Consider the following 72,089-nt stretch of genomic DNA (forward strand, 5'->3'; position numbering starts at 1 on the left):
AGATCTTTGACACTCCCTTCACTCTACATGAGCTCAATACTGCCCTAAAAAGCCTCAAGTCAAGAAAATCCCCTGGACCCGATAAAATAACAAATGAAATGATTCGGGGACTAGGACCACAGGCCCAAAACTGTATACTTAACTTTATCAACCATACATGGAAAACTGGAGACATACCACAGGAATGGAGAACCGCAAACATAATACCCATTTTAAAGAAAAATAAACCACATGGAGACCCAAAAATTATAGACCGATATCTCTAACATCCAACATTGGCAAAATGGCAGAAAAAATGATCAATAACCGACTTTATTGGTGGCTAGAAATTACTTGCTCACTCCACAATGCACAAGCTGGCTTCAGGAAAGCAAGTAGAACAGAAGACCACCTCTTTCGTTTTATCCAGGACACAGTAGAAGGGTTTCATGAAAACAAGCACACTACAGCAGTATTTATAGATTTGCAGCAAGCCTATGATAGAGTGTGGAGAAAAGGTCTATTTTTGAAGATGAAAAAAATGGGCATCCATGGAAAAATGTACAGCTGGATCAGGGCATTCTTAAAAAATAGAACCATCCAAACCCGATTCGAAGGTGCCATCTCTAGTAAAAAAAAGTTTGGAAGAAGGACTACCACAAGGTTCAGCCCTTAGCTGCACTCTCTTTCTAATCTTCATGAATGACCTCCCGGACCTCATTTCGGTCAATAAGGCACTTTATGCAGACGACCTTTTAATTTGGACTACAGAGAAATATCCAGTGCTGACTAGATCCAAACTAAATAGAGCCCTCACAACTATCTCCACATATTCAAAATAATGGAAAATGGAAATAAACAAAGAAAAGTCAGTTTATTCAATCTTTAGCCACAGCAACAAAACAGCAAAAAGAAACTACATCCTAAAAATAGAATCTCAGCCAATAAATAAAGAAGAAAATCCAACATATCTTGGTGTAAAACTAGACCAAAGACTGTCTCTAAAACACTATGGCAGATTTAAAAGAAAAGGCATCACAAAGATTAAACATAATAAAACCCTAGCAGGAACATCCTGGGGAGCTGAAAAGAAAACCTTAAGACAGTTATACACTGGATATGTCAGATCTGTAATGGATAACTGTCTCTCCATACAAGTAGCTGCCAACAAAACCTATCAATCATCATTAGATACAATCCAAAACCAAGCCTTGCGGTTAATTAGTGGAGGTATGAGAACTACTCCCACAGCAGCCTGTGAAATAGACTCCAATATTGAACCTCTTAAGTTAAGGCGCAACAGAGCAGCATTAGAAGCTATTGAGAGATACAGAAGGTTGGAGGACGATCATCCAAATAAATTACTAACACAGAGAAATAGGAAAAACAACCAAAAAAAGCAAAGGACTCTGATCCAGCTTACTGACGAACTAGCCCTAAAACACCACCTACCCAATAACAGAGAAAAAAATTACCAGGTTTTCAAACATTACACCCGGACTAAACTACAAACAACCAACCATCAAAACACATTTACTAAATAACACCTTAACAAAAGAATCAAATCCACTGGAGCTCAAAGTAGGCACGCTTGAAACAATCGATGGTCGTGCGGTTTGCACGCTGGACTGTCGTTCGGACTTATCGATGGTCCCGGGTTCAAACCCTGCCCGCTCCCATCCCCCGCCGTCCTGCGGGAGGTTTGGACTAGGAAGTAATTATCTTCAACTCTGAAGGAACATCCGAAATAAATAAAACATTTTACAAACATTTTACAAAGCTATCAAAAAACAGCTATCCATATTTATACAGACGGATCGGCTTTCAAAGCTACCATCAATGCTGGTCTTGGTGCCTTCCTGGTCTTCCCTAAAAATAAACACTTTGAGATAAGCGCACCCTGTGGTGATTACTGCTCAAACTTCCAAGCCGAAATTGAGGCAATTACCATAGCACTCCAGAGAGTGGAAAACAAATTATATGAAGGAGTGCAACCACCATCAGATATTGTTGTCTTTACAGACTCCCAATCTACTCTGCAAGCACTTAACAGCAGCACCTCAAACAGCCCAAGAGAGTTGACAACACTCATTGTGATAATCCACCAGATGATATCAAAATTAAATATCAATATTACACTACAGTGGATCCCTGGACACATTGGCATCATGGGAAATGAAAAGGCAGATAAGCTATCAAAGGCAGGTTCATCTATGGAACAACCAGATAGACCTGTTAACTACCTCACCCTAAGGTTAATGTTAGTCAACAATCACAAAGAGGAGTGGCTCAACCAATGGGCATCAGGAAACACAGGCAGAGCCATGTACAGAGAAATGACTACGCCTAACAAACTGGACAGTATTAACTTCCTCCCCCGCAAAGAACAATCTACAATCTTTTAACTAAGAACAGGACACACACCACTATTAAATTACCACCTGAACAAAATAAACTCCACACAACTACCCCTTTGCAGACATTGCGCCCACCCCTTTGAAACCGTAAACCATATCCTCTTTGAATGCCCCTCCCTAATCCACCTTAGGCAGACCCTACTTCCACTACAGCCCAACATAACCAACACCCTTTACGGCAGTGCTGAACAGCTGAAGAAAACAGCACACTTTTTTTCCTTGGCACAGTCTGCAAAAGAGCTCACAGCTCAGCAGCAATAAAGCTGGCTAGAAGAAGAAGAAGAAGAAGAAAATGTAAAAACAACAAAATAATTTAGGTTTCATTGTTTTAAAATTAAGAATTTAAAAGTTTTGTTTGATTATCATCACAGCACATCAACAATCCATGTCACAGATCCAATGCACATAATGAATCAGTTTTTGAGAGCTAAAAATGTTTTAATTTTTGCAAGAAGCAACAAATGATAGAAAAGCAATTCAAAAAGTTTTGAGAGAAAGTAACAAGACAACTTGATCATTCTTTTACTCAAGTTTTATTCCTTCATAAATTTCATAGGCTATAAATAAACACATAATTGTGAAGTAAATGCAAGAATGCTTAAATATTGGTTATTATTATAAAGTGTTTTGATTCCTATTATAATTACAGCTAGAAAATATGTGCAAGAATTTTATTGGTATTTAGAAACACTACATGTATTAAGTATTACAAATGGCATTTAGAGTAATTACTGATAATCAATAATCTGGCACATTCATTTCACTTGGCACAAGTTTTAGACTATAAATGAGTTGATTAAAGTATTCATCAATGCAATTCATACAAGCTCAAATATATATCCAAACATTACACAGCAAGTAATAGAGCACCTGACAACAAAACTCTATAGTTATAAAGGTTTGCACTTGGTGATCTTTAATTCAGATGTAAATAATTGTTTTGAAGACATTTTAACTGCCGTAAAAAAAAAAAAAAAAGATAAAACTAGAACCCAACAATCACAGTACAATAATTAGAACTCATTTTCTTCTGTTTAATAGTCTAATCTCATATTAACATTGGTTGTGACAAGTTGTGGTATAATTTGAAATTTCCTTGGACCCTTTTGTTTTGGTTATACTAGTAGAACTACACATTGCCCATTGTAGAGGAATTCTAAAATACTAAGACAATCATCTTCAGAACATTCTTGCCAATCATAAAGATTCATCAGTGTTTATTTCTAAATGTTTTAAAATACATAGATCTTATATTCTACATAATATATATATCATATCAGATATTTTGATATAAAAAAAAAAGGCATTACAAATTAATTTAAAAGTACATCCCAGCATTCTTTTTTCACCTTGCTCAGTTGATTTCTAAATTTAGAAATAAAATCCCCCCCCCCCCCCTTTTTTAAAAAAGAACAAGGATGAGCTTTACTTTTTTTTTAATATGATAAAACACATTCATTTTGAAATATAATGCAATGGGCATTTAAATGTCTAGTAAATATATATGTGTGAGTAGAGAGTTGAGATTATATCAACAACAAATTAAGTCATTGAGAAAATTAAGAGAAGTAAAGTTTGATTATTTTTGGTTGAACAAACACCCTTCAAAGTAGAAGACCACGCCCAGAGTCAGATAAAAATGTGAGCACAATTGAAAACAAAAGACAAAATACAATTTTTAATATTTTCTATTTTTATATACAAGTCAGTATTCTAGCAGAGTTTCTGTCACAGGCAACGCCTATTCCTAGGATACTATGATCAGTTTCCTAAATGATTTTCTTTAGACTCCAGATGTCAGCCTTTTCATGAACTTATAAATGAACATTTCACTAGTCAGACCTTTTAAAAGAAATCAATAAGCTAAGGACCAAGTTATTTCTAGTCCAAACTTGTTCTTCCATTCTTTTTATCACTCACTTCATCCTGTAAAATGGATGATGATTGTAAATGTACCAGGCTCCATGATAAGAGTAATGCAGAAATTTGACAAGAAAGCTTGAGAAAAAGAAAAGATTGAATTACTCCAGCTCTCATGGGGAAGTCGTTCAGCAGTCAAAATGGAAAATGTGACAGCATTAACTTTACAGAGATGACTTCTACTTTCAATGTTAATTGCTTAGGTCTTGCTAGGAAATTTCATTAAATAACATTTATTTAGTGTGTTTATTGCAAATGTGAAAGCAAATGATTAAATGGTGAATTTATATCAGCAATGCAGGATGAATTGAAACTGCATAATTAAATCATAAATTATAACCATACATATAGATTAAGGCATTACAATTAATATCAACACAAATTAATGGTGACACTGACAGAAAAAAAAATTATGACATCAATGTAGATTCCTAAACATCGTTAAGTGCTACAAAATGATGAATTGATTGATGAACCATAAACCTAAACGTCCCGATGAAAATTTACAATAATTTCATTGTTTGAAAATATTAATTGAGCTGATAAATAAAAAGAACAAAAGCACATTCAATTTAAGTAGTATTTTGTTTTTGTTTTTTTAAACTTTAAAAAGTTGTCATTAATTGTAAAAGAACAACATTTAAAACTAATCAGCTGATAGCAGCATTGAATGATTTTCTCCTTTCTAACTGAGCTCAATGCTAGCCCAATTGTATACACCACCAGAAACCAGGGCCAGTGATGAGAGTATACACTACCAGGTAGCAAGGCGGCCAGCCCTGAGAGTATACCAGGAAGTATGGCCAGCATTGAAGATTACAAGCTAACACGTAGCGATGCAAGCACTGAGAGTACACAATACCTGTTAGTAAGGCCAGGCTAAAGAGTACACAATAAATTAAAATTAAATTATGGCTTTTATATAGCGCTACTTTCATGCTTATAGCATGCTCTGAGTGCTATGGTCCAATCTCATTTGTAGACCAGTGGGTGGAGGGGGTATCTTGGAGAAGGTTTGCTGTGCTGCCTTTAGGCGCTCAGTAAACACAACTCTGCTCGAGTTGGGTGTCGAACCTCGAGCCCCCATCATAGGTAGACAAGCCAAGCCAAGTTCAAGCATACTTAGCATCTCGACCACACTTCCCACAATACCAGGTAGCAAGGATAGCCCTTAGGTTACACAATACCAGGTAGCTGCATTGAATGATCTTCTCCTTTCTAAATGAGCTTAACACAATGCTAGCCCAATTGTATACACCACCAGAAACCAGGGTCAGTGATGACAGTACACACTACCATGTGGCAAGGTTAGCACTGAAGATGACAGGCTGCCAGGTAGTAAGGCCAGATCTGAGAATTACAAACTACCATACCAGGCAATGTTACCAGCGTTTAGAGTACATTTCAAGAGTTACCATGACCATCCTTGAGAGCACACACCACCAGATACCACGCAAAGGAAAAAGTATTTGCAGTAAAGGAAGAATAAGTAAATAATAAATGGATCTTTAACAATAGTGGAAATAACAATAAACAAAAACATTTTCAATCTCAGTGAATATCTTGTGAGAGTGCATTAACAATTGTAATAAACAGAAAATAAGATAAACAGCTTTAAACATGTGCAAATGGATGCTTTAAGAGTGGATGAACATTTCCAAGAAATTCTACAATTGCATTTTTTTGTTTCTAATGAATACCCTCTCATTTTTTTTTTCAAACTCAAAGCACAACTAGGAATAGAGAAAAAAAAGTAAAGCGGGATGTCATTAGCATTATCATGATCTAACCTAATCTCATGCGTAACACACATGCTGCTCTAACAGTTCTCAATCAATACAGTGACTGAATCACGTTGCATTACGATGCTGGCTAGGTGTGTTATCAATGTGGTGAATAATGTACCTAATAAATTTGAATTTTAGTACAATTTTTAAAGTCAGAAACACATTCCATTTTATGCTTTAAAATAATACATTTCTTTAATCAGTATTGTTTTTAAAAGAAAACTAAAAGCACCAACCAAAAAAATGTTCTTAATAAATATACAATACAATGAATGCAATAAAACTTGAGATACATTTTGATATTACTTTGGATTTCATTCTTTTGATCAGTTTCCAATTGCTGGATTAGGATTCTAACATTTGAGTATCATTGTTCTTCAAGGAAGTATTATGCACAAAAATGCTGATGGTAACTCACTTCTTGGAAATCAAAAGGAATAACTCAGTTCTTGGAAATCAAAGGAATAATTCAGCCTAAATGATTTTCTTTTTATAAATATGATCACAAAATATAAATCATTTTTGCAACAAATAAATGTCAACAAACAAATTTAAAAAAATTACAGACATAGAAACAAAAATTAATAAACATTTCAATCTCAACCTTCGATATTTCTTTAGACCCTTTTCTCCTGTGAAAGCAAAAACAATGTATGTCTTAGCATGCTATTGGACATTTTCATACATCATGGATAAAACCTATAAATAGCCTCCTGTTCTGGTGTCTCTGGTGTATAAACTAAAGGATGTGTTGATATGCTTTGGATCATTTGTGAGCACTTTTTAGCACTGCAGGATTCAATGTTCTAAGCTCTTCTTTATTTAGAACAAACTCATTTCACTCTAGAGGAAGCATTAGACTTCCATTCAGTGACTTCAAGCTTATTTATTTTAAATTTAAAACTAAATGGGCAACTAACTAGTGGTAAAAAGAGATTTGATACAAAGGTCAACTGCCATGCATTGGGATAGTGTTCAAATTTTTGGATCAATTCTTCTTTTTTTTAGTTGGCAATGGCAACGTTCCATTTTTTAGTGTCCTTGACATTGTTTAGTTTATACCTGAGATGAACTCCTATTGAAAATCAGAGCAGGAAGGACTCAATCCTCCCATAGTGCTCTGGTAAGAAAATGGGCCGTTCGGCGTAATGCCTTGATTTAGTTCATACAGAAAATCTCCAATATTTCTTGTCTTATAAAACTACAAATGACCAAAAGAACTGGTGCATCTACATCTCAATCTAATGTCTCTCATTACTAGACACACTAAGGCATACAATAGCATGAGTTTACTCATATATGGATTTAAAAAGTTAAATATAGCAAAATTTGATTCACAAAAATCCTCTTGAAACACAGCATTGTTAATTGGCTATCTTGTCAGATTTGATAGAGATCTAGCAGTGAAATAGGTAGCACCAATATATTTGGCTATAAATTTCATTTTTAGAAAACAACTTTCAATCATTTGAAAATATCCTATAAAATAAAATATTTTAAACTTTCTACCCAAAAACAACAATGGATTCTCTAAAACATGTCAAGGAAAAAAATTTAAACATAATAAAATAAGTCAAATATTATTTTTAAAAATGAAAATGGTCACAGCTTAATAGTTATTGGTAAAGAATTTGATTTGGCTGAAACAACAATTTAATTTGCTGTTAAAGAGCAAATAGTTTTTTTCCCTTGGATAAGGAAAATTTCAGGGTGGCCATAAAAAAAAAGTTCATATTTTGAACTTAATCAATACCGGTATTAATAAACATAATTGTTTTTTAAATGTCATATAAGTTAATTTTCTTTGTTTTATGTAATTTAAATATAAGTAAGGTGCCACGTTCTTTATTGTAGTCACATGCAAATTAGAAAAGTGTGGCGCTCCCTTTCTACTTTTTTTTTTTAGAACAACTTTTAATTTTTCGACATAAAAAATTTCAGAAACCTTTTGTTTGTAAATACCTTGATGACTAAAATAACTTCTGGCTTCAATATGGCTGCTTGTACCTAACCATAATGCAACAAAGATGAAAATATAAAACCCTACTATTACTACTAAAATGGAATGATGTATTTCAAAAAAAATTTAGTGTTCAAACTAAGCAAGGTTTACTTTTACATTACTGTCCAACTTTCTTTCGTTGGTTCAACTGCATTGTGTTACCTTAACTTACTTTATTTAACAAATCATGTTTAGTTAGAACTGAACATTAAAGTTTAGTATGGTAAATATATGGATATCTAAAAAAAAACAACCTTCAATTAATTGATTCAGTCAAATCTAATCAGCCCCAAAAGTATCACTCTAACTCATTTACGCTGTAAATATTAACAAATCAAAATCTTTCATGTGTAAAATCTTATAACAATATTCCATTCGCTAAAAATATATAGTCTTGATCTATCCCAGTCATCTCATCAAGATGCTTTTCCAAGTTCTATTTTCTTGGCTATGACACGAGATGAATGGTAGATAAAAGAATCAATCAAACTGGCAACTGAAAGAAAAACCGACATTTTGTTTTTAGTGTTAAAACTAAATCAATAGGTTGAATTAAAATAAATACATCAATTGAACGATGGTTGGTCCAGTGTGCTGGACACAAGAAGAGCGTGATTTACTCGAGCTCAAGGGTTTTCCTTAGGACCTTAACATCTCAAAGGGGAAATTCTCTTTTTATAATCACGACTACTAAGGACAAAACATCAGACTCACTTTTGACGTTTAATGGGAATTTATCAGCAAAACTTATCTAACAAAAAGGAATATATTTTTGTAATTTAATGAATGATTAGAAAAGTTTCAACCTGATCCAAGAATTGGAAGTGGGAGAAATAGCATGTTCAAATTTTGTACCAGACAGACAGACAGACAGAGTGAGTGGATATAAGCTTTGTAAAAAGAAAATGTTCAGCTTACCAGTAAAAATTCCTCCAATTATTGCACAAACTTCAGTCAAAAAGTGAAGAAAAGATCTGATGAACAAACATTACTATTAGTAGAGGTAGAACATAGACAATTTCTATTAATAACTCCCCAAACCTCCCAATAATAAACAGTTCAATTATAGTCACTTGTGTGCACTAGTTACCTTTTCTTTTCCGTGTATTTGACCATAAGGGGTGATAGCTCATAAGAAAAAAAGACTCCAGGTAGGCCGCTGTCTCCTAGAATGCTATTTGTGGTCTTGGAGTGTTTGGTCACTGAATATTGATTAGTGTACAAAGTCTGCGAAGGAACACCATACACATGAAAATATAATACAGGTGTTATATTAATCACACAATCATGGCTTCTTTTGTCATTAATAGATACAAACAGAGGGGGCTGAGTGGTAAAGTGCTTGGCTTTTGAACCAGAGGTCTTGGGTTAAAATCCTAGTGAAAACTTTTAAATTTTAGGGATCTTTAGGGCACCTCTGAATCCACCATGCTCTAGTGGGTATGCACCCCAGAATGTCATCATGATGGACTAGAGTTAGAACCATAGCACACAAGCTTATAAAACATAAAACTTGATAGCAAGCTTTTGGTGTTCCCAGAAAATGAGATTAGGCACAACTTTAATCCTAAAGATAAACTTTTCAAAAGGTCAGCTATATGGCTCCTTTTGTCTCGAAAGGCCATGGATGCGCCCAAATGAGTCACTGGTTTTGGTTTAATCTTGAGACGTGTGTGGCTAATTCAAAAGTCAAGTTAAAAAACAAACAAACTAGTACATACAATTTCAAAATCATGATTAACTTACCTCCCTATTTACGTTTGTGTAAGTTGTAGGCACTATTTTGATGAAGTACTGAAACATCATTTGATCTGAGGAAACAAAAAGACCTCATAAACATCAACAAAAAAAAAAGTATTTCAAGCCAGGAAAACCAATGACTTGGCAGAATGTAAGTCAATGGTTAACAAGCATGACTAGATTGACCTAAAAACAGACATAGGATGTAATCATCTTCTTTGAAGTATTTTATTTTATTTGTATTTTATAAGATAAGAAAAGTCTGATAAGTTAAGATTGTCTTTTAGTTTGAAAATGAAGGAGGAGTTGAGTATTTTACAAAGTCCTGGCTGTGATCTTCTTGTATTAAATGTGTATCCCACAGCCCTTGTAAGAGATCTCCAGCTGTCTTGATGTCTCTTATAGAGTAGGCCTTTTTTAAAAAAAGCATCTACAGGCTTTTTTTTTAAAATCCTACATCACTGTCCTGTTCAAACACATCCAGCAAGAGAAAGAAAATGTTGTTGTATAGTCAAGCATCCCACGGACTATCTCGTATGACAATTGTGCATTGTACAAGGATAGGTAAAGGTAACTAGATCTAGCCCTTTACAACCGTATGTGTATTACACAAATATAAACAGATATGCTGAGGCTTCTAGCACTCTTTGAACACAACAACATATACATCAGTAATACAATTTCATTAATTATAAAGAGATTATACAAGAAATACGTTACATTTTGTTCCCGGTGTCAGCCTACACTTATCAGATTATTACTTAACTTTGCTATTGTTTGTAGATCTATGCCTGTATTAATCGATTTTTTTGTCCACTAGAATAATACAAATATTTTATTATGATTATTATTTTGTTTAAATCTATGTTATTATAATTTTTCTTTCTGTTTAAAAAAAAAGTATAAAAATTAAGGGCCAAGCCGGGATTTGAACCCGGGACCTCTCGCACCCGAAGCGAAAATCATACCCCTAGACCACTTGGCCGATGTCGTTACAAAACATTTGTATAGTGATATTGCTAAATACTATTTCATTGAGCTCATTTGATTAATAAAGGATTTTTTAAAAATTCTATTAATTATTTCCATGTGGCTTTTATTTAAAAACTGAGGAAAAATAGATCTTCTATATCTATTGACAGAATGGAGTGGTTTCTATTACCTAGATCTAGATCTCTGATCTAAATCTAGATTCACCTTCAACATCATTGACTTGATAGCTTTTTAAAACTTATTACACGAAAGAGCTTTCACACTTGATCACACTCATCACAGGAAGAAAAAAACTTTGTAAAGATCTGATCATCTGGACTCCAGATCAAAATCTAGAATAGATCTACAAGATCTAGAATTCAATAGAAATAAGACAAAATCTTGTCTAGATCTGGGATCTTTTAAACTTTTTAACGTTTTTGTTATTATTATCGTTTGTGAGTGTTTTATAAATAAATATTAATAGATCTACTATTTAACTAACCTAAACTTAAAACTAGGCTAAACTACAATAATATTATTATATATATATATCTATATATTAATATATAATATTAATAACAGAACACAAGAATTATTCACAATATAATTACTTGAATTACTAGATCTACAATAATTAACAATAGGCCTACTACAGACAGACTACATACTAACATCTATAGTCTATAGGTGACATAGCCATCATACTCAGCCCAGAGTCATATATTGACTCATATAGAATAGCTAGAATTAGAATAGATATAGTTCTTGTTATAAAATTTTAACATTGAATTGATTGAATCACATCATGATCATTTTTATAATTATTATTGACGACATTGACGTTGTTAATATTAATAGTTATGGGCCAGCTTGAAATATTCATTTAATTTTAAAATTTAAATTCAATAAAAAAATATATTCATGTTTACAGATTTTGTCTCCATAATTTCATGTTTTCAGATTTTGTCTTCATAATTCCGATAGTCGATAGCTAAAGACTGCCAAGTGTCAGAGTAGACTAGTATTGCGTATTGGGTAACTGACTAGATATATCTAGAATCTAGTCTTTAGATCTAGTCAGAGTAGCCCAGTAGCGAGACGCCAAGTTTGAGTTTGGCACATCAGCACAATTTAGGCCATGTCATGCAAGACCAAGACTGTGTTTTAGATATAATTTTAAAAAATATATAAATTATCATATCTAGAATCTAGATCTTATATACATATCTGATCTACATACATTACATCATCATTACAATGATACATTGTATTATATAATATTGATCTAGCATCCAATCAGAATTTAATCTTGATCTAGATCTAAGAATTATAGAATTTAATACTAATTTCTAGACTATAGAAAATAATTTAGATCTAATATAGATCTTGATGTCAAGAAGATTGATTTATAGTCGTTGAAACTATAGATCTAGACTATAGAATTCTAAAAAGTATTTTATATGAATTATGTCCTCCTTCAGTCGGAAGCAACTGTAATGGCTCATCTCATGGAATTGTAAATTAGCTGTGATCAGAATGATGTCACCCACACATCAGTTCCCCCTTCTCCACAAAGATGATATATATATATGTATTCAAAGGAGCAGCAAGTGTCGATACAGTTTTGGATCAGCGAGTGCTGCAAACTGCCTAAGGGCGTCAGCTTCATAGTTTGCCTCTTCCTAGGTGGGTAGCCAGCAAAGGCTAATGAGGCTGTACTGTCCAAAACTTACTAGTTTAAGCGCCAGTTACAAAAGGAAACTGTTCTTCAATGTAGTGGATACCATCACAATGAAAAAGCAGACACACTTGCCAAATAGATGGGAGAAATGGACCAGCTCTCATCCCGATTTCTAGAAAAATTATCCCTGTTATATATAAGCTGTCCCGATACGAACATCATGTAATTTTTGGCCTCAGAACTGGATAACATAGGACTGTTCGTAGGGATAGGCAAACTAGCCAGCCACCTAGGGCCTCCGATAGTTTGGGAAACAATACATTTTTTTAGATACGAAATAGCGAAACTTGTGTTATTGTCAGAGTACGAGCCTCAGTCGGCACATTCCCTTATTTTTGTAGCATTTTAATTCACTACTTTCTCTCTTAAAAACTTGGTCCCTGGTGCTGCTATCCATTTATGTCTAATATATGTATTATAAATAAATTGCATTTAATTTAATAATTTTAATTTTTCACTTTTTATTTCATTTGGGGCCCCCAAATTCACTTCACAACAGAATGAGACAACATATGTTCCAGAAGCTAAAAATTGGATCTAGTGAAACTTGTCCTTGTGGAGCAACAATAGATAATACTGATCATGTCCAACAAAACTGAACAAGACACTGGCCCCGAAACCCTCCTTAGAAAAAAAACTATATGGAGAACTGCCTGATCTGAAAACCACTACATTCTGTCAACTTTGTCTTTCTTGGGCGATAGCATTTCTACCTTTAGAATGTCAATTGTATATTCTTTTTCAATAGATTATTTTTTTACTTCACAAATGTTTCCCCACTTTAGAAACAATTATTATCATTTTGGAAACTATAAGGGGGGAAGGGGGTACAATGTGCTGATAAAAGGGTTATGAAGGTGGCTTTTTTTTTTTCAGGACAAAAAAATGTTTGTATTCGAATCTATCTTATAGCTGTTAGTTATAAATACATAATCAAGTAAACATGACATTATTTCCTATGTTGAAAATATTAAGTGATATCATTTCATCTTCAAAGTAGGACTTTTCATACTGTTTTGCAATAGGCATCTGAACCAAAATTGATTCAAAACATTCTTTTGAAGAAAAGACATTTTAGATTCTATTAGTCTTTCTTAAATTAGAGCTGTTAATATCTTTTGTGTGAAGGGGGGGAAAAAGTCTCTGCTACTTAGGAAGCATGGCTGAACAAAGAAAGTGCTACTCTTCAGATGTCTCTTATGTTACAGTTTTGATCCATCCCCCCTTTCTGTATTTTAGTTTCTTTGACATTAAGATAGGATAGGATAGCTGCCTGGTAATGCGGTATGCACACTGGACTGTCGTTCTGTCATCTCAATCAAATCTTTGACTTCAATGCATGTAACTTGACAATAATAAATTTCCAACTAGAAAAATTATTAATTGAAACATATAGAAAACATAGATATAAAAAAAAGACTTTGGACTGCTCCACTTTAATGTATCTATCATAAGAGCAATGTATGTTAATAATGTATATGATGGTCTTTTATTAACTTACAAATCTTTTGTCTTATAAAAACCGAAAAATATTCTTCATGGCAAAAATGATCTATTTTCACAACTGATACAACTTGTAATGTCAAGATCACAGCAGTTTGCAGAAAGTTTCATTATTTCAACCATAAGTGCCATGTTATTTAAAATATTTGGTGTTTAATGAATCAATAAATAAATATTTTCCAGTTTTCTTTATGAAGAGTAAAAGAGATCACTGATAAGATTTGCAAGTATTATCATGCCTGTTCCATCCAGTGTCTATGGGCACCAAGGTGCTCCCAGCTGCTTTGACAGAATTAAGGTTGGTTTCATGATGGGCTTTTGTGTTGGCATGGCATCTGGTGCCCTTTTTGGAGGATTTTCAGCCTTGCGGTAAGCACATAAAAAAACAACTATTGTTCTTATAATTTATAGGTGGCCAGTTAGTTTGACAGTAGATATTACCCTAAGCTAGGTTGAGTTTCATTTAAATAAACATTTGAAATTTTTCTCCGATGACTTTTTGGTGACAGTACCGGCACCTTTTTCAATGTGGGGAAAAAATATTACTTTTCTTGTATCTTAACTTTAATTATAAATTTATTAGTAGTTTAAAGTTAGGCAATCCATCATTGAGTACCAGCACCTTTTTTTTTTTTTTTTTTTTTGTGGTTGTAATTATTAAATTTTAAACCTCAAAGTAATTTTTTTCTTTTTAGGTATGGACTTCGTGGCAAAGAATTATTTTCAACAGTAGGCAAAACAATGATTCAAGGAGGTGGCACTTTCGGAACATTTATGGCAATCGGCACTGGAATAAGATGTTGAACAATGGAACTAACATTTCAAATGAATTCATGTGATTTCTGAGAAGTTGCTCCTTGTACTATAAATGACACAAACATTTGTCTTTGATCAGTAAAGAAGACCAAATAATGTGGCTTTTTATGGTGAACATGTTTGATTCAAATGGATGTCATATATTTAAGGCCTTTTAAATGTCATAAATGTAAAAATAAAAATAAAAACTCTACAATACACCTGTAGTTCTATAAAGTTTGTTGTCTACTTCATGTTTACATATATATGTATTTAAAAGAAATAGAATCTATATGTGTGGCTAATGTAAAGTAAAGCTGATGTACACATAAATAGTTTCTTAGGTTAATAAGGTCATCAAAAATCAATCAGACTATATTTTGCAGTATTGATAAAAAAGCAGATGATTTTAAGCTATAATTTAGTTAACACTGATGCCCCACCACCCTGGATGAATGCCAGGTATACTCATTAGCTCATATTATTTGGTAACCAAAAGCTATTTGAAACAATGCATTAGAAATAAAGACATTAATAGATACTGTCAATATATATAGGAAAATGTTGAAAGAGAAAACAAATTTAGACAAAAAAATTAAAAGGATTATAATGTATTTTAGAAAACAGCATGAGTAATGGTGTCAAGTCTATTGAGAAACTTTCTAGGAAAAAATATTAAACAAGGTTGTTACAAAGACTCAAAATTGGCCCCCAAAGTGGTCCACCTGGGCTGGTAAAAAGGCAGGTTTCAATATTTTCAGAAAGAACATCAGAATGAAATTCTATCAAACACAAATGACAGAGAAGAATGGAGAAAGAAGGTTGACAGATCTTATGTGGTGCCTAGCAGACCAGAAATTGATATGAGCTAGTTAGCATTTTCTGTGGTCATTTCATTGTCCTTTACTTTCTTCAGTATATGTTCAATCAGTAATGCCTAAACTATGGTGCCCAGAGGAAAAATCAGAAGCAGATGACAGGCTGCTTGCAGCACACACTATATCCAGGCAGAAACTGCCACACAGCTAATCCCAAACTGAGACATCAGCTGCAGAACAGCTGTGTGGGCAACATCATTCTGACCATATCTAATGACCAGACTTTCAACTCATTTCTATGAGATGAACTTTAGTCGCTCTACAATTAAATGAGGCCATAAATAGATAGAAATACCATATCACTTATTTCCATCCCAAAAATCATTTATCAAGGTACTGGTATACTAATTCATCAGTTTAATTACAATTGACTTTTTTTTGTATGTTACTTGTTTTAAATTGTCACCATAAAAAAACAACAGGAATACCAACACCTGGATAAGGCTATTGAAAGGAATTCTTGAAATTGTCTAATGGATAAAGTTTTGAAAGTTCAACATTTAAATAGTGTACAATTGCTTTAAAAAAAAAGAAAATAAATATTGGGACATCATTTCAGTCAGTTTTAGTCTAGTTTTTGTTTTTTCTCCACTAAAATGGGTTGGTGCTATATATATTGTTTTCCAACCTCCTAAGAAAAAAACATGACCTATGTTTATGGTAGAAAAAAGTAGAAAAGAAAAATAGAAGACTTACGGGTGTCCGCAACTTGATAAAGTGTATCTAATGGATTGACCATTCCTGGGTAGTCAGTTCCAAATGACAAATGATTGATTCTGTGAGTGACATTGAACTGAAATGATCATAGTAAAGAAACATAAATTCTATATCAGTCCATGTAAGTCTTAGATGATCAACTTTTATCAATAAACATAACTATGTTATGTAATAAACAAGTACTACATATTTAAATTATATTTTAAAATGCCTTATACCCATACTACTACTAAATTACTAAATGTTGTTAAAAACCAGAAACCTTTTTTTCTAATGTGATTTGACATAGGCATTGTTTTCAACAAACTATTTGAAAATCTTAATGAGAATGTAATAAATATGTTTCCAGCAAAGTACAAAATCTGGCATTCTATAGAACACATGTCCCTTTCATAATGTTCCAGTTAGTAATGAAACATGAAAAGTGCTTCAATAATCCAAGGCTATGATAAGGAAGACTTTGGTAAAACAAAATCTTTTTTTTTTCTATCACCACCCAGTGTGAGAAATGACCATAAATAAATCAGTGAGAGCTTTAAATCTTAAATGTGTATTAGATCGACACTACCAAGTTTTGTAAGAGACCTATTGAAAAAAAATTTATAAAGTAAAGAGTTTAAAGTCTACTTACTTTTTGACCAGCAAAAGATTGCATGTCATGAACTGAAACAAAAACCAACACACAATATTAATGCAAAACACATACTTAAAATTAAGTATTGATTATTAAATTCATTTAGCAGTCTCTTTGATTTAAAAAAAAAGTTAAAAAATACTTTGTATTCAGAGAACGTAGACAATCAATATCATGCTAAATAACTTCATTTGTGTATTTTTATTATTATCCTGAGTAGTAGGATATGCATAGGACGTAATTATCTTCTCTTTTGAAGCAACGTCTGCAATTTATAATATAACAAGATTACAAAGAGAGTTTGTGTTACACAAACTCAGAGGCGGCCCCCGTCGAAGTCGGATCCCTGTCGGATCTGCATATTCTGTAAAATGTTTTACATATTTCGGATGTTCCTTCAGAGTTGAAGATAGTTTACTTCCTAGTCCAAACCTCCCGCAGGACGACGGGGGATGGGAGCGGGCAGGGTTTGAACCCTCGACCGTCGATAAATCCGAACGACAGTCCAGCGAGCAAACCACACGACCAGGCAGCCATCCTCTTTATTATTCGCAAATAATATTCAAGAGGTGATTTAATTTTGATGGTCAAAAGTAATAATGTTTCAAAGATTCATTTGCCGTAAATTTAAATTAAATTAAAAATAGTAGATTAGTTTTAGTATATTAAAACATTGCAATATTGATCAAAACGTTTGGAAATGAAAATCTACACTTTTTTTTTACACTTGAAGTTTAAAAATTGAAATTCTACATCTTAATCTAGTCTATTTTAGTCTAAAGTAGATCTAGAAATTCTAGATCTAGACTCTAAAATAATTTTAATTAGAATATAAATCCAGATCTAGATATACTGTAATAAAAATCTAGATCTAGTTTAAAAAATCTAGATTAGATCTAAATCAAGATAGCATTCCTTTTTTAAATGCGAATCACATAACGAGGCTTAATAAACATTACTATACCGAGTTCTTTTTTCATTTCATTTGAAGAATTAATTCCATATAATGTCAGAGGGAAAAAAAAACACTACGTCACACGGCCTAGCTAGAATAAAAATCGCCTTCATCATTACGAGCCATTTATCGAGTGTTCATAGACTTTGGTGCACCGAGTGCGTTCTTTAAGCATTTCATTTAAAGAATTCATTACATATGACGTCAAAGGAAAAAAACACTACGTCACACGGCCTAGCTAGAATAAAAATCGCCTTCATCATTACGAGCCATTTATCGAGTGTTCATAGACTTTGGTGCACCGAGTGCGTTCTTTTAGTATTTCATTTAAAGAATTCATTCCATATGACTTCAAAGGAAAAAAACAACACTACGTCACACGGCTTAGTTAGACTAAAATATGTTTTCATTAATACAAGCAATTTTTCGAGGGTTAATAGACATTGGTGCACCGAGTGCGTTCTTTTAACATTACATTAAAAGAGTCCATTCATATGACGTCAAAGACAAAAAATTCCATTACCTCACAATAGGCTAGTACCGGTACCATAAAAAAATGTCTTTATTTACACGAGATATTTAACGAGGGTTCATAGACATTGGTGCACTGAGTTCTAATATAATTTATTTAAAGAGGATCAAAGCCGCATTGTTTTTGCGTTTTGTCTGTCAGTCGGTCTGTCCGTCATCTTGATATTAAAAAAAAACAACTAAAAGTTATTAAAATTTGATTAACCTTTATTTTACGTTTCAAAACATCGCAATAATTTTTAGGTATGAACACAATTGAAAAGTTTATATAATAGATTGTTCCGGATGTTTGTATAAATAGTAAAAGAAAAAGAGAATTTCAGATAAATGTAATACCGTTAATTAAATTTTTTGGATGGTCTCGTATAAAAATTAGATGTACTACAGCCATGTGGAGAGATTTTCATACCTTACTTTGGTGTTTGGATTCTGTTTTTCCTTAAAAATCGGAACATAATATTAACGATAATTAGATTTTTTAATGTTTTAGGTAGAAAGTTAAATGTACTGTAAGAGAGTAGTGAGTTAAAATATTTTTCATAAAAATCCGTAAAAACATTATTTCGAAATGAGAAGATTATTTGTTTATTAATTAGAAGAGGGAGTTCAAACAATTATTTGGCGTTAGTAGATTTTTAAATAAATTCGGAAATTTCTGGCGACGATTTGTAAGAAACAAAATCCGGAACTTTCTTTATCGATTACAAAACTTCTATGTTATATTTCAGCAAGAAAATTAAATGTCTAAAAAGTAATTTTCAGTAATCAATTCTAGTAAATTACTTTTTTTAAAGCCCTGAACAACCTATTGTCGATATTTTTAAAATCTGTTTAAAGATGAAAATACGGAACAATTTGATATTGATAACCAAATTATAGTGACGCATTGTCAAATAATATAAGTGTAATATTAGTAAATTATGCCATTTCAAACAAACATTAGGCATAATTCATGTTTTATAAAACAATATCCGGAACCTTTTTACACTTAATGAAATATAAGTCAATATAGAAATTTTGATTTAGCATTAATATGCTAGTTACATAAAAAACGGAACAATATATTATTGATAATGTGTTTTTGCAACGTTTAAGCATGGAAATGGAATGTAATATAAATTACAATTATAAATTTGGGTTGATTAGTTTTGCACAAAAAAATCCGGAATAATCAATTTTTAGATACTTAAAACTATTGAGATGTTACGGGAGGAACATTAAAGGGTAAATCAGATTTTCAATAGCTTTTAGAGTTCTAGTTTTTTTAATCTAATCGTGACGGACAGACCGACCAACAGACAAAACGCACAAAAATAATCTTCTTTTATTTGGATGGGGGCACTAAACAAAAAAATAAATAAAATCTGATCTTTTAAAAAAGTTTAAGGAATTGGTTTAGCACCTGATCATGTTGCGACGTTACGCTACTGCACGAAAATCGCTGCATAAAAATTCCATTTAAAAAAATGTGCGTGATATTTACATACAAAGTGCATTATTAGCCTTTATAAACAAATAGAAATGTTTTCTTTTAATTTTAGCAGCTAGTTGACCAGAAAAAACATCTTTAACTATTATTTATATTTGTTGTAAACATTTCCTGTACATTTTTAAAATATATTTGACTTAGTGATACTGAAAATACACAAAAATTGTCCATCTTTGTTAGCATATTGTAACATTGCCTCCCTTACATTTACGTAATTGTTTTAGAATTGGTGTATTTTTATGAAAAAATCGCTTGCATAATTAATTTTATAAATTAAACGGTTTGCTTTTAGAAAACCAAAAGTAGCAGTTGCACCTAAACTTTTGAAGCCGCATTTAATGATGAAATAATATTTTTCATATCTCTTCTAGTTTTCGAGATCTGAGTGTGACAGACGGACAGACAGACAGACGGACATTTTGCACAAACCTAATAGCGGCTTTTTCCCCTTCCGGGGGCCGCTAAAAAGATAAGATAGTTGACAAGCTACAGAAAAAAAAAAGACTAAAATTTAATATTATTCTCAACCTTTTTTTTTTTTAGCTAAAATACAAATAGCCAGATTTATAAGGCCTACAAGTGCCTAGTCCTAAATATTAAAGCAGTGTTTCCCAAACTATTTCTCTAACGGAATACTTCGCATATTCTGAGAATTTAGCAGAACATATTTATAGGTTGGATTATTTCTTATTTGTTTAACTAAAAACAATAATAATACAAATTAAATCTTATTTTAAATTTACAATTATTATTTCTTTTTAAGTATTACATTTTGAAGAAACAACAGTTTTTGAATTATTGACTTTTTCAATGATAAGCACTTGAGTAGGTATTCTTGTGCTTCCTTTTGTGGAAGTTCCTGATTTTAACATTGGGTGGTTAGTTGTTTTTGGGTGGTTAGTTGTTTTTTTTTTCCCTAGTATACTATTATAATTCAGTAATAAGAAACAAATAATGTTAAATTGTACACCATTTTACCTTCAAGTGATCCGACTTAATTTAGAAAGTAGCAGGTAGATTAAAGAAACTACAACATAAAATTAAAACTTTCTCATGTAAATTAGTTGGAGCCGAACATTAAGAAAAGTTGTATAAATGTGAAGAAAAAAAAAAGACACCTGGTTGATTTTTCAGATGAAAAATGTGTAGACCTTAGTCTAAATATAAGCAAATTAGCAGAAATAAATATTAAAATTGGGGAAAACCATTAACAAGGACTTGGTGGAAACAATGCTTTTGCTTAAATTTGGATGCATTCTAGATCAGTTTAAGATTTATGGTTCAGTTGTTACAGAATTTTTTCCGTTACTAAAACGAGCTCATAAAATTAATTTTATTTTCTACATTTACTTAGGAATTGATTCATATGCAGGCCTAATAGTTAATTACTCCAATAGTTAGAAGAACACCTAGACAAACATAGTTTGGGAAACACTATATTAAAGGAACCAGAGCTGATTAACAATTACAAATAAATGTTTGTCATACTCACCATGAACATGTTTTTGTTGAAAACTTTTACCTGGGGCTATGTGAAAGTTACCTGCAACCTAATGAAAAGTTCAAATAACTAGACAATGCGTAGACCAAGTACATTTGCAAGGGGAGTAATGCAAAAATTTTGTCCACTACCAGTATCCACATCATGAGGCCAAGATATATAGGCAATTGCTCGATTTCTGTTGCCAACAAATTCACAGTGTGGTGTGACAAAAGGGTAAATAATTGTTACTATTAGTGTCAAAAAGAGTTAGTCCTCTTTAGCCTAATTTTTAAGTCTGTTGAATGTTCAATTGCCACTTCCTCTTGTCTTTGAGCAGATCAGGTGTTGTCAACACCAATACCAAACAAAAGTACTTTACTATTTACACGTCAAAGATGGGCCAAATTAACGATAATGCTGTATCAAAAGGCAGTATTCATCTTTTTTTTAGCACACCCACAATATTATTTTTATATTCAAAGAGATTTGTTACCTTTCAGTTCATAAAAAAAAGTTGACCTATAACTAGAACAGATAAAAAAGTAAAAAAAGTTCCCATTCAGACCTTGCAATATATAGCACAGATGATGTTAAGGTCATCTGTTTCTTTGGCCAACAGTCGATGAGCAGGGTGCTGTGTGACCAGCACTACGACCAACCGCCTTTACTTTCCCCAACTAAAGTCAGGTACCCATTAGAGTTGGGTGGACTCAGGTGCGCCCTAAAATCCAGAAATTCAAAATCCAAGTCTTCACTAAGATTCAAACTCAGGACCCTAGGTGATTAACCACTCAGCCACCAAGTGCAAAACATGTGCATCTTACTACATTTCCTACAACATATCACTTTGACAGTTAGACAGCACCTTCTAATTTTTTTGTGTAAGTATGCAAACATATAGCAGAGTTTACATATATGTTATATGTCACTTAACATCCTTGGTCTTAACACACACAAAACTCAATATGTATAACACAGAACACAAAAAATTTCCGGCACCAACCTTGTTGACCTCTAGGTAGCCATCCAGCTTGCAGCCTTCATTCTTCTGAGTTTCCAACTTCTCTGACCAGCCTTCTCTCTTGCATTGCTCAATGGAGTCTGGATCCTGCAGAGCCCAACCTTTTTTCCTGTAGGCCTCTCTCACATCATCACAGGAGTTACAGCATCTGAAACATTTATTGGAAATATATGTATGTCAATCACATTTTAAACTAAACCTTTTTAAAGATGAATATAAATGCAATCTACACCATCTACTGACTTTCCTTCCAATACAAGATTAAAACAGCCCAAAAGCTGAATACCTTAAAGTAAAGAGATAAAAAAAAAAAACTATAGGATCACATTTTATTTGACATCTCTAGCATCTAGAGCAGCGATGCCCAAACTACGGCCCGCGGGCCTGACGTGCTTCTATCCGGCCCGCCAAAGCATTGGAACAAAATGTAAAAAAAAAAAATTAGAATGTTGAAAAAAATATTCTCTTTAAGTTAGGATTCTCACTCATTCTTTGATGAATTCCATCTTTATGTTTGGTATTCATAGTAAATATTTTTTTATTGTAAGAACACAAGTGTTGTTTTTTTCAATGGCGATAAAACTGGACAGCTTTTTTTAATTCTTAGAAAATTCCGCTACTGTCTTGAGCTAGTCCTTGACACCTTGGGTGTGCAACATAGAGCATCATTGATGCATCGTTTTGGGTCGTATTTTTTTTATATCAAAGCGATTGGTGCCGTATTGTTTAACGTTTGTGATTCAATGAAATGGGAGAGCTAAGAAACAAAAAGTGGACTCTGAGTGTAGAAACTTTCAAGAAAAGTGGACAGATCTTCACTTTTTTGTGGAATGTTAGATTTGTAAAGAAAGTGTGGCTGTTTTTAAAGAACATAACATTAAAAGGCTAAACACATAAGGTGGCATTCTTGGTTGGAGCAGTGAAAACAAGATTGTCAAGTTTCGACGAGATTATTTAACAAAAAGAGACAAGAAAATGAGTTGGCGATAAGGGCCAGCTACAGAGTTGCTCACATCTTAAGTAGAGCAATGAAGCCTTTTTCCGATGGCGAATGTGTAAAAAAAGTGCTTACTAGCAGTGATGGAAGAAATGTGTCCTGAAAAGAAGAATGCAGGTAAGAGCTCTCAGCCTTTCTCGCATGACAATTACAAGGCGAGTGGAAGATATGGGGGTAAATCTTCATTCACAATTAAAAGACAGAGCAGCTGAATTCGAAATGTTTTCTATTTGCTGCTGACGAGTCCACTGACATAACTGATACTGCGCAACTCTTGGTACTTAATCGCGTTACCAACAGCAATTTTGATATAACAGAGGAGTTAGCGGCTATGAGGAGCATGCATGCGACTACAACTGGAGAAGACCTGTTCGAAGAAGTGTCCACCATCATAGAGGACCTTGCTCTTCCTTGGAATAAATGAGTTGGAGTGACTACTGATGGCGCTAGAAATATGGTTGGATGTCACAGCGAGCTGACAGTAAGAGTTATTTAAAAAGTTGTTGAGTCAAATGGAAAGGAACCCCCGCGGCTTTACTGCATCATTCACCAACAAAGTCTCTATGGAAAGGTTTTGAATCTGGACCATGTGATGATGATTGTGATCAAATCACAGAACTTTCAAAGATTTTCTGACAGAAATAGAGTCCAAATATGGAGACGTTCTATTTCACAGTGAAGTGCGCTAGTTAAGCCGAGGAAAGGTATTAAAACGTTTTTTTTTTAATTTGAGACGGGAAATTGAAATATTTATGACCGATAAATCAAAACAAGTGCCACAACAGAACGAACCCTCATGGTTGTGGGATTTGGCTATTTTATGCGACATCACATCTAAAAGAACTCAACACCAAACTACAAGGGAAAGACAAATTGATTTCGCATGTGTATGCAGACATATTCTTTCCAAACAAAATTGCAACTCTTCATTCAACAGGCGGAAAAGTAGCAACTTGTCCACTTTCCAACCTGTACCTCTCTACAAAATGATAAGCAGCTAAATATGTCTTTCCATAAAGAAAGAATGATCCAACTTCTGAGGCTCTTGATGAATAATTTCAGTGAAAGATTTGTGGATTTTTAGAATTTAAAAAATCCGTTTGCTGCCGATGTGTCAAGTGCTCTGACAGATCTACAACTGGAACTGATTGACTTACAAAGCCAGACATCCCTGCTTGACAAATTTCAAGTGATGCAGACTGTTGACTTCTACTCCATGCTACCTGCAGAAACGTTTCCAAATCTTCGAAAACAAGCGCTAAGGATGATCACAATGTTTACAAGCACTTATTTGTGTGAACAAACTTTTTCAATGATGAAACGGGTGAAAATCATGTGACGTCATTGCCTCATGGATGAACATCTAGATTCAGTGCTCCAGCTGGGTGTTTTATCTATGAAGCCAGATATTCAGAAGATGGTTTTGGATAAACTTCATGCATCACATTAATTTATGTAATAAGGTCCACATATAAAACTATTAAAAATAGCTTATTGTATTTTTTTTTCTTTTTGGTGATATGGCCCGTGACACGAATGCCGAAAATTAAAATGGCCCGCAGACCAAATAAGGTTGGGCATCACTGATCTAGAGAATATTCTGATGACACAGAGTTATGGCTATGACTATGAATGCACATATAATCATCTCTTTTTTTTCCTAGTAATTAGCTGCCCCTGAAAGGGGAATAGACGATATTAGTTTTGTGTGGTCTGTCTGTCCATCTGTCCGTCCCATTTGGATCTCGTAAACTAGAAAAGATATTGGAAATCCGACATCATGATATTTTAGACCATTCAAAGTTCTGATGCAATGGCTACTTTTTTCTTTTCTGAAAGTGAAAATTTAAATTTTCAAAATCAACTACGCAAGCAGTTTTTTTCACAAAAAAATACACCATTTTTACAACTATTCACTATTAATAGTAACAAACACAGGAGGCTATTAAGTAAGGGAGATAACAATTTACCATATTTTTGACACATTTATACAAACGGTTTTAAATTAGCTTCATGCTGATATATTTTTTTTGAAAATACTGAAACCTGCCTTTTTAACTGCCTCGGGTGTACCACTTCGCGAGCCAATTTTCACACAAACTGTCTTTGTAACATTATTTATGTATTAGTTTTATGGTAAAGGCTACATAGTCAATGTGAACAAAAAAGCATGTACATAATTTTATATATATATCTGTTTTTTTTTTCTTTCTTTTTCTGAAAGTGCATTTAACGTTAGTATAAATATTTATATATTTATCAAATAGATTATATAATTTAAACAATAATTAAGCTCTGGAAAAACAGCCTTTTATCTATTAAGAAGCTCAAAAAAAAAAGTTTTATCTTTCATTACTAAACTTTTATTTACCACCACCTGTGTTCTACGATAAGCTTTTTGAAGTGCAAGAATCAAAAATATTTTTAAAACATTTGCTGAAATAAATATTTAATAACAATTGAAATCTTTTTTTTTAAAGATGGGACAATCTTGTACACAATTGATAAAAACAACAACTATTTTTTGCTTAATCATAAGCACCAAATTTTCAATATTTCTTCAAGTTCAGAATTGAGTGCCCCTGTTCCTTACATTTTGTAATAGTTTGGTTCCATGGATTAGTCAAAAGTAAATTTAAACTTACATAAGGCAAGTTAAAAACAACAACAACAACTTACTTAAGTTCATCTGTTTCAGCCCCATAACAGCTTTCACATCGACCAGGGTCTAGCGCAAGTACAGCCTAGAGTAACAAAACAAAATCAACATATTCCTATTAATCTATATTAGTAAGATCAAAAAATAATTAAAATGAGATAAGAAGAAAGATTCTGAATGACGAACATTTATTTTATTCTAAAAATTTCTGATAATCACATAGTAATGGTAAACAGAAAATATAAAACTTTGTAAGATAGCATTGTAATTATCTTAACAGTTTTCATAAGAACTTGTTAAGCTATAGATACTCACTGTCTCTTTCTTTGAATCTTCCAAAGCTGTTGAAAGAGTTTTAAAAAAATTATTAGAGATAGAATCAATTTAAAATAGAAGTTCTACAACCATTACAATGTTAAATTTAATGGACCATATTTATCTCTTTGTTAAATATTATAATGTTCATAAGGCTATATAGTGACTACATTGTATTCAAGTTATTCCCCATTCAAGTATTCTTCACTATTGCAAGTTTATTAATTTTTAGTGTTGAATACTTTCAATTGGTGTGAATTTTTGGTTAGCTAATGCAAATATCTATTAAAAAAAGGAAATAAATGTAAACATGTTGATCAAAAGAAGATGATATTGTCAAGGAAGGAAACATACTTACTTTGCTTTTCTGGCTCTTCATTAATAGGATTGCCCTGTAGATCCAGTCTTTTCTTATACAAGTTCAGGTCTATATCAATTTGAGATTCACCAGAGACATCCATGGCATCTAGTGATAGGACTGAAAACAAAATCACACTTGTAAGAGACTTAAAGATATTTGCTATGCAAAGCTTCAGAATGGCGTCTCAAGGAAAATTAGAATTGCAGTCCTAAGCTGTAAGGACTATCAACTATAGTATAGCACTTGCAACTGAGCTGTGAGTTGGAGCAAAGCACAATGCAGAACATTCCTAAGGTCAATCTAGGGACAATGGCAGAGACCATTCGTTATAGAAGGCTTGAACACTGAACTGCAATGTCACAACATTTGGGCTGTTTAGACCAATAGCTCATTGCCAAGTCACAGGTCTAGAATGAATGATCTCACTATGATCCATGGGCAACCCACTATCCCTTATCTAAGACCCAGAATTTTTCCCTGAACAGAAATCTCTAGGCACACCCATTACGTCCAGAAGCAGAAAGAGCAATAATGTATACATAGGATAATTTATCATTTATTAGCTACACACCATTAAGCTATTAGATTCTATAAAAAAGAAAATATTTAAATCTTGTGAAAAAAAACAACATATATTAGGAAAGACACAAATTTCATTAGAAGCAAGAAATTTTGAATCTAGAGTAAATTTAATGTCCAACTAATGATCAACTTACAAGCACATGCCATATTTGGGAAGACTATATCAACATTGATACGCAGTTTTTGCCCCCTGGACGTATCAACAAACAACTCAGGCTGAACTTCATGGGTCAAATAATAATTCAACTCAGAAATGAACAATATCAACATCAATGCTGCACTGATTAGAGTCACTGAAAGAAAGAAAAGTTTACAAAAGTCACAATACTAACACAGGTTCTGAAGTGTCTCCCCCACAAAAAAAAAAACATGGTTAAATAAATCACTCATTACTTTTTTTTCTTTAGTAAATAGTGAAAGAGTGTGTGCTGTACATGTTATCTTAAGTTTACATATATTTTTATAAGATCCTTTCAATTTCATACTAGAGTCTAAATTTGACAAGTCAAAAGTACTGAAGGAGGTCAGAAAAATACACATTTACATATAATTATAAAATATGAGACAGATCTAGACTCAGTCTTAAGATGTATGAGTATGTCCCAGTATGTGACAGTACAAGTACAGATATTAAGATTCCAGAATAGTAGAGCTCTATATAGTAGGGATAGTTACAGTAGAGATTTCTGATTTTTTTTTTATACATACTATACTAGACCTAAAGCCTATACAATAGCATATAGTAAGCAGAAAAGACAGAATAGATATAAATTACACAGCTCTAACTCTAATAATAGTAGAATAGATATAATGATATTCTAATCATCTTAGACATCTACTAGAGAGTCCCTAGTCAAGTCACTCTAAACTGTAGATTCTACTTCTACTTTACTTTAGGAGTAGTCTTAAAGGGAAAGTCTGATATGTCACTTCCCTCAACAATACTGAAAGGAAAACTAGATTTAACCAATCATATCGCTTCATTCTTACAGTAGCTGTTAGGCTTAGTGACGGCCTAGCTATGGTACAGTTATATATATATATACTAGCCTGACATTACCCGCGGCATGTGGGTCTAAGATTGTGTATATTAATCTAGTGGATTGGATTTAGATGTATGTTAAACTTAGCTAATGATCCTTTCAAGTTTTTCTCTTTCGCTACAAAAAAAAAATTAGTTTTGCGAAAATGGGTTTACCCGAAGCTGATACATACATATCTATTAAAAACGAAAGGAGCGATAGATTAATAGGATATAAAGTACAATTAAAACGGGTTTACCCAATTAGTAACTAAAATGAATGGGATTATAAAGTAAGTCAGTACGTCTGAATTGGCAGATATATGGGACGAATTTATGTAAAAATGCTTTTGAAACACAAATTTGAAGGTTAATTTTATTAAATAATGAAATCAATATAGACTATATTTTGTATTTTCATGTGTCAAAGTAAAAAACTATATGTGCAAAGTGTAGTTCTTAAAATTAGATCTAGATCTAAATCCTTTCGATCTTTTCTCATGTCAACATTGTAAACAAAGCCAGATCCATAAAATACTATAGCTTTAATAGAGTCGGTAAACTCTTTTTTTTTAGGGTCTTAAGTTTGTTTTAGGGCTACAATACATACACTACGGTCTAAGTTAGTACCAAAGGAATATTTCTGCCAAGTTTTATCAAGATTGGTCAAGCGGTTTTGATTTCTATTCGTAACATACATACATACGTCTTACATTCTACTTTATAGTATAGATAAATAGATCTAAAAGCATCAGGATAACTAACTCGAGAAAAAAAGTAACATTTTATTCTAAGCCCCCCACCCCCATCCCAAAAAATAAATAGATCGTGTGTCTGATTAATTCTAACAAACTGGTCAGTGTAAGGCTAGTCTAGACTACATGTAGTCAGTCATGACAAGACTACCAAGTGATAGTGTTTGTTGTGTTTTGAGTTGTCAGGCGAGAAAATACACACTGCTTAATCAAGCATGTAAATAACACACATTTTTTTCTTTGCTTACAAGATCTAGATCTAACTGCATAGATGAAGATATATTTCTCACATATTTCTCATTTTCCATTATACAGTAAGTCAATAGATCAAATTAATAGGTTTGTGTGACATCACATAGAAACCTGGTAAATGTCTGACTATTTTGGATGCACAGGAAAATTACATCAGAAAAACATCAATTACTAAGTTATTATTGCAAATTTATACAACAAGAATAATATATTAATTTATCTGTAAATCAAAACACATATCACATAGATCTATATCAAAAATTGTCAAAACCATTGCATTGGAGTTTCCCTTTAAGTCTTCATTTATCTAGAGTCTAACTCTATTAACTCTATAGAGTCTAGTAGTAAGTAGTAGAGTCTAGTAAGTAGAGTGACTAGAGACACAGACAGAGACTACCACTGCTGACTAGTGATTAGTCAGACTAGATTACTAGATCTAGATCTAATATTAATATCATGATCTGCTGCTGGGTTAGGTACAGTAAAAGATACCAAATGATGCCAGATCAGATATATGAATATATGATGATAATAATATCATAATATTAATATCTAGAAGTTAAAAGGCTTTAATTACTTTAGACTTAGACTTAAAATAGTTTAAATTTAAAATTTAAAGTTAAAGGCTCGTCTCACAATTACTGTCAGTGTCAGGTAGTCTGTTATTAGTGTTAATTCTTAAGTCTAACTAGACTCTAACAACAGACTAAACTGTAATTCAATTGTCTTGAATTGTAAACAACACAAATACTGAAATACACATTAAAATTCATTAAATTGTCACTGAATAATTGTGACGTTTTCATTTGACATTCGGTATGTATGAGTCTACCTCCAATAAAAATTAAAAAAAAATAGTAAAAACTCACCAGTTGCACCACCTAAGGTTTTTATTCTAAAATCTTCAAGCGTTTTAGGGTAAGCGTCAAAACGCTTTAATCTATCAAAGACTCCTTTATAATTCATTGTTATTAGTGAAATATCTGGACCCGTGTCGTGTCTATTTTATAAACCGGTTGTTGATGTATTCCATTTCCTGTTGCTAATGCACACGCGCACCTGCCAATTACTAAAATTGTGTATCGCATAATTACTTTTTTTTTTTTTAATTTGTTTGCTCTACGTAGATGCTTTCTTAAAAAGACAAAATATCACTCTGTCAGTATGGACGGCAATAAAGTGGTCTGGTCATTTTTACTTTTACAAAAGCAGAAGAGATCTATCTAGATTGCGGGAGGTGCGAAAAGCACCCGATGACAGCCATCACAGGGATGACACCCAAATGGATTTTTTTTTTGACAAAGCAAAAGCAAATAATATTTTTTTTTTTGGCTGTGGCTAGACTATCTTATATACGAACATGCAAGACATTCTAATTAAATGTTCAGTCTATGACATCATATCAAGTGAAAAACGTTCAATCAACCTTTCACCTATTAAATCTACTATACGCCCTACAGGGATCACGACAAATGAGTCACCGACAAATGATTCACCGACAAATTGTTCACGAGAATTGAATCACCCGACAATTGGTTCACTAGCTCCGACAAATGATTCACCCAACGAATGGTTCACTGACAACTGGTTCACAATTAACTGGTTCACAGACAACAAGTTATAAGACAAATGGTTCATTGTTAATGGTCCACACGACAAATGGCTCACTGATAAATGGCTCACTGATAAATGGGTCACTGATAATTGGTTCACAGACCATTGGAAATTGGTTCAAAGACCATATTGGTTCACTTGATAGTAACATTAATATTATGGTTGCGCGTTTAATTTGGTAACATTAAAAGTACATAAAAGAGCATCTAAGAAGATAGTAGACTAATGTTAGCTTTTCTTTAGGTATTGTATGCGTGACAATATACCATGTAGGCCTATAAGTGATTTTGTGTGTTTAAGCAAGAAGATTGAAGGATTTAATTTAATTGACGGCAAACAACAGATAGAAAACACACTGGAGAACTTAAAATTAGAGCTTCTATCAAAATCTAATTGATTCATACGCAAGGCCTACTTCGTCGACACTAAATGCACCTGCTTTGCATTCCACTGCGTTTCACCATTCGAATGAAACTATTATTTCAGCTGCTCAGAAAAGTAAAAGGCCAATAGGTGCAGACAAATAGGAATTACAATAATTGTTATAAGCTTTGAATTAAATGAGTTTTCTAATGTTACCTGTAAATAATAATAATAATAATAATAATAATAATAATAATAATAAACGGTTTTAGGGTTGACACTAAATGTACAAAATGTGTGTCCCACTTATTATACATGGATGATCTAAAACTATATGCAGAAACCGAGCAAAAATTACACACCTTAATCAAAACGGTAAAATGCTTTAGTGACTATATCTGTATGTCTTTTGGCCTGGATAAGTGTGGCATCATAAGCATTAAAAAGGGCAAGGCAACGAACACAAACATTGAATTTGAAGGCATCGAGGAATTGAACTCCGCCTCTATTTATAAATATCTTGGAATAAGCCAGAATGCCAAGATAAACCATAAGAAATTAAAAGAGAACTTTCTTGGCAAATATAGGCAAAGAGTTAATAAAATCCTCAACACCAAACTGTCTGGCAGTAATCTCATCACTGCAATAAACAGCTGGGCCGTCCCTGTGCTCCTTTACACGTTCGGTGTGATCAAATGGACTGACACCGACCTACATGACATTGACAGACTCACTAGAAAATTACTAACCAAGTTTCGATGCCTACACCCCAAGTCCTCCACCATAAGGTTATACCTGCCCAGGAAGGATGGGGGTCGTGGATTGCAGAACATCTTTAAATTGTGTAAGATGCAAGTTTTAAAAATACGATCAAAACTGCTCGCCTCCAGCAACAAATTAGTTTCCTTCCTACGGAAATACGACTCCGATGCAACCCCTCTGAACCTACACAATGCTGATGTCAATATCGGTTTGGACGACGCAGGGCATGAGATTCGCCAATGGGAAGAAAAAACACTCCACGGAAAATTTCCGGCTTCATTACATGGGGACAACATCGACAAGGCTGCTTCCTTAACATGGCTCAAAGCAGGTCATCTCTACCCTGAAACAGAAGGCTTTGTTACAGCAATACAGGACAGAGTAATCAGGACAAAAAATTACGAGAAGCATATCCTGAAACTCAATGTTGTCGACAAATGCCGAAAATGTGGAAATGTGGGCGAGTCGATTGAACACATTATGGCAGGATGTCCAGCCCTATCAGAATCAGCCTACCTAGGTCGCCATAACCAAGTTGCAAAGTTAATACACCAACACCTGGCTTTGACGTACAAATTGATCGGTAAGGACACTCCCCCTTATTATAAATACTCTCCGCAAGAGGTTCTCGAGTCTACTGAACATCTGCTGTACTGGGACAGGCCTATTCTGACCGACAAAACGGTAGATTTCAATCGCCCGGATCTGCTGTTCATTGATAAAAAAGAAAAAACCGCTACCATTATCGATATCGCCGTACCACTGTCTCATAATTTGAGAAAAACTGAGATAGAAAAACAAAGAAAATATGGGAACCTAGGCTTGGAGATTAAGCGTCTATGGAAATTGTCCAAAATAACAATATACCCCATTGTTATATCAACCGAGGGGATAATAACAACTGACCTCACAGACACCTTCAAGGCCCTTAACATTCCTAGGAACATCTTCGTTGCCTGTCAGAGGGCGGTACTGCTGCAGACCTGCCACATCACCAGAAAATTCCTCAGTGGAAACTGTTAAAGGGACTACGATGAATTTTGTTTCTCTTTAGCGAAACTCGACCCTGGCAGTGCCAGAGAATGACTACTTGTTCATTTCTAACATAATAATAATAAGACGCAAGTTTCAAAAAATACGATAAAAACTGCACGCCTCCAGCAATGAACTAGTTTCCTTCCTACGCAAATATGACTTTGATACAATGTTGATGTTAATGTCGGTTTGGATGACGTAGGGCATGAGATTCGCCAATGGGAAGAAAAAAAACCTCCACGGAAAATTCCCGGCTTTATTAGATGGGGACAACATTGACAAGGTTGTTTCCTTAGCATGGCTCAAAGCAGGTCATCTCTACCCTGAAACTGAAGGCTTTGTCACAGCAAAACAGGACAGAGTGATTAGGACAAAAAATTACGAGAAACTTATCCTAAAACTCAATATTGTAGACAAATACCGAAAATTTGGAAATGTAGGTGAGTCAATTGAATTAATAATGGCAGGATGTTCAGCCGGGATTCAGCCCTATCGGAATCTGCCTACCTAGGTCGCCATATCCAAGTTGCAAAGCTAATACACCAGCACTTGGCTTTGACACACAATTTGATCGGTAAGGATACTCTTCCTTATTACAAATATTCACTACAAGAGGTTTTCGAGTCTATTGTACTAGGATAGACCTATTTTGACCGACAAAACGGTTGATTTTAATCGCCCTGATTTGCTGCTTATCGATAAAAAAGAAAAAACCGCTACCATTATTGACATCGCCGTACCACTATCTCACAATTCAAGAAAAACTGAGCTGGAAAAACAAGGAAAATATGGGAACCTAGGCTTGGAAATTAAGTGTTTTTGGAAATGATCTAAAACAACAATATACCCTATTGTTATATCAACCGAGGGGGATAATAACAACTGACCTCACAGATACCTACAAGGCCCTTGACATTCCTAAAAACATTTTCTTTGCCTGTCAGAGGGCGGTACTTCTGCAGACCTGCCACATCACCAGAAAATTCCTCGGTGGAAACTGATAAAGGGACTACGATGAATTTTGTTTCCCTTTAACGAAACTCGACCCCGGCTGCGCCAGAGAATGAATACTCGCTCTTTTCTAACATAATAATAATAATAATAATAATAACGATAAGGATAATAATAATAATTCTCGTTGCTTGTCAGAGGGCGGTACGGCTGCAGACTTGCCACATCACCAGAAAATTTCTCAGTGGAAACTGATAAAAGGACTGCAATAAATTTTGTTTCTCTTTAGCGAAACTCGACCCTGGCAGCGCCAGAGAATGAATACTCGTTCGTTTCTAACATAATGATAATACTATCAATAATAGTAATAATAAGGGAGAGTATAATGAATTTAGTTGCCCTTCAATGAATCTCGATCAAGAGTATGTAACATGTTTTATAATAATAATGTTAATAACAATAATAATAATATAGCTTTGTCTCCCTCAAATAAATCTCAATCCTTTCAGTGTCCTTGAGAAAAAGTATAAGTTATTTTACATAAAAAGCCCAATAGATGTAATATGTATAGTTGGGTCATAGAAACATGCATTTAAAAGTTCCCGGCCTATGACTTTCTTCAATTTGCAATTTAATTTTTTTTTTGAAAGTTTACTTCGTCAACAAAGGACAGTTTAGTGATGCTAGAACAAAGTATCCGCAAGATGAGAGTTACCAGAAGCGACATTTTTTTCGGTAGCATTTACCACAATGGAGGTAGGCAATTAATATAATTGACTGGCTTACTTATTATAATGGCTGTCTGTTTTATTACATACAAAATGGATTAGAATTTAAATTTCAGCCAGAGAATTGGCTCAAGAATTAGACCTAGAACCAGATGAAATCACATTTCCAGATGTCACAAGCTTGAGACTACGGAAAGTAAGCAAACAGTTCGATTATGAAAAGCTTAGAGGAATCACTGACGACAAATCAGAAATACAAATATCAATTGGAATTTTAAATACTGTTTTGTTAGATAAAGAAATGATGTCGCTGGCTGCACGTCGAGAAAGTAGGACGTCTCTTTGGTCTTTTTTAAAAATATATTTTGTTAAATTATTATTTTTTTAAAATTGTTTTATTATTTTTTTTATTGTAATTATCATTATTATTATTTGCATTTCTGTACAATATCAATAAAAGCAGAATTCGACAAAAAAAAAAAAACAACGATTCAATGAAGTATGAATATTGCGCTTACCGATGCATCGGATTCAGATATTGATCCGAATGAGTTTTACAATGAATTGCAAATAGATTCTAATCACAGACCTATATATTATACCTAGACTGAAAAACGGAAACGAATTCTTATCAGATAACGATCAGATCACAGACCTATATACAAAGATTGTTATGTAAGTAAATCTTTTTCAAGCTGTAAGGGAAGTCGGCCCGAATCTAAGAAAATCGATCGTTTCTGACTTTAATTTTCAAAGTTTAGGAATAATGCAATGCCATTTTTCGGATTTTAAATAGAATGGGCTACTAATCACAGAACTATATATTCACGCATATCTATTTAATATAGCCATTTCCTGTTAGTTTCAATTGAGATAATGTTTTATTTATGATCATGGTTTGAATGAATGCGTTCCATATGTCGCTATATCCCTTCATCTAGTATTTACAATTATGATCACTGTTGCATCGGGTGAAAGACGTTTTTCCAAGTTAAAATTAATCGAAAACTAGTTTGACTCAAAACAGTCTGGCAATGATATCTATCGAACGATATCTATGACTAGATGCATACGACGCTGACGACGTAATCATCTTTTTTGAAGTAATGTCTGTATTTTATATGGTAAGAACGATACATCGTCCAGTCTCTGGATTTTTGAAAAGCACGGAAAGTTTAATTTTGTTTGTTTTATGACATCTGTACGAAAGTTTGTAAGAACCTATCGGAACACTAACTGAACGCTACCCAAATTGAGCGATATAAATTTAAGTTATTTGTTGATTAAAGTTATTTTTTTAATAAATTGCGTTTTTTTTTGGTGTGGACTCTTCACGGGCAGCATTCGAGTTTGTGTGAAAACACAAACTTTCTTTGTAATGGTACCATTATTTTCTACTCTTTTTTTTATTGTAGAGATTAGCATAACTTGAAATAGTTCTATAACAATTAAGTACAAAATAAATCAATTTTGGCATATGGGGGCATGTAAAGCTGATTTATTTTTACGGCCAAGGGTTAACGAGAGTATCTTGTGGCTAGCACATGAACCAACCAACTTCCCCAAAGTATGTCAAGTACCCATAAGAGTTTAGCTTACTAAAGATCTAGAGGTTAACAATAATACCAGAACATAAACAAACAAAAGATAAAAATAACTTTAAAAAAGAAAGAAAGCTTATATAAAGGAAAGCACCGCAAATCACTGCCATATCGCTCAATACTTCAAGTTTTACCCACCTCCTTTTCTATCTGAAAAAAAAACATTAAATAACAACTAACTGATTAACTAATGGTTTCTTTTAATGATTCATTAATTGTCTTCGACTATGAATAACTGCAAAATTGTAACTTGATCCGAGAATGGGAAGTGGGAGAAAAAAACGTGACAATGATTCCACCCAGAGTGAGTCCCCCTATAAGCTTTGTAAAAAGTACTTGCCTTTTTTTTTGTTTGTTAAAGCAGCAATTTAAAAAAATCGACCGTAGATGAATTTCTTTAGCGGGTACATACATCATCGACCCTTCCAAAAGTATACACGGCTTTTATGCAAACCCTTCTAAAGTTATCCAATATCCACTTCACTCAGCACAGATGGTGCTCCTCTTTGGCTAAACCAAAATATACATACAATATCAAAATTTATTATTATAAATTTCAGCATTTCAATTAACATTCTGCTTGCAAAAAAATATGTGGTATAATAAGTGATATGCTTAATTATGTTCCGTAATTAGTTAGAAAGTAAGGAAGTTCAATTTAAAATTAGCATGACATGATGATCTTAAATCTTAATCATCACAAGACACAATTATGAACCTGTGCCAGAGTCCGTGACTTCTGGTAATCACATGCATGATGAAATTGTTATTGAGATCTCTCGTGCTGCAACTCATTGGAATAAATGACTGCTTCAAAGATGTGTGAGTACTTTATGTTGTTCAATGCAAGATAACAAAAAATAAAGTCAAATTTAATGGAAATAAGGTGCATGGCCTAATTAGACTTTAATAAATAGACCCGTTATGAAACCTTTAATTTTATGTACAGTTTGACTAGATATTATGAATATCATTGTAATGGGTGATTATGATTAAATGTCTGTATATCTTGTTTTAAGTTGCTGCTTAAGTCAATTCTGCCTGGTCGTGCGGTATGCGCTTTTAACTGTCGTGACGATGTTTCCGAGTTCGATGCATGTCAGCTTCTATCCCCTGCTGTCCTGCAGTGGGCTTGAACTCGAAGTACAAAAACAAAGTAAAGTTTCCCTTTCAGACCCTGCGATCTATGGGGCAGATGATGGTCATCTGTTTCTGTGGCCAACGGTTAACGAGGGTGTCATGTGGCCAGCACAACGACCAATCGCCGTTATTTTTCCCCAACAAATGTCAGGTACCCATTGGAGCTGGGTGGACTCAGAGTCGCCCAAAGATTCCGAAATTAAAAATCCCAGTCTTCACCAGAATTCGGAAGCCAAGCGCTTTACCGTTTAGCCACTGCACAAAGACTCGACTATATATGTAATAATCTTCTTTTCTGAAGAAACGTAAGAAACATCTAATTAAAACGCGGTTATTTCCCTTCCCATCCCCCCAGGGAGTGTTCAATAATTTTATTCATAAACCCAGAAAAAAAAAACAACAACACCGAGACTAATAAAATAAACACCATTTTTAAACTGACATTTCGCCACTTTGCTTTGATTCCTGCAGATGTGCTTTGTGCACTGATTCAACCCTCCGGCTCTGCAATTATATCCATCAAATGAAGCAATGCACCTCCGCTTACTCTCTCCTTCGCTTCTGCAATTTTCCAAGCGTTAAGACATTCCTGCGATGTGTTTTTGACTTCAATAATATTTTTTGAAGAGGTAGACAAGAGATCTAGGTCAGGAAGAAATGTATTTTCCATCAACCAAGAGCTGCACAACTTTCACCTTTCTCCCTAAAAAAAAAACAAGCAGAAAAAAAAAAGTTTTTTTTTTAGCTTTTATTTTTATATAAAACCAAAGCTGTTGTTAAAGCTAGTGTAATTATTCGAAGTCAGGAGGATTAGAGTCAGGAGGATTAGAGTCAGGAGGATTAGAGTCAGGAAAGTAATAGCCTATATAAAAACAATTTGCCCTTAGAGTGAATGGAGGAGGCCCACCAAGGGAACCAAGAGCAGAGGCGGAGCGACGGGCCAGTTGCCCAGCATAACGAGCAGTGCAGGATTAGGAGAAAGATGGGACGATTTTTATTGGCCTCAGCAGCAACGTTTTCCCGCGTTTTTATTATGCTGAGTTTTCTAGTGCTAACTGATTTATGTGGTGTTTTATTAAAAACTTGTTCATTTCTTATTAAAACTGTCTCAATATCCACAGACAGGAGAAAACAAAAGTAAAATGGAATAACTAGCTCAAAATGTGCGTAATTGTGAACCAGGTCGACAGATGTTCATGAAAAAAAAAAAAGAGAAATCAAATCATGTCTTTGGCACATCGGACTATAACAGTCTGTCACACCAGGATGTGCATAGGGTACTATCTTCTCTAATCATTATTCCTTATAAGAGAAGTAATGTTGATATTGTTTTCTCGTATGATTCTTATTTATTTCTCTAGAGAATCTTTTTTCTCACAAGAAGAGGATAAACAAATAATTTACAACAATGTAATAGTCACGTTTCCCTTTCAGACTTTGCGATCTTAGGGGAAGATAATGTTAAGGTCATCTGTTTCTATGGCCGACGGTTAAAGAGCCGGGTGTCATGTGACCAGCACAACGACCAACCACCTTTAATTTCACCAACTTATGTCAGGTATCCATTACAGTTGGGTAGACTCGAGGCGCCCTAAATGTCCCGAAATTCAAAATCCAAGTCTTCATCAAGATTCGAACCCAAGGTTCGGAAGCCAAGCACTAAAACACTCAACCATAGCTCCCCCTAGAGCAACGAGTCAAGAAAAGTAATGATTTTAAATTAAAATTTGATACTCCGTTACCTTTATCAGCTAAACCATCTGGGTAACCGAAAATCATATCTGGCACTGATGTAGGCCTATAATAAATTATTAATGACCCCTTTTCACAGCTTAGTTAAAATCCGACTCAGAATATTGAGTTGTATGTCTGGTCAGTGTTTTTATGTCAGTTCATTTCTTTCTCTAGTTTTGGCAGTAGTCTTTTGTTTAATCTTGTCATTTCGAGAAGTCTGAATCCGCCGCTAACATATTTGTGTCATCCTGACACCTGTCTCCAACTAACAGCAGCAGTTAGAAACATTTTATTGGCATGCTTATAAAATAGTCCTAATATATATAAATACACGTGTGTATATCAACATACATTGAGTTCAAAATCTCGTTTGCTAAACCTACACATCTGTTGACTGTGCACCCATGCGTGTTGTGTTATTTCTGGATCCTTGAAGAGAAAAAAAAATTTGAGAGGATACAAAAAAAAAAACGTAATGAAAAAAAGACAGAAAGTGTGAAAAATGCGTTTTAAAAGAAAAGCTAGACAGGAACAAAAAAAAAAAAAGAAAAGTAATTTTCGCTAAGTAAAGCACCTACAGATTTACCTGTATTGTAGACACGCAGGTGTTCAACACGGGATCGGGGTGGGAGGGGGAATCTAAAAGGTGACGAGAGATGACTACTTGGAAATTAATCAATGACGTCAGAGGTGTTAACTGTTCTGATTGTTAGCGTTGTCTTGTATTTCCTTTGGTCCATGATTGACAATCAATGACGTAGTGCACATCTTCCCCAACTGCACAACTGAGCAGTATTTATATTCAGAATGAATACATTGAACAATAATCTGTAGTCAAAGCGAAAAGTGTACTACACGACATACCAACAAGACGTGTTTAGAAGTAGCGTTTTACGACATAGAGTATCAACAAACGTGTTTAGAAGTAGATTTTTACGGCCTACGGTACTAACAACTTCAAGAAGTATTTTGAAGTAACGACATAGATTACCAACAAGACGTATTCAGTAGTGGTGTGTTACGATATACAGTACCAACAAAACGTTTTCAGAAGTAGACCAAAGGTATTCAGAAGTAGCGTTTTACGACATGGAGTACAAAAAACGTATTCAGAAGTAGCGTTTTACGACATAGAGTACAAAAAACGTATTCAGAAGTAGCGTTTTATGGCATAGAGTACACTTTACACTCCTTAGTAAGTCTAGAGTATGTCAGCATGTGATGGGGGGGGGGGGCAGGGCGCCTGAGTGTATGGAATTGCGAAAATGTCTTTAGGGGGAATAAACCTGACATGTAACATATAACAGTAGCACTACAGCTCCATTGTTATGACGAGAAGCAATTGAAGAAAATATGTTGAACTATAGGCAGACTCCGACGAGGACTCGAACCTCCGACTGCCTAGCAGCGACACGTGTAAGAAACTAAACTCTGACATGACCGTCCAGGTCCGCCCCCCCCCCACTAAAGAGAAAAAAGATTCGAATTGCATCCCATAAGGTGCATCTTTTTTTTTCTGTCGAATTGCACTCCATAAGGTGTATCTTTTTTTCTGTCGAATTTCACTCCATAAGGTGTATCTTTTTTCTGTCATCTTACCTTCTGTGGTAGAACGAAATCTGTGTCAGCACTTTAGGAGGCGTAGTGGCTGGGCGGTGAAGCACTTGGCTTCCGGAGGGGGTCCTGGGTTTAAATCCTGGTGTAGACTAGGATTTTTACTTTCAGGATCTTTAGGGTATAAGTAAATGCCTTTGGTCGTTATGCTGACCACATGACACCTTTCTGGCTAACCGTGGGCCATAGAAACAGATGACCTTTACATCATCTGTCCCATAGATTACTAGGTCTGAAAGTGGAACTTTACTTTTACTGTAGAATAACTCAGATGTGCACACTGTACAGGACCAGATTTAGACTTAAGGCCCTAAGCTGTTCGAGATATGGGGCACTTTGTAATCATCATAAGGCACATTTTCATTTGCTCTTTATACAAAATAACTGAAAAATATCTCTGGAACTAATTCCGAGGGGCCCCCAAGCGAGGACCCTAAACTAAGCTTTGTTTTCTATAGGTAAACCCATTGTGTGCATCTCCCTTACATGTAATGAAAACCGTTTTAATTATTTTCATCTCAAATGGTGAAAAGATTACATTTAAGCACTTCGGCTAATTTGGTATGATCAGTCTCACAAAGTACAAAATTGTAACTTATGTTAGTAAGGCCAAATTCTTACGGTCTATTTTTATAGGACATAATTATCTACTGTTGTAAGGGAACGTCTATAATCTATACGATATTACATAAGCCAGAGGTGGTTTTTAAAAAAACAACAACTTTAAAACATTCCTTCAGTCTTTTAAACACTCTTCTTCAAGCAGTCCTTGTAAAAACTTATTTAGCAAAATAAAACCCAGACCAATTGCCCCTATGTCCTTTAAAAGTTAATTTTCCAGTTTTCAGGTATTAGAGATACTTTATCCCGGTAAAATTACGCACGGTTGGCACTCCAGTGTACTAGCATCACGCTATCCTCATCGATTCTGGGCGTTAGAGAATTTTCAACCATCCTTCGCCAGTTACCTCGCTTGCGTAAACCCACCAGAGATGGGTAGGGCGAAGGCGAGTAATTTTTTTTTGTCTGTCTCTCGGAGTGACGCCGCCTGATAAAGGGAGTTAACTTCCATTTTCAAAAGGTTTCGGAACGTCTGCTAAATTTGATTGGAGATGATCTGTTATATAACGACAATAGACTTGTGTTCCAAGTTTGAGAATTTGATAGCGTAAAGGTAAGCGGTTTAGATCTAGATCTATCTAGCGCGATGTTTTGGTGCCGAGATATAAACATATCACCTTTGAGTCACACTAAGTGGTTCTAAAAATGTTAGAACGTGTGAATGTTTAGATTAAGAGGTGAAGAAATGTGTGATGTAAACACTAGATAGAGGAAGGGATCACGCCCTACGGCCATGGTGTCAAGAATCTGGGTATAGCATCTAGAGCTAGAGATTTGGCCACGGGGACTTATTGATATGTTTATCCTCCCCGGGGGGGGGGGGTAAAATTGTGTTGAACATTTTGCACATTTTTGTTTCCATTGAACGTCATAGTCTATCTGGTGACTCGTGAGCATCAGTTGGAACAAAGGCGGTCTTAGATGTACGCGAGGCCCAGAACGAGTGTCATATGCGGGCCTTAACACGAACTCTAACCCAAAGTATCATGCTTAGAGCTTTCTTTGTAGCTGGTGGTATAGATGGAGGAGAGGCTTCTGTGATAGTACGTGTATGTGTTTTGAGTGGCTGGTAGTGCAGTGTGTGTGCCTGTGTATGAAATGACCAGTGGACCTTGAGTGTACATGGTTGAGTGAACAGCAGTGTATCAGGACTGTGTGTAAAAGGAAGTCAGTTTAGAGAACAAGTGGCCGGAGTAAAGAACATAAATAGAGACTAATAAAATCATTGTGTTTATTGAAGCTCATTTTGTTTTAGAGTCTAATACAGCTTCAACAATATTGAGTTATACGTCATTTAGGGAAACACTTTTCACATAAATCCACCGCACTGTATTTCAGTCTATACTATAGAGTATTAGAATGCTTGGCAAGGTCTGGCATATGTATACCTCTATATGATGGGCTAATGGTGACAAAAAATATATCCATATTGCAGGACGCCATCAGGCGCTGGGCTTGGGCGATCACCGACAAAGACACTTGTATAGTAGAAGTCCGACTGTATAGGGCATAGGGCAATAAAACGATTTGTAAAAGAACGGTTTTTATGAGAATCCTCAAAGATTGTCTAAAGACTGAAACTGACAGATAAAATAAACATTGTTAGTAAGGTCGACTCACAGGCTCCCGAGTAAGTCATTATATTCACAGAGTAATCCAAAACTAATAGTTTCAGGGGAGCTTTTACGAAGCTCGCTTGTAACATTAGCATATAGCATTAGCATAAGCCGTTAGCATACTGGCTAACAATAACATTACAGTTGTAGCTCATCATAGATTATTATCATACACTAGATTCAAGGTTAGTATATAAAATTTATAATCTTGTTCGTCATATATTATTATCATACACTAAGATTCAAGATTAGTATATAACATTTAAAATCTTCGTTTGACGGGGATGCTTGGGACCGTAGCCCCAGCCTACGCTCTTATTAAAGTCGACCCCAAATATCAAAATAAATTGCCGAAGAGAAATTATGCGAAACTGACTTGTAACATAAGCGTACAGCCAATATCATTTTACATTATGATATAAACATCGTATGACATAATTATTATAGAACATCCAGAAATGGCGTCAGTGTGTGGTGAATGGCCGGATCTAGACCATTCGTTCTAGTGCTATATAGATTGGTCTCGAGGGTGCCCGTATTTCAGCACCTAGTCAAGTTCAATAAAAGATACTCTGCATTAGGCGTGAAAATGCTAATAGGTGATCTATAAGTTATTTTTTAAGGGCAAACTCTGAAAAGTCTGGTCTTCTGTTCTGTGATCGTCTTCGGGTCTCCGAAAAGGACGACTGCGTATTTTCTGAAAGTTCTTATAACTTAAATACTAGTTTATTCTTTAAAACAGGCCTATATTAAAAAGCATCTCTATGTGCATACAAAATACTGCTATTTTAGGCGTTTTTATTTAAACTTTCAATAGAGTTACTTTTATAATAGTTGTTCATATTAAATTATTATATCTTTACCTCTTAAATAGTTCCATTCTATGTAAAAAATGTAAAATGTGTACTCATCTCAAGAAGTACTGTTGAATACCACGGTTCTACGTATTCTCAAAGATTTTAAAATAAAGAAAAAATGAAACCGCATCCTACTTTATGAAGCTGATGGTGCTCTATATGTTTCATTATATTCATTTCTTGGAATGTTTCATTATTACAGTAGAGTCGGTAATAAGAAAATTTCAATATCAGTGTTCTTTTCTTTCAGTTATTTTAAACTCAATATCAGTGTTGTTTCCCTTGAGTTTTATTAAATTCAATATCAGTGTTGTTTCCTCTGAGTTTTATTAAACTCAATACCAGTGTTGTTTCCTCTGAGTTTTATTAAATTCAATACCAGTGTTGTTTCCTCTGAGTTTTATTAAACTCAATACCAGTGTTGTTTCCTCTGAGTTTTATTAAATTCAATACCAGTGTTGTTTCCTCTGAGTTTTATTAAACTCAATACCAGTGTTGTTTCCTCTGAGTTTTATTAAACTCAATACCAGTGTTGTTTCCTCTGAGTTTTATTAAATTCAATACCAGTGTTGTTTCCTCTGAGTTTTATTAAACTCAATACCAGTGTTGTTTCCTCTGAGTTTTATTAAATTCAATACCAGTGTTGTTTCCTCTGAGTTTTATTAAACTCAATACCAGTGTTGTTTCCTCTGAGTTTTATTAAACTCAATACCAGTGTTGTTTCCTCTGAGTTTTATTAAATTCAATACCAGTGTTGTTTCCTCTGAGTTTTATTAAACTCAATACCAGTGTTGTTTCCTCTGAGTTTTATTAAACTCAATACCAGTGTTGTTTCCTCTGAGTTTTATTAAACTCAATACCAGTGTTGTTTCCTCTGAGTTTTATTAAATTCAATAATTAACGAAGCAACCTTTCTGAAAGCTTAATAAATTGTGTTGTCGCTTTCTTTCCATTTGTTTTTGTCATTGAAAAATAAGAGGAAAAATAGACCAGTATGGGGATCAAACCACCGACATTTGCGTATTTAGTGTGACGTTTGCTTGCATTTCGATGTGCACTGTTTTGTTGAGACGGCTTCAACAGTCTGTAGATGAAAGGCTCAGAGAAGAACAAGCAGGTTTCCGAAGAGGCAGATCATGTACAGAGCAGATTTTCGTTTTACGAAATATCATAGAACAAAGTCTTGAGTACCAACAACGGCTAATGATCAGTTTTGTGGACTTCAAAAAAGCGTTTGATAGTGTCCACCGAGAATCACTATGGAAAATAGTTAGAGAATACGGTATCCCAGAAAAATTCGTCCAGATCCTACGACGCCTTTACAGTCAGTCTAGTTGCTGCATTAAAACAGAAGAGGGAACAACAGAGTTTTTTACAATCGAGACAGGTGTGAGACAGGGGTGCATCTTATCTCCCTTCCTTTTCCTCCTAGCCATCGACTACATAATGAGGAGAGCAATGAACCAGACTGCCTTTGGTATTCCATGGCATGAACAACTCCGATTGATGGACTTGGACTTTGCTGATGATGTTGCACTACTCGGGGCTACAAATAAATGCATTCAAGAAATGACGGAGAGCCTAGACAGAGAGGCACCCAAAATTGGCCTCCGCATAAACTTGGATAAGACTAAAATTATGCGAGTGGGATATAAGGCAAAGGGTGTCCCCATCAGACTTGGCGAGTCAAAGCTTGAAGAGCTGGACAAGTTCACGTACCTTGGCAGCATCATAACAAATGATGGAGATGCTTACCATGATGTAGCATGTCGAATAGGAAAGGCAGGGAGCATTTTCCAAAGGCTGCAGCCTATTTGGACTAGCCAAGCCATTGGACTCGAGACAAAAATACACCTTCTCAACACAATCGTCATTCCAACTGCTACATATGCATGTGAGACGTGGAAGTCATCTGTCAAAATTGAGAAAAGACTAAATGTGGCTCAACAGAGATGGCTGAGACGGATTTTGGGAGTCAGTTACACAGACCGGATCTCAAACAAGGAAATCCTATGCCGAACTGGGAGTCGAACACTTAGTGAGGTTGTGACTGAGCGTCGCATGAGGTTTGCGGGACATGTTCTACGTCAAAATGAATTACGCACACCAAGAGTTGCGATAACCTGGAAGCCAAAACGAGGAAAGCGCAAACAGGGACGTCCTCGTATTACCTGGCGACACACCTTCATGGAGGACCTCAGAACAGTGGACACCAGATGGGAGGAGGCTTCAGACATTGCCAGTGACAGATCATTATGGAGACAGCTTGCCGCCCAATGCGCCGAACGGCGCGGGAGGACGTAAGTCTAAGTAAGTAAGAATGTCATCTCTAAATAAATGATTTAAATTGTTGTTCTTGTGGTTTTGGGTATTTGAATAGTGACGAAACTGTGAGCTAATAGAAATCGAGAAAAAAAAACAAAGATGGCGTCCTGTTGGCCTAATGTTAAACATATCTGTCATACGACACATGTAATCATGGGCGTAGCCAGGATTTTTTTCGGCCCCCCCCCCTCCCGCGGAAAAAAAATTATATATATATGTGTGTGTGTGTGTGTACATAATTAATCTTTATTACATTCTGACCCTTTCGGAAGACGTTTATTTTTTATTGTAGACTCCCCGCCCTTGCTAGCAAGGGGGTCTGGGATAGCTCGCAGCGCGAAGCCCCGCCGCCGAGCACTATTTCTGGTATTGAAAGCCAACAAAATGCATATTCTGAGGTATCTACAGTGCATTATCTTGCTATTAAAAAGTTTTATTTCAAAAACCTAATGTGCTATTCTTACTGACTTAGGCATTTTCCGGCAAGCTGTTTCCGCAACTCTTATTTTGCGTAATTCATTTTGTCGGAGAACATGTCCCGGCAAAACCTCATGCGACGCTCTGTCACAACCTTACTAAGGATTCGACTCTCAGTTCGGCATATGATTTCTTTGATTTAGACCCGATCTCTATGACTGACTCCTAAAATCTGTCTTAGCCATCTTTGTTGAGCCACATTTAATGTTTTTCAATTTCGGCAGAAGACTATTCACACTTTTGGCCTATTAATGGAGCCCAAGCCACTGGTAGAAATTTGTAACCATTCTTGACTACGCTCTTGGAATTACGTGCCTGTATTTCGCTTTAGATTTTATATCAAAAAGGAAAGTTTTTTCGTCAAATCATCTGTTGAGGGGTTTTAAATTAAAAAATCTCTGGAGTTTTTTTTTTTGTTGCTTTTTTAATTCAAAACCCCATTTAACTACGATCATAGAATTTGGTGACTGTAGTTTGCTTTAAAATAATATTGAAGAGAAAGGTTTTCAACTCTAAACGCTCTAAAGGGGAATTTTAAACTCAAAACCATCTGGAGGGGTTTTAAACTTTAAAGAAAAAGCCATCAACTCAAAACCCTTTTGGCTACGCTCATAGATTTTATAGTGTGTAATTTGCTTTTTTTTATATTGAAGAGGTACGTTTTAGCTTCAAACCCCAACTGGAGGGTGGGTTTAAACTCAAAACCCCTTTGGCTACGCTCATAGAATTTTGAATGTGTAATTTGCTTTTTTTATATTGAAGAGGGGTTTATCGTAAATTTTGGAGGGGGTTTAAAAATAAAAATCTTCCTTAACTGTGCTGTTGGAATTTGGGGATTGTTGTTTGCATATTTTTGGTTTGTTTTATAGAAGAGGGGGATTTAACTGCAAAAACCTCTGGAAGGGGGTTTAAAACTCAAAACCCACTGTAGGGGGTTTTAAACTCAAAGCCCCTGGTAGGGGGTTTTAAATTCATAACCTCCTGGTAGAGGGATTTTTTGTATCTCAAAACCCCCCTGATTGTTTTTTTTTTAAATTTCAAAACCCCCTGGTAGGGGGTTTTAAACTCAAAACCCCCTGGTAGAGGGTTTTTAACTCAAAGCCCCCTCGGCTGTGCTGTGGTAAGTGATGATTTAGTATTAAAATCTCACCTAAAATAAACAAAATGAAAGCAAAAATCAGTCACTTAATTCCGTTCCCCCCCCCCTGCGGAGGGGGGATTTCATTTGGGGGGGGGTTGAACCCCAAGAACCCCCCCCCCCTGGCTACGCCCATGCATGTAATTTAATAAATCTAAAGTGAAATGTGGCTAATTTATTTAGAGGATTTGAAATTAATATTACTTTGCTATTCAAAGAAATAATAGCAATATTAGCGTGTGGAAAAAACATTATACATTTTAAAGAACTTAATCGAGATGTATCAATTAGGAAGCATCTAACAATAAAAACAGTAAAGCCGTTTTTTTTTAATTGACTTCTTCACATTGCAATCTGTCCGTAAAAAAAAATTCAATTATTAAAATGAAATAATAAAAAAAAATTGCCATAGTAGAAGCTTTGACAAGTATGAAGTCGGAAAAAAAAATGTATCCCTTTTCGTTATAATGACATGATTCCCCAATCTTGCTTTATCCAAATGTGTAATAAACAATGAGTGATAGCCTACATAGTGTGGCTGACAAGCGGGGAACTGTGGTAGCCATCTCCTCACCCCTGTCCCGCTAGTTAGCATGGAAACCTTAAAAACAACCACCTCAAGTCCGTTGAATGTAAAGAAGCAGGAAAAGAAAGTAAAAAAAAAATAAAAACATTTTTTGCAGAACTGAACTTTGAACTCATCCTTCCTGTTCCAAAAGACATATTTTACCGCCCCTTCCTTCTACCAAAAGTCAGACGATGCTAAGTTACGTACCAATTGTTATTGCATTGTTTCTGTCTTTAGCCATTAATAAATGTCTACTTCCTGCAGAAGGTATCAAGGTTGATCAACATTTAACAAATTCAACTGTTTAGCTCTGCACCCCTTACTCCTAACTAAAATTCTTTAAACACGACAGTGATATGTGCTTGAACTTGTATAATCGATTCGGTTTTTGTTTGTTTTACATCTTTCAGAGTTTTATTCAGAATTGAAGATCATTACATCCTAGCCCAAACCTCCCTCGGGACGGTAGGTTCGAGCGAGACCATTCGCTATACTAGGCCTCAACACTGACCTTCAACGCCACAAACTGTGGGCAGTTTAGACCAATAGCTCGTTGCCTTGGTCTCGATTCAAGCCCTGGACTATCTAGACAACAGTCCAGAGTGCATACTACTCACCCAGACAGCCACCTACCGGTTGATAGCAAACGTTAATCAATTTACTCATCGCCTATAATAAAAAAAATCAGAGACCTGCTTTGCGTACAATTTAGATGCTTGGATCGGAACAGTTCCGACAAAATCAGCAAATATATTCGATACCGTTGATTGTTTTCCCCGATTTCTACTAATTATACTATTTATTTTGTTGTGTATTATATCAGCCATTAGAAACGAAATCGATAGGTCTGTATAGAGCCAACGTGGGCCATTGCGATATTATCTCACGTCTAGCAATGGGGTCTCCTTGTGACTGGATTAGGTTCAACAAACTGTAAACAGGCAATCTTAGAAATCAATAATACATTCATGCATCGAGAGAATTGAGATCTTGAAAGAACAGAAAGAAAAAAAAAAGAGAACAACATTAAATGACATTTGAGTAGCTTCAGTGCGAGCACAACGACTCGTGTTTGTTACGCTTTTCGGTTGTTAGACGTATTACGTAATCGAGTGATGAACTGAAATTGGTCCTAAATTTTTCGGTTTTAGAACATTGTACTGAAGACAGTTGACACACTTTCTTTCTTTCTCTTTCTTGATTTCTTTCCCCATTTCTTCTTTTCTTCTTCTTCTCTATCCGTCTTTCTCTTTCTCTGACACACACTGTTTCAATACATATGTTTTGTAGTAGTTATTTGTTTTAAAAAATCTTATGTCATCTGTAAAAATAAAAAAAATTAACAATATTTTAAAAAGTGCAAAGTATTGATTGTACATCTAAAAGCCCAGACAAGAGTTTAACTATTGGATAATAAATGACATTATCTCTCTGTAAGTGATATGATAATTATCATGACATTAATCTTGCAGGATGTTTGTAGGCATATTACTCGTAGGCATGTAATAAGCAACATTCATAAGCAGCAATACAGTAATAATACTAGACTACAATAATTACAGGTAGGCCTACCTGTCACGTGATAACATATATTTATTTACATGCCGTAAATCCAAAATTCATAATGAACTTAGAAGAATATAATGACTTTCTAGTTTCCATTACTTGTCGTCACATAAACTTGTTTCATTTATACAACTTCTTTCTTTAACTTCTCAAATTAAAGAACACGTCTCCAAAACTAGCATTAAGATTGATTACAAAGTCTGCGACCACTCAATAGAGGGTCTTTCTTTGACACTCAGAGCAACAGACGCAAGACACTAGCAGAATTTAGTATCTATTCGATATGCTGAATTCGTATAGTGTCATTAAAAACTTAATACTTGGTATTTTGGCATTTAAAAATAAAATGTTTGTCACGTGACAAAATGACTATTAAAATCAATCCCAAACAAACAATGACTCAACTTAGGCGTAGGCCAATATTTTGAGATATCATGGTAAGACTTTCTGAACTGGACCAAATCTTTTCGTTTTGGCGCCACCGGAAGCTTTGTAAAAACAATACTGTCAAGAAAATGTGTTCAAACAAAAACAAAACAAATCCTACTTTGATATGTTTTTTTTTTTTTTTTGGTTTCTGAGTTTGAAACAAATTGATAGAAGCAACGATGTACTACGTTCACCAAACAATTTAAAAAACTCAGCTTTATAAAAATCAGTATCGCAAATGTTTTTTTAATTCACAAACACCAATTTCAGATAAATCACTTCAACAAAAAATCTTATCTTATCTTAAAACATACAGACGTTACTTCAAAAAAGATGATTACGTTCTACGCGTCATGCATCTAGTCATGCATGTTAACCAATGACTTAAATTCTGCCAAGTTATTGGTTTTCCTGGCTGGCTCAGGCAACCCATTCCATGCTCTAATATTATTTGGGAAGAAGGAGCATTTGTACAAATTTGTTGTAGCATATGGAACGAGGAATGTGCCTTTATCTCTGTGTCTTTCAGAGTATTTTATTACGTTTTGTTTTTGTATTTGAAGATTATGATTCAGTGTTTTATGTATAATTGCTACTTTACAAGATTCTCTCTGTAGCATTTTTTACGTCTGGAGAGACTATCTTTTCCCTTTGCAACTTCTTGTGTAACTAAAAAGGCCAATCCTTGATACTTCACAAGATTAACATCATAAAAAATCAACTTTATAAAAAAATCAAAGTAATAAAACTCAATCCAAATATTCAATGTGAAATCCAAATATTCAATGTGAAAGTGTCCAAGATAAAAATAGACCTACCGGAAGGTAAGTAATTTGAGAAATGAAAAGATGATTTTTTAACTTTGACCTCCCTACAATGACTTCTTGTTCCAGTCTACCTTATATAATGATCAATACTAAGCACTATTCAATTAGATACGCTTAACAGTAATCAGGCGTATACTAGTTAAAGATTATTTGACTGGCAACATTTCTCAGCAGGTCAAAGATTTGTCAGTCCAGACATATGGTCTGTCCGTATCTCGAGTGCTGTGACATTTAATTATTGAGCTCCGGATTTCTCTCTTCTGACCATTTTCTTTTTATAAATAGAATTGTGTTTCCACTATTTGGTGAGTGTGTGTGTGTGTGTATGTACAAGGGTGGGGAAAAAAGGAAAAAAAAAAACAGTGCCTGGAGGGGTGGGGGTATGATATGTGAGTCAGTAAAAGATCATTGGCTGTGCTCAGAACAATGTGAAACGAATGAAGAATGATCTCCACGTAGAACAAGTTCATTAGCTGTAACTTGATGCCGAGATTTACATTGATTCATCGCTCTGTAAATACAAGGTGATATTTTATTCCAGTTTGTGGAGAAGAAGGGAAGAAGCTGGTGAATGAAACACAATCAGTAGATAGACAAGCAAGAGATACACGCGCTTTTGAACTCTTGACAATACTTCCAAGTTCGGGGATATTTGAAAGAGACAGTTTCTTAGTTAAAAAAATAAAAAATAAAAACAAAATTAGATGACAGTTTCCTAAAGGGAAACTGCATTTTGTTATAAGCATGACACTAATGAAAAATGTTTCATTTGCTACATTTTAAAGTGTTGTCAAGATCTTGATATCAGCTCTTGATGTCTATACGTCTAGGATGATTCTTACTGATGTAATTTAACTGATACAACACACGCATCACAAAATACTATGGATTAAAGACCACAATATTCAATAATGATATAAATCATGATCTCTGGACACAAATTTTCATAAGAAAAATAAATATTTAATTAACAACTATAATTACATATAATACTCATGTGATTCTAGAATTAAAATTTAATAATCACATAGATATTGATACTTGGCTGTAGGTCACGATGAACTCTCCATTTCTCTTGTCTCTCTCTCTCTCTCTCTCTCTCTAGTCTCTGCACGGATCCTGGAACCCAACGTCACAGTCCGCTCAATACTAGAGTGATATCCCCTTGCGTAGCAGGCAAGGATACACCATATATAGATCTACCGTCTCTGACCGTCAGACTGTCACTAAGACTCAGACAGTCGCCAAGACTGTCACTCTAAATAGACAAATAATCAAAAATATCGCTAACAACTAGCTAAAGCGCCATTCTATTTATTCATAATCAATTAACATCTAATACTAGATATATAACTAATAAAAACATTTCTTCTTACCCTGGTCCTTAAGAATTAAAGTTCCTACATGTTGTCTCTGGCAAACAACTCACACATCTTGGAGCCAAGATCGCGAGCCAACCTCGGCGACTTGCTCCCAATGTCTGTATGTGTCGTTCACCAGAAAACGCCTAGCATACGACACACGCCCCTGCTAAAACTACATGGCGTTGTGTCCCGATTGCCCCAAACTCTACTCTATATAGGCTGAGTATCTAGCCTACGCCTAAACTAACATTGCTAATGTCTGTCCCGACCCACATATCAGTCTCTCTACAAGACAAACACCTAACTGACATTGTCCTAACCTTTGTCTGGTCTCTGTCAAGTCTATCGGTGAGCTTTGATAACATCTATTAAACTAATTAATAACCCTTGCACAACACTGTGACATCTTCCCCTTCTCCTTTGACTTTTGTTGCAATATTTGCAACCAAAGTCACACTAATACGACTCACTAAACTGCCTCTACCATCTCACATTTGGAGAACAAATTCTGGAACTATATTGAGACATAAAAATAATGTTATAGAACACATGCAGCATTGCTAACCAAAGTCTTTAGGCAACTGTAGCACACTGGAATAAGATTATAAAATCATAAACAAAGTGGTTGTAATTAAGAAGAAAAAAAAATCAAAACAAACATGTGAACATCGCCATCTCATATATCTGCACTGCAACTGTCACAAACTTCAACTTTAATCATCAAATAATATAGTCATGAATCTCTGCAAGTAGATTTACAAAAAAAAATATACATCAAAGTGAAAATGCAATTCTGCCAATCAAATCTCGAGTGCAAGTAAAACACGAATTAAAATAAAACTAAAAGAAAGAAAAATGATATCATCTAATCATGGACAATTTTTTTCTGATTGTAAGCTACACTTGCATATTATTGATCGACCTAAATATAGAACAGTGTAATTCAATCTATAAGTAACTAAAACATAATGATAATAAAATGAAAATACAAAATTCATTAGCATCCCTGCAATAAAATAGAAATTGGTAAAATGGCTGTACTCATTGCCAGTGTCCATCACACATGTCGTAGAAAAAAAACAACGCTTTGTCATTTACTTCAGTGTCTGTTATGCACCCTCCCCCATTAGAAGGACTCACTTGACTCTTCAACAAACAACTCATGTTCCACCTTGGATACAAATGTCCCTAAACGCCAATTTTCTGAGCTATCTAGATAGCGTGTACATTAATCGCCATAACTCAGCTAAAGCTCAAATATTTGCCAACAAAAAAAAAAAAAAAAAAAAAATCTATGTAAAAAAAATCAATACCAATTCAAGCTCGTCAGGCCTAAACTTTAACATCTTAGTAATATCAAACGTTGAACAAACTAATCAAATGACCTTGATAAACTGATGATCTGTCAACACAGCAACATCTCACTGAAATAAAAAAATCCACGACATACCTAATGTCGGATATTCTATATAGAGCTATAGCCAACTATCATCAACACGTTCAAGCAAAAAAAAATAAAAAAATAGACGGCATACAAAAACTGAAACCAGGCCCAACAAAACTCGAGACCCACTGTAAAAAAAAACAACTCTTGCCGCAACAACAAAAAATCATTACGTCACCCTGTGACTTAACTACCATGAATCCGTACAACAAGGACACACCAGGTAAAAAAAATCAACGCTCGACCTCAACTAAGAGGGAGAAGAAAAACAAATGTCCCTGCCCTCTGGCATGGCACTGGAAACGAAATTCCAAAACTTCCATTAACAACTACAAGGTTTGATAGGCATTACTAAAATACATGGGTGGGGTAGACACTACATGACCCAACGCCATTGTCTGTCTCTCAAACCCCCTATCCCGCCTATCAAAACACCAAAATGGCAACAAAAAAAACAACTGGCCAACAGTACTGCTCACCTGGCTAACCATCTACAAAACTTAACAAGCTAAAAAGCAAGAAAAAAAAAATAACTGAGGACAACGACACTATACGTTTGCCCAACGCGAACATACAGGTCCAACCCCCTTCTACCTTCTCCAAACAATAACTCGCCCCTGTCTGCCTGCAAAAAACACAGTATAAGCACAGTATAAATGTAACACTGCCCAGTGCAGTAATTATGCTTTAAAAATAATGTCCACCTCTTTCTATCCCACCTCTATGAAATCCCTAAGCTCCCTATCAAAAATAAAAACAAGAAAACTTACACCTATCTCACTACATCATACAGCTTACCTAAACATTGAAAAAACACGCGCTGAAGATAACTACGTTACCCTCAAACCGTGGATACACGAAGGCCCCAAGACAATGGGCGCAGGAATCAGGAGTGACAGTCTAAAAATAGATCATGTGTGACGTCCACTGCCAAACAGCCAATTCACCTGTACCACAACAAAAATAGGCAGAAAACAAAATGTAGAAAAAAAAAAATTTTGAAAAATACAATCATGGTATTACAACAAGTGTAAAAGTGTAAACAGAAACTCTACTTAATGCTAATTCTAAGCAGTGAATATTCGTCCAAACCTTTACAAGCAAAATACAATTTTCTCAATACTATGCTGGATAAAAAAAAAAGTCAATACTATATCAAGTATAACCAAAGTATTTTCACTTAAAGAAAAATAACAGGTCCCAGTTATTCATTAGCCCCCAGACATCATTAAAGTGTCGTAAAAAAATTAAAATAAAACTTTAGACGAGGCCCCAATTGTCAAGATCTTGATATCAGCTCTTGATGTCTATACGTCTAGGATGATTCTTACTGATGTAATTTAACTGATACAACACACGCATCACAAAATACTATGGATTAAAGACCACAATATTCAATAATGATATAAATCATGATCTCTGGACACAAATTTTCATAAGAAAAATAAATATTTAATTAACAACTATAATTACATATAATACTCATGTGATTCTAGAATTAAAATTTAATAATCACATAGATATTGATACTTGGCTGTAGGTCACGATGAACTCTCCATTTCTCTTGTCTCTCTCTCTCTCTCTCTCTCTCTAGTCTCTGCACGGATCCTGGAACCCAACGTCACAGTCCGCTCAATACTAGAGTGATATCCCCTTGCGTAGCAGGCAAGGATACACCATATATAGATCTACCGTCTCTGACCGTCAGACTGTCACTAAGACTCAGACAGTCGCCAAGACTGTCACTCTAAATAGACAAATAATCAAAAATATCGCTAACAACTAGCTAAAGCGCCATTCTATTTATTCATAATCAATTAACATCTAATACTAGATATATAACTAATAAAAACATTTCTTCTTACCCTGGTCCTTAAGAATTAAAGTTCCTACATGTTGTCTCTGGCAAACAACTCACACATCTTGGAGCCAAGATCGCGAGCCAACCTCGGCGACTTGCTCCCAATGTCTGTATGTGTCGTTCACCAGAAAACGCCTAGCATACGACACACGCCCCTGCTAAAACTACATGGCGTTGTGTCCCGATTGCCCCAAACTCTACTCTATATAGGCTGAGTATCTAGCCTACGCCTAAACTAACATTGCTAATGTCTGTCCCGACCCACATATCAGTCTCTCTACAAGACAAACACCTAACTGACATTGTCCTAACCTTTGTCTGGTCTCTGTCAAGTCTATCGGTGAGCTTTGATAACATCTATTAAACTAATTAATAACCCTTGCACAACACTGTGACAAGTGTCTTTACCGAGATGTTAACCTGTCTTTGACGAGATGTTAACGAGTCGTTACCGAGATGTTTACCTGTCTTTGACGAGATGTTAAGCTGTCTTTGACGAGATGTTAACTTGTCTTTGACGAGATGTTCATTTGTCTCTGCCGAGATGTTAACGAGTCGTTACCGAGATGTTAACCTGTCTTTGACGAGATGTTAACCTGTCTTTGACGAGATGTTAACCTGTTTTTGCCGAGATGTTAACTTGTTTTTGCCGAGATTTTAACTTTTTATTGCCGAGATGTTAACTTGTCTTTGCCGAGATTTTAACTTTTTATTGCCGAGATGTTAACTTGTCTTTGCCGAGATGATAACTTGTCTTTGCCGAGATTATAACTTGTCTTTGCCGAGATGATAACTTGTCTTTGCCGAGATGATAACTTGTCTTGACCGAGATTATAACTTGTCTTTGCCGAGATTATAACTTGTCTTGACCGAGATGATAACTTGTCTTTGCCGAGATGTTAACCTGTCTTTGCCGAGATTATAACTTGTCTTGACCGAGATGTTAACTTGTCTTTGCCGAGATGATAACTTGTCTTTGCAGAGATGTTAACTTGTCTTTGCCGAGATGTTAACTTGTCTTTGCCGAGATTTTAACTTTTTATTGCCGAGATGTTAACTTGTCTTTGCCGAGATGATAACTTGTCTTTGCCGAGATGATAACTTGTCTTGACCGAGATTATAACTTGTCTTTGCCGAGATGTTAACTTGTCTTTGCCGAGATTATAACTTGTCTTGACCGAGATTATAACTTGTCTTTGCCGAGATGTTAACTTGTCTTTGCCGAGATGATAACTTTTTATTGCCGAGATGTTAACTTGTCTTTGCCGAGATGATAACTTGTCTTTGCCGAGATGTTAACTTTTTATTGCCGAGATGTTAACTTGTCTTTGCCGAGATGATAACTTGTCTTTGCCGAGATTATAACTTTTTATTGCCGAGATGTTAACTTGTCTTTGCCGAGATTTTAACTTTTTATTGCCGAGATGTTAACTTGTCTTTGCCGAGATGATAACTTGTCTTTGCCGAGATTATAACTTGTCTTTGCCGAGATGATAACTTGTCTTTGCCGAGATGATAACTTGTCTTGACCGAGATTATAACTTGTCTTTGCCGAGATGTTAACTTGTCTTTGCCGAGATTATAACTTGTCTTGACCGAGATTATAACTTGTCTTTGCCGAGATGTTAACTTGTCTTTGCCGAGATTTTAACTTTTTATTGCCGAGATGTTAACTTGTCTTTGCCGAGATGATAACTTGTCTTTGCCGAGATTATAACTTGTCTTTGCCGAGATGATAACTTGTCTTTGCCGAGATGATAACTTGTCTTTGCCGAGATGTTAACTTGTCTTTGCCGAGATTTTAACTTTTTATTGCCGAGATGTTAACTTGTCTTTGCCGAGATTTTAACTTTTTATTGCCGAGATTATAACTTGTCTTTGCCGAGATGATAACTTGTCTTTGCCGAGATGATAACTTGTCTTTGCCGAGATGTTAACTTGTCTTTGCCGAGATGTTAACTTGTCTTTGCCGAGATTTTAACTTTTTATTGCCGAGATGTTAACTTGTCTTTGCCGAGATTTTAACTTTTTATTGCCGAGATGTTAACTTGTCTTTGCCGAGATGTTAACTTGTCTTTGCCGAGATGTTAACTTGTCTTTGCCGAGATTTTAACTTTTTATTGCCGAGATGTTAACTTGTCTTTGCCGAGATTATAACTTTTTATTGCCGAGATGTTAACTTGTCTTTGCCGAGATTATAACTTTTTATTGCCGAGATGTTAACTTGTCTTTGCCAAGATTATAACTTGTCTTTGCCGAGATTATAACTTGTCTTTGCCGAGATGATAACTTGTCTTTGCCGAGATTATAACTTGTCTTTGCCGAGATGTTAACCTGTCTTTGCCGAGACGATAACTTGTCTTTGCCGAGATGATAACTTGTCTTTGCCGAGATTATAACTTGTCTTTGCCGAGATTATAACTTGTCTTTGCCGAGATGATAACTTGTCTTTGCCGAGATTATAACTTGTCTTTGCCGAGATTATAACTTGTCTTTGCCGAGATGTTAACCTGTCTTTGCCGAGATGTTAACCTGTCTTTGCCGAGATGATAACTTGTCTTTGCCGAGATGATAACTTGTCTTTGCCGAGATGATAACTTGTCTTTGCCGAGATGATAACTTGTCTTTGCCGAGATTATAACTTGTCTTTGCCGAGATGTTAACTTTTTATTGCCGAGATGATAACTTGTCTTTGCCGAGATGATAACTTGTCTTTGCCGAGATGTTAACTTGTCTTTGCCGAGATGTTAACTTGTCTTTGCCGAGATGTTAACTTTTTATTGCCGAGATGATAACTTGTCTTTGCCGAGATGTTAACTTTTTATTGCCGAGATGATAACTTGTCTTTGCCGAGATGTTAACTTTTTATTGCCGAGATGATAACTTGTCTTTGCCGAGATGATAACTTGTCTTTGCCGAGATTATAACTTGTCTTTGCCGAGATGATAACTTGTCTTTGCCGAGATGTTAACTTGTCTTTGCCGAGATGATAACTTGTCTTTGCCGAGATTTTAACTTTTTATTGCCGAGATGTTAACTTGTCTTTGCCGAGATGTTAACTTGTCTTTGCCGAGATGTTAACTTGTCTTTGCCGAGACGATAACTTGTCTTTGCCGAGATGATAACTTGTCTTTGCCGAGATGTTAACCTGTCTTTGCCGAGATTATAACTTGTCTTTGCCGAGATGATAACTTGTCTTTGCCGAGATGTTAACCTGTCTTTGCCGAGATGTTAACCTGTCTTTGCCGAGATTATAACTTGTCTTTGCCGAGATTATAACTTGTCTTTGCCGAGATGATAACCTGTCTTTGCCGAGATTATAACTTGTCTTTGCCGAGATGTTAACCTGTCTTTGCCGAGATGTTAACCTGTCTTTGCCGAGATGTTAACCTGTCTTTGCCGAGATGTTAACCTGTCTTTGCCGAGATTATAACTTGTCTTTGCCGAGATGTTAACCTGTCTTTGCCGAGATGATAACCTGTCTTTGCCGAGATTATAACTTGTCTTGACCGAGATGTTAACCTGTCTTTGCCGAGATTATAACTTGTCTTGACCGAGATGTTAACCTGTCTTTGCCGAGATTATAACTTGTCTTTGCCGAGATGTTAACCTGTCTTTGCCGAGATGTTAACCTGTCTTTGACGCGATGTTAACCTGTCTTTGCCGAGATTATAACTTGTCTTTGCCGAGATGTTAACCTGTCTTTGCCGAGATTATAACTTGTCTTTGCCGAGATGTTAACTTGTCTTTGCCGAGATTTTAACTTTTTATTGCCGAGATGTTAACTTGTCTTTGCCGAGATTTTAACTTTTTATTGCCGAGATTATAACTTGTCTTTGCCGAGATGATAACTTGTCTTTGCCGAGATGATAACTTGTCTTTGCCGAGATGTTAACTTGTCTTTGCCGAGATGTTAACTTGTCTTTGCCGAGATTTTAACTTTTTATTGCCGAGATGTTAACTTGTCTTTGCCGAGATTTTAACTTTTTATTGCCGAGATGTTAACTTGTCTTTGCCGAGATGTTAACTTGTCTTTGCCGAGATGTTAACTTGTCTTTGCCGAGATTTTAACTTTTTATTGCCGAGATGTTAACTTGTCTTTGCCGAGATTATAACTTTTTATTGCCGAGATGTTAACTTGTCTTTGCCGAGATTATAACTTTTTATTGCCGAGATGTTAACTTGTCTTTGCCGAGATTATAACTTGTCTTTGCCGAGATTATAACTTGTCTTTGCCGAGATGATAACTTGTCTTTGCCGAGATTATAACTTGTCTTTGCCGAGATGTTAACCTGTCTTTGCCGAGACGATAACTTGTCTTTGCCGAGATGATAACTTGTCTTTGCCGAGATTATAACTTGTCTTTGCCGAGATTATAACTTGTCTTTGCCGAGATGATAACTTGTCTTTGCCGAGATTATAACTTGTCTTTGCCGAGATTATAACTTGTCTTTGCCGAGATGTTAACCTGTCTTTGCCGAGATGTTAACCTGTCTTTGCCGAGATGATAACTTGTCTTTGCCGAGATGATAACTTGTCTTTGCCGAGATGATAACTTGTCTTTGCCGAGATGATAACTTGTCTTTGCCGAGATTATAACTTGTCTTTGCCGAGATGTTAACTTTTTATTGCCGAGATGATAACTTGTCTTTGCCGAGATGATAACTTGTCTTTGCCGAGATGTTAACTTGTCTTTGCCGAGATGTTAACTTGTCTTTGCCGAGATGTTAACTTTTTATTGCCGAGATGATAACTTGTCTTTGCCGAGATGTTAACTTTTTATTGCCGAGATGATAACTTGTCTTTGCCGAGATGTTAACTTTTTATTGCCGAGATGATAACTTGTCTTTGCCGAGATGATAACTTGTCTTTGCCGAGATTATAACTTGTCTTTGCCGAGATGATAACTTGTCTTTGCCGAGATGTTAACTTGTCTTTGCCGAGATGATAACTTGTCTTTGCCGAGATTTTAACTTTTTATTGCCGAGATGTTAACTTGTCTTTGCCGAGATGTTAACTTGTCTTTGCCGAGATGTTAACTTGTCTTTGCCGAGACGATAACTTGTCTTTGCCGAGATGATAACTTGTCTTTGCCGAGATGTTAACCTGTCTTTGCCGAGATTATAACTTGTCTTTGCCGAGATGATAACTTGTCTTTGCCGAGATGTTAACCTGTCTTTGCCGAGATGTTAACCTGTCTTTGCCGAGATTATAACTTGTCTTTGCCGAGATTATAACTTGTCTTTGCCGAGATGATAACCTGTCTTTGCCGAGATTATAACTTGTCTTTGCCGAGATGTTAACCTGTCTTTGCCGAGATGTTAACCTGTCTTTGCCGAGATGTTAACCTGTCTTTGCCGAGATGTTAACCTGTCTTTGCCGAGATTATAACTTGTCTTTGCCGAGATGTTAACCTGTCTTTGCCGAGATGATAACCTGTCTTTGCCGAGATTATAACTTGTCTTGACCGAGATGTTAACCTGTCTTTGCCGAGATTATAACTTGTCTTGACCGAGATGTTAACCTGTCTTTGCCGAGATTATAACTTGTCTTTGCCGAGATGTTAACCTGTCTTTGCCGAGATGTTAACCTGTCTTTGACGCGATGTTAACCTGTCTTTGCCGAGATTATAACTTGTCTTTGCCGAGATGTTAACCTGTCTTTGCCGAGATTATAACTTGTCTTTGCCGAGATGTTAACCTGTCTTTGCCGAGATGATAACTTGTCTTTGCCGAGATGTTAACCTGTCTTTGCCGAGATGTTAACCTGTCTTTGCCGAGATTATAACTTGTCTTTGCCGAGATGTTAACCTGTCTTTGCCGAGATTATAACTTGTCTTTGCCGAGATTATAACTTGTCTTTGCCGAGATGTTAACCTGTCTTTGCCGAGATTATAACTTGTCTTTGCCGAGATGTTAACCTGTCTTTGCCGAGATTATAACTTGTCTTTGCCGAGATGTTAACCTGTCTTTGCCGAGATGATAACTTGTCTTTGCCGAGATGTTAACCTGTCTTTGCCGAGATTATAACTTGTCTTTGCCGAGATTATAACTTGTCTTTGCCGAGATTATAACTTGTCTTTGACGAGATGTTAACTTGTCTTTGCCGAGATTATAACTTGTCTTTGCCGAGATTATAACTTGTCTTTGCCGAGATGTTAACTTGTCTTTGCCGAGATGTTAACTTGTCTTTGCCGAGATGTTAACTTGTCTTTGCCGAGATGTTAACTTGTCTTTGCCGAGATGTTAACTTGTCTTGACCGAGATGTTAACTTGTCTTTGCCGAGATGTTAACTTGTCTTTGCCGAGATTATAACTTGTCTTTGCCGAGATGTTAACTTGTCTTTGCCGAGATGTTAACTTGTCTTTGCCGAGATGTTAACTTGTCTTGACCGAGATGTTAACTTGTCTTTGCCGAGATGTTAACTTGTCTTTGCCGAGATTATAACTTGTCTTTGCCGAGATTATAACTTGTCTTTGCCGAGATTATAACTTGTCTTTGCCGAGATTATAACTTGTCTTTGCCGAGATGATAACTTGTCTTTGCCGAGATTATAACTTGTCTTTGCCGAGATGTTAACTTGTCTTTGCCGAGATGTTAACTTGTCTTTGCCGAGATGTTAACTTGTCTTGACCGAGATGTTAACTTGTCTTTGCCGAGATGATAACTTGTCTTTGCCGAGATTATAACTTGTCTTTGCCGAGATGTTAACTTGTCTTTGCCGAGATGTTAACTTGTCTTTGCCGAGATGTTAACTTGTCTTGACCGAGATTATAACTTGTCTTTGCCGAGATGTTAACTTGTCTTTGCCGAGATGTTAACTTGTCTTTGCCGAGATGTTAACTTGTCTTTGCCGAGATGTTAACTTGTCTTGACCGAGATGTTAACTTGTCTTTGCCGAGATGATAACTTGTCTTTGCCGAGATTATAACTTGTCTTTGCCGAGATGTTAACTTGTCTTTGCCGAGATGTTAACTTGTCTTTGCCGAGATGTTAACTTGTCTTGACCGAGATTATAACTTGTCTTTGCCGAGATGTTAACTTGTCTTTGCCGAGATGTTAACTTGTCTTGACCGAGATGTTAACTTGTCTTTGCCGAGATTATAACTTGTCTTTGCCGAGATGTTAACTTGTCTTTGCCGAGATTATAACTTGTCTTGACCGAGATGTTAACTTGTCTTTGCCGAGATGTTAACTTGTCTTTGCCGAGATGTTAACTTGTCTTTGCCGAGATGTTAACTTGTCTTTGCCGAGATGTTAACTTGTCTTGACCGAGATGTTAACTTGTCTTGACCGAGATGTTAACTTGTCTTGACCGAGATGTTAACCTGTCTTTGCCGACCGAGATGTTAACTTGTCTTGACCGAGATGTTAACCTGTATTTGCCGAGATGTTAACCTGTCTTGACCTAGATGTATGAATGTTAATAACACATGTCAGAGCTAGAACGAAATCAATGGCGACGTTGGAGGTAATGGGAAGGGCGTGGGTGGGTCGGTCAAGGAGAACTCTAAGACTTGAAACAAACGTTCCACTCGTTAGCTAGATGATAACGAGGCTATTAGTTCAACTTCCCAGTCTGCTGACATCACCAATGAGGTGACTCTAGTCCACAATACACTTTTCTATCATCGAGTCATCCGATGGATACTAAATTATAAATATTACTTTCAATAATTTTTTTTATCAGCTTACTAACTCTTCATGGTTAACAGAAGCTAAACTATATGTGGAAACTAGACTGGTAATTCGCAGTTGTGAAAACTTTTTCTTTACCTTGAAGTTTCAGATTGACGTCTAGTAGGTGAATCAACTGCTAATGCCAAATCTTGAACCCATTCGTCAGTTTGGAAATGTTCAACAGGTTCACCTTTCATGTTCAGAAACAATACAATTTTGTTCACGCAATGTAAAACATCTCTCCAATACTTTATAACAGGAGAGCCAGCAGACTTCTGTGTAGTAGGTAACACAATCAAATTTGTGGCTTATTTATGATGTGATTATTAACAATTAATAATAATTAAAAAGTTAACAAATCAACACTGAATTTAAAAAAATAACTTGAAAGATAATTAGTTAATAAATAAATGAAATTATCACATGTAGTTCAATTTAAAATAAATGTTCGAAAAAGTATTTGTTTTCAAAAATCTGATCATTAGAGAATATCTAATAGTTCAATTACAAACTGATTGTTACCCTTTTTTTTTTTCAGTAAATATTTTACCTGAACATTAGTGGTGACTGTTAAACTCTTTATAATTAAACATTATATTGATAATTCTTGAAGTGGCTAATTGGGCCGCATGCGCCCGCGAATGCTTTGTTTGACATGCCTGCTTTAACAGAAATATACAGAAAGAGAAATTATAGAGAACCATCAGATTTATTAAGGAAGAATTGATGACATTTTTTTTTTGTTTCTTGCTTTTTGTCATGTTATTGCATTTGTTCTAGAAAGTAAATGTTAGTGAATGAGAGACGGCTTTGACCTATGATTTTGTTTCGAAGAAAACTTAAATTTGTGAGAGTTATGAATGTAGTGGTTCTTAAGCTCTTGTAACTAGATCTACATTGGAGTTGTCTATTTAATTAGGCCTTTAGCCTTTTCTCTGTTATGTGCGCGTACTGCCCTATCAGATGTTTGTATCTGTAAGAAGTAAGCCTAACACCATATCACTGGCTGTCTAGATGACATTCAATCAGCTCAACACTTCCAATCATGTTGGAAACCAATCAGATTGACCCTCTAGACTGATTCCTAAGCTTGTGAGCGGATACTGGCCCAGTAAATCTTTAAACAAACAGTTCCAGTCACTTTGGATTTTAATTTCCTATTTTTTACCGGCACATATAGATGTGAGTTGTTTTTTTTTTATAAGGAGCTGGTCCAAGGTAACTAAATTAATTAATTAAAAAAAAAACAATAATAAGTAAACTCATCAACTAGGATCTGTTGTGACTAGAGCATACAATAATAAGTAAACTAAACTCATCAACTAGGATCTGTTGTGCCTATGACATACAATAATAATTAAACTCATCAACTAGGATCTGTTGTGCCTAGGGCATACAATAAAAAGTAAAATCATCAACTAAGATACTAGGATCTGTTGTGACTAGAGCATACAATAATAAGTAAACTAAACTCATCAACTAGGATCTGTTGTGCCTATGGCATACAATAATAATTAAACTCATCAACTAGGATCTGTTGTGACTATGGCATTCAATAATAAGTAAAATCATTAACTAGGATCTGTTGTGCCTAGGGCATACAATAATAAGTAAACTCATTAACTAGGATCTGTTGTGCCTAGGGCATACAATAATAAGTAAACTCATTAACTAGGATCTGTTGTGCCTAGGGCATACAATAATAATTAAACTCATCAACTAGGGTCTGTTGTGCCTAGGGCATACAATAATAAGTAAACTCATCAACTAGGATCTGTTGTGACTATGGCATACAATAATAAGTAAACTCATTAACTAGGATCTGTTGTGCCTAGGGCATACAATAATAAGTAAACTCATTAACTAGGATCTGTTGTGACTATGGCATACAATAATAAGTAAACTCATTAACTAGGATCTGTTGTGCCTAGGGCATACAATAATAAAGACTTCGCAGAACAGACTTCCCACCTTTTATTTTCGTTTCAAATGAACGCAATGTTTCTTACTGTGCATACTTCCATGGCTAGATCTAGATCTAGGTCTACATTTCTTGATTCCTTGTGTAAATTTGTTTATCTAAGAAATGATTGTTTACAAGGCCGAATTTACGGGAAAGCAGTCGGGGCTACGAAAAAAAAATATTCGAATTTCGACGGGTCAAAAACTTGTACTTTTTTGTCCCCCAAATATTTGTAAGTGACAATACTCTAAATCTTACGGTTGGCAACACTGTCGTGGTTGAGAAGTATCCGATTGTAGCCTGCTGGTAATAAATGCAGCTCAGGATTTACAACATAAGGGCTAAGTCATCTCAGGGCCTTATCCTCCACAAACATTTTTAAAACAAAAATATGTATATTCATTTTTTTTTTAAAGAAGGAAAACTGGTTTCAATTTACAAGTACCCTGTTTCTTAATTTTCTCAAATACGCCATGCTTTTCAATATCTATACATGTATAATTCTTTTCATGGCTCAAGAGTTTGGACAAGAAGTAAAGGAAAGATCACTCTTTTATTTCTGCAAGTCGGACTAGAGTTACCCTACGTAAAAAAAAGAAAAAAAAGTGGGTATTGGGAGAACAAGTAATATTCACCAGTCAAAAAATAGCAGGGCCGGACTAAACCGCTGTGAACAAGAATTCATGGAAAGATCACTCTCTTTTATTTCTACCACACGTAGTTTTAGCGGCCAAAAAAAGAGGGGGGGGGGGAGGAGAACAAGTAATCTACTCTGTATTTACCCGTCACTAAATAGCAGTGCCGGACTCAACCGCTGTGGGCCCCTATGCGAAACGGATTCTGCGGGGCCAAGCTTGGGTAGGGATACGGATAATAAATGAAATTTAAGAGTTTTTATTAGAAAATAAAAATCGTCTTTGCATTTTATTCATTCTTTACTACGTACAGAATTACTTTATGAGCCTTGCGTGTAGCGAAGTCATACAGTATACCCTACAAATTGTATTTCCTACATAGATCACGCTCAATAGCAAAAATTACCAAATGTTCCAATCTATCTACGAGAATTGTTGACCTCAAGTAATTCTTCATTAGTTTTAGGCGCGAGAAGCTTCTTTCACTAGATTCCACAATTACGGGTATTGCATAATGCCGTTTTTTTTTTTATCGCGCGAAGGATTGGCTTTTTCCATATTGAATGACAGCCCAAAATGACAATTTTGTCATAATATTTCAGGAGATTTGTATGAGTTTTCTAAAGATTTTAATTATTTCCGGATATCTCCAGGACTTTTTCGTATATTTTGCAATTTCAGGAGGTTTCAAGGAGCTCCTGGTCAATCGTGGAGGCTGTGGAAATTCTGTTATAAGTTATAAAATGGTTTAATTTAATAATTTACACCTAGAATTAGCACGGGTTCTTTGAAAATACGGGGCCCACTGCGGTCGCAAAAATTGCATTGGCCTAAGGTCGGCCCTGCAAAATAACGGCGTATGCTACGCTATGGGTCGACTAGTTAGTATTATTATTAATAAATGGATTTGTATTAAGGTTTTGAAAAAATGTAGGGGCCTCCACAAAAGTCTGCCCCTGTGCCTTTACGAAATTAATTCCGCGCTGCTTGTGTATGTGAAACTTTGACAATAGGAACTTTGAAATGACGTCAAGGATCAAATTGGTAGCCAAAGTTTCAATAAAGGTTAAAAGATTTACTATTGAAGTGAACAATATTAATACTTGTCATTTGTTGTTGATCAACACATTGTTGGCTCAAGAATAAGGAAAGAAAGCACCAAAACGTTTCTATTACAAATTCTTGCAACAGTTTTTTTTTTAGAGCAAACGTCATTTTTTTTTTGTTTATTACTAAAAGACGTTTTGATACTAGAGCTGCCATTCCGACATCATTTAACGCAACAGGCTGGCACTAATCACTGAAAGGACAAACCCGTTGGCACACATTCTAAACAAAATGAATCCTCTCCTGTGTTCTTGAACTTATTGAAGATTTTTTATACATGACGCAAAATCTATAAATAGCAAGATGTTTGGTGTATCCGGTGTACAAACTAAAGGAAGGGGAGATAAGCAAGTTGTTTTTTTTTTATTATGTTTTAAAATTCTAGAATTCTTTGTGTGCACTTACTAGCCCTGCAGACTCCAATGTTCTCAGCTCTTCTGTTTGTAGACTTTATTTTCGTTGGCAACATTGGAGTTCACTTCAGCGTCCTTGACATTGTTTAATTTGTTGTGCCAATGTCCACTAGTTGTGTTTCAAAGTAGATGTGCCGTAGAAATGATTTAAAGCTGCTTATTAGCTAAGACGTTGTTTTGGATGTCCGTAGATCCATTCATACAGACTTTAAGAAATAAACAAATATGCTATACAATACTTAAGTCATATTTTCTTGGAATCTAAATTTCTAAATAAAGAAGAATGATATAATGTCTACTGACTTAGCATGCACAGTCAAATCTGTAGGTAAGTCACGAACTGCTGGCTGTAAATTGAATTCTATACAATTTCACTGTTTCCAATGCAAACAATCACGAGGAATCTGCTGCCCTCTAAAAGATGGCGGCCGTTAACTCTTCCAGCCAAGCTTGCAGCATTCTGCATTGTTTTTGGCAGTTTCTTCAATCCACAATCTAAGATGGGTCCCAGCCGGAGATGTGTATAATAGAAATAGACGATGCTTTAAATTGGTATTATTGAATAGCGGCACAGAATTCATAAACTTGCTCAGGTGTCTATTCCTATAACTAACAGGTCAACGTAGGTTTACTCTCTTTCAGATGCAATTAATTTAGCTGCATTCACCTTCGGTCTCTTATCTCCTACATTAAAGAAGCTGGTACTCGTTTCCAACCTCAAAAGGAAGTAAGAAAAAAATTTGGGAGAACTTCAAAGTCGTTGTTCTCCCCCTTTAATTCAAGGGATGTAATTTAAACCATTCGATGTAGTTCTCTCTAAATATAATTCCACCAAAAAGATTAATAAAGGGACGCCACCTGAAAAAAAAAAAAAACTGACTAAAATCTCAAAACGGGCTCATAACATTGTAGTTTATTATCTTGTGATCTAAATTTAAATTAATTTTTCGTTACTAACGCTATTGAAAAATAAAAGGGAAAGTACAGCCCAAGAGAAGCCATTGTCTGAAATAAAAATACAAGAGGATTAATTCATCTATTGACTTTCACTTGTACTTATAATGTATAACTTTTAATGAACAATTATATATATATATATATATACCGGGTATATATAAAAACTGCTCAACAATAAGTAAAGTATGGCTGGAAAGTAAACCCATCGATTCTCTTTACACTTTCACAACTGCATACTCTCTTTCCAAATAGAGCAGGCTTGATGTAATCAAACAACAAGGATATTCGTTGTGACTATATATCCGCTTGTAAGATATCCATCATGTGGGTTAGATGTCTACCTGTTAAGGTAAATCCAGCATGCTAGCAGCTCAGACAAAGGGGAACTCACAGAACGATTTTGTTTTTCAGGCCACAGAGAGCTCCTCTTCTTTAATCAAATGTAAATTTGGTCACATACAAACACGTTCATTGTTTAAAACAAAACAAAACAAAAAAACAAAAAAAAACAAAACAAACTTGAAAACAAATCTTAATTCACAGACACGGATAAAACAGCGCAACAACGTGAAACAAACCCAAAAAATAAAGGGAAACAAACACACAATAAAAATATGGGAAAATATTGAGTTATCCCAAGATTTAATTCCTTTATAGAATGTCGGAAGTATTGAGAGATTTTGTTTTCTGATCTAGCTAAAATGTAAATATAAAGGTCTACAGGTTTCAAAAGAAAACTTCACGCCAAGCATGACAACACGCATCCTTTCAGAGTTTTTGTTGAATTTTTCATTTCTAAAGGTAAAAAAAAATGTTATTAAAAAAAAAGAAATATCAATTAATAAATATGAAATGTAATGCCACACTATACTTATATAAAGCTATACTTATATAATTAAACTAGCCAGATAATACCCTCTGCCCGCAGGCCTTAGTTTACGTATTACTAATCTAGTGGATTGAATTTAGATCTATGTCAAACTTAACTAATGTTCCTTTCAAGGTTTTCTCTTTCGCCACAAAAAAAAATTAATTTGCGAAAATCGGCTTACCCGTTAAGCCGATATATTCATATCAAATATAAAATACCGTGTAAACAGGTTTACCCTATTTGTTAAAAAGTCTAGTTTTTTTTTAAATATAGGTAATAATTAGAAAATTTTTATCTATTTTTAGAGCCCTCCGTTAGTGGTAGGGACATTAAACATACACTACTGTCTCTACCATGACCTATGGAACATTTGTGGCAAGTTTTAATCAAGATTGGTCAAACGGTTTTGATTTCCATGCGGGACATACATACATACGCCTTTCTTTCTGTTTTATATATTAAATACCATGACATGTAAAGCTAATATCATTTAAACATTAAATATGTTTTTATGAAACTAGCGAAAGGTTTGAAAATATATTTTTTTTAACAGTAAAACTTTCACTCCTACGTAATTCTCCCTCGTAAGAAATAAACTTTTCTCTTCTAAGTAATTAACCTTTCTCTCCTAAATTAGTACCCCCTTTCTCCTTAGTAATTAACCTTTCCTCTCCTGAGAAGTCTTGGCCATGGTACGAAGTTAATTAATATGATCAAAATGTGTTTTCCAATCATGAGTAAGTCATCCAATCATGAGTAAGTCAACAGGTTAACTACCGTTGTCATGTTCAGATCAGCAGTCACGCTTGAATTAATCACTTTGACAGACACGAATAATCGAAATGCGCCGCATGCTAATCTAAGTTGTAAAGCAGTCAGCGATGACAAGAAGTCGTTGGTTGACATGCATTACTAGACGCATGACGCGTAGGACGTAAACATCTTCTTTAATGAAGTAACGTCTGTATTTTATAAGAAGATAAGAAGAAGGAATCCTGTGCGAATACCAGACGATCAAAAGTTGCCTAGGTCAAACGATCGCCTTCCAACCATTTTAAACTTGTCCTCTCCTAATCGACGACGCCAACGTTGATTTGACTCCCACTAAACTAAATTGATTTTTGGATTTATAAACTTTTATTTGTGTTGAGTAAAAAAAGAGAGTGCTTTCCCCTATAATTCAATGCCAAACATATTATTTTCTGATATCAAACAAACAAAAATATTGAAGTTTAATCATAACAGAATAGTGAAATAGGCCTACAAATGGGCAAAATAAATAATTCTATTGAAACGAAGAAAATAATTTGGAGAGAAAGAGTTAATCATCCTTCTCCTCTCTATGGGCCCAAAACTTGCACAGGCTCTAACTCAACGCTTTTTCTTTTTTTCATTAAAAATGCCATTTTTTTAAGTTGTGCTTTCAGAATGTTGATGTTTTCTGTGGATCAGTATTCTCCCTTGTTTTCTAAGCTTTTCTGTTTTGTTTTGTTTTTTTAATTTTAAATTAATTTCTCCATATCTTGTGTTCTGTCCAGAGGAATGCTAAATATAGATCTAAGTGAAGAATCGCAAGTCTCTTCGGTGATGATAAACACTATCTCGAGCTCAGCATACTCTGTGCATGTCATCCGCCATTTTAATTTTGTGTTGCTACGTTTAACGGAAATGGGGCAGATGCTACGCTTATAATGCCACACGAAATGACAAAGAGTAATGTACAAAAAATGTGTCTAGACATGCGCGAGAATAATTTTATCACGTGAGAAATTGTTTGTTTATTTATCAACTTTGTTGGCCAAACAAACTAGGCGTTATTATTGGTCATTTCATGGTCACAACTGATAATGAAGGGTGCGTGTCTTTTTTTGTGTGCAACGTAATTTTAGCGTTCAACGGGCCCACTAGAGACGCCCAAGAGTTTATGTAACATAAACTTCCATCGTTATTTTGTCTATATTCAAATTTCCCCGAAGAAATGTCATTCAATCTAAAGTCTAAAGAAAAAGTTGAAACCACAAGGAAACATGTTACACAATGACACTCTCGCGCTCCCTGTATCATATTTTCTCTCTTTCAATCATTCAATCACAAACTCATTCATACAACTATATCTTTCTCTCTCTCTCTCTCTCTCTCTCTTTCTCTCTCTCTCTCTCTCTCTCTCTCTCTCTCTCAGACAAGTCTCGACTTAAATGTAAATATTGCTTTCCACAGTTCAACTTGTAAAAGTTTTCCAAAATATAATTGAACAGTAGTGTGTAGACTTGAAACATTATATAGAAATACAATTAGTTATATGCAAAGTAAAAAAGTAAA

General features: G+C 35.1%; 2 protein-coding genes, 1 long non-coding RNA gene and 1 other non-coding gene across 5 annotated transcripts in view; 1 reads left to right on the forward strand and 3 right to left on the reverse strand.

Moving 5' to 3' along the window:
• Positions 1–2,910: 2,910 nt before the first annotated feature.
• On the reverse strand, positions 2,911–30,548 carry LOC106053785 (endoplasmic reticulum-Golgi intermediate compartment protein 3-like). The gene is made up of 13 exons (XM_013209406.2): positions 30,379–30,548; positions 27,616–27,774; positions 26,897–27,016; positions 26,539–26,564; positions 26,244–26,308; positions 22,550–22,715; positions 21,556–21,613; positions 17,086–17,117; positions 16,434–16,530; positions 9,852–9,916; positions 9,196–9,332; positions 9,024–9,079; positions 2,911–8,601 (listed from the first exon to the last, which is right to left on the reverse strand). Exons 1-13 carry the CDS (start codon positions 30,473–30,475, stop codon positions 8,522–8,524), a joined length of 1,158 nt encoding a protein of 385 aa, XP_013064860.1. The 5' UTR covers positions 30,476–30,548; the 3' UTR covers positions 2,911–8,521.
• On the reverse strand, positions 10,759–10,830 carry Trnap-cgg (transfer RNA proline (anticodon CGG)). The gene has a single exon. It is a non-coding gene; the product is annotated as a tRNA-Pro (tRNA).
• An 11,528-nt stretch (positions 30,549–42,076) lies between the features above and the next one.
• LOC106076837 (uncharacterized) overlaps positions 42,077–72,089 on the forward strand; it is a 217,092-nt gene continuing 187,079 nt past the window's right edge. For both annotated transcript variants that reach the window (XM_056015161.1, XM_056015162.1), the window contains exon 1: positions 42,077–42,225. The gene's annotated coding sequence lies outside the window, so the exon portion shown is untranslated. The remainder of the gene's footprint in view (positions 42,226–72,089) is intronic.
• LOC129923585 (uncharacterized) lies at positions 52,417–56,537 on the reverse strand. The gene is made up of 2 exons (XR_008775549.1): positions 56,149–56,537; positions 52,417–56,030 (listed from the first exon to the last, which is right to left on the reverse strand). It is a non-coding gene; the product is annotated as an uncharacterized LOC129923585 (long non-coding RNA).

Source organism: Biomphalaria glabrata, chromosome 17 (assembly GCF_947242115.1).
Source record: "Biomphalaria glabrata chromosome 17, xgBioGlab47.1, whole genome shotgun sequence".
In the NCBI taxonomy this organism is placed as follows: domain Eukaryota; kingdom Metazoa; phylum Mollusca; class Gastropoda; family Planorbidae; genus Biomphalaria; species Biomphalaria glabrata.

Excerpts from the sequence above, each read along its gene's own strand:
- LOC106053785 (XM_013209406.2), bottom strand. The coding sequence starts at position 30,475 with ATGAATTATAAAGGAGTCTTTGATAGATTAAAGCGTTTTGACGCTTAC. Across the intron at positions 21,614-22,549 it reads GCTACCTAGAGGTCAACAAG|GTTGCAGGTAACTTTCACAT; the intron begins GTTGGTGCCGGA and ends ACTTTTCATTAG. Across the intron at positions 9,333-9,851 it reads ACACAAACGTAAATAGGGAG|ACTTTGTACACTAATCAATA; the intron begins GTAAGTTAATCA and ends GTTCCTTCGCAG.